This window comes from Callospermophilus lateralis, chromosome 18 (genome assembly GCF_048772815.1).
Source record: "Callospermophilus lateralis isolate mCalLat2 chromosome 18, mCalLat2.hap1, whole genome shotgun sequence".
NCBI classification, from domain to species: Eukaryota; Metazoa; Chordata; class Mammalia; order Rodentia; family Sciuridae; genus Callospermophilus; species Callospermophilus lateralis.
In genome coordinates, this window is record NC_135322.1 from 3,533,321 (window position 1) to 3,605,409 (window position 72,089).

General features: G+C 38.5%; 1 protein-coding gene and 2 pseudogenes across 1 annotated transcript; 2 read left to right on the top strand and 1 right to left on the bottom strand.

The window, feature by feature from the left end:
• Positions 1–20,418: 20,418 nt before the first annotated feature.
• Positions 20,419–42,513, bottom strand: LOC143384203 (uncharacterized). The gene is made up of 4 exons (XM_076839248.1): positions 42,421–42,513; positions 41,993–42,119; positions 21,768–21,860; positions 20,419–21,683 (listed from the first exon to the last, which is right to left on the bottom strand). The coding sequence occupies exons 1-4, from the start codon at positions 42,511–42,513 to the stop codon at positions 20,419–20,421; spliced, it is 1,578 nt and encodes a 525-aa protein (XP_076695363.1).
• Positions 35,492–36,158, top strand: LOC143383753 (SIN3-HDAC complex-associated factor pseudogene; annotated as a pseudogene).
• A 10,450-nt stretch (positions 42,514–52,963) lies between the features above and the next one.
• LOC143384204 (chronophin pseudogene) lies at positions 52,964–53,606 on the top strand (annotated as a pseudogene).
• The last annotated feature ends 18,483 nt before the right edge of the window (positions 53,607–72,089 follow it).

Here is a 72,089-nt window from a genome sequence, read left to right on the forward strand (position 1 = left end):
TACCTTCCCTCCCTTGTCTGTAAACAGGGATCCAGGCCAGCATGATCCCCCTAGACTCTGTACAATGAGCCTGGCCTTAGGCTGGCATTCATATGACAGGTCAGACTTCAGACTAAGTATGTACAGCCATCCAAGGGGAAATATTTTTTTTTCTGTGTGAGATCAACATGGACTCTGTGGTCAGAGACTCTCCCATAGTTCTCTTGTCCAGTGACTTGCTCTAGCTCTGTTGAGGGCTGTTTGGCCAGGAAGGATCTGTAAGTGAAAACAGCAAAATGAGCATTGGCAAACCCAGTGCTGACAGAGAAACCCACACTTGTTTGGTAATGTCAGAAGGGGAGAAGAGGTGTCTCCAGGGGTTCAGAACCCACAGATATTCACAGCCAGTCGACATGTATACCAACCTTGAAACTGTGCTCCTGCAACACAGTATTCTCGTCCTTTCTCTTACCCCAGTGTTAGCTGATCAGAGACAGAGAATACCACTCCTGGACCCAGGTCAGCTGCTTCACCAGGGCAGGTCCCTTCTCTATTGTGACCTCACAGAATCAGCCTGAGTCCCTCCTGTTTGGTCACTCTGCAGGCATCTGTTCAAGCTCCCTAAAGACCCTCTCCCAGCATCCAGGGGACTTCAAGACATTGGAGGATTTCCCATGCAGATGGGAAACAGGCTGAGCATGTTATCTTATCCCACTTCCAACACAGAGGGAGAGGAGAGAGTCACCTGGGATTGCTTTCTCTCCTCACAGGAGGAATCTCCTTGGATCATCTTCTCCTGAAAATCTCTCTATTTCCTGGTCCTCGGTGAAGAACTATGAGGTAGAATATTGAATTTCTTATAATTCTGGATATTCACGCTGTGAATCAAAGCCCTGGCTGGTTGTGAAGTCCCACGTGCTGGTTTTTGCTTTAGTTCCATGCACTTGCAGGATCCTATCCAGAAAATCATTGCCCACACCAATGTTTTCAAGTTTTCCCTTACGGTTTATGAGTTCCAGAGAAAAACAGAAAACGACTAAAAACACGTGGGAGTTATTTTTTTTTCTGTATGTGAATGTAACCCAGGGTCACTCTACAATTGAGTTACACCACCAGCGCTGTTTATTTTTTTATTTCAAGAGTCTTGCTAACTTTCTCAGATGGTCTAGAATTTGTGATCCTTCTGTTCTCAGAATCAAAGAAGCTGGGATTACAGGTGTTCCCACTGTACCAGGCTAGAGACAGTGCTCTTAACCAACACTTCTCAAAAGAAGAAAACAAATGACCAACAAATATATGAAAAAATGCGCAATACCATTAATCATGAAGGAAATGCATATTAAAGTACAGATACCATTTCACGCCCCTTAGAATAGCTGTTACCAACAAAATATAACATGCAAGGAGTAAAAGAATCATAAATGAGATAGTATCTAACTAAAAAGCTGCTTCCCAGCAAAGGAAATAAGATCATGAAGAGGAAGCCTACAGAATGGTAGAAAATTTTGCCACTGCACCTCAGATAGATCATCAATCTACAGGATATACAAAGATCTCAAAAAACTTACCACTGTGTGTGTGTGGGGGGGATAAATGGGGAATGGAATTGAACACACACTTCACAGAAGAAGAAATATATTAGGTCAACAAATATGTGAAAAATGGTTCAATACCTCTAGCAATAAGAGAAATGAAAATTAGAACTACACTGAGATTCCATGTCATTCCAGTCTGAATGACAACTATAAAGTATACAAGTAAATATTGACAAGGATGTGAGGGAAAAGGGACACTCATGCATTGCCAGTGGGACTGCAAAATGGTGCAACCACTCTGAAAAGCAGTATGGATATTCCTCAGGAAACCTGGAATGGAACCACCATTTGACTCAGTTATCCAAATCCTTGGTTGCCATAGTCTGGCTGGGCACAAAATCACGAGCCACTCAAGCAGGAACAAACTTTATTTCCAAAACTCCCTCAAATGCCATGCACCCAGCCTTCTTCGGGACACACTACACCAATAGGTAATCCCTCCTCCGGAATTCCCTCCTACCGCACTTCCCCAACCAATGGGAACTCTCCGGGAGTCCTGTGAGAGCTGCAAAGTAGCAGGCCGAGGTGGACAGCAGGGGTCTAGTCTCCAATTGAATTCACATCTTAACATAATCATTATCATCTCAATGGCTTGCTGGTGTCACCTTTCAACCAAAAATGTCATGCATCATTCCTACTTGGCTATGGCTCTCAGCATCTCCCCCCGACATCTGTTTAATTAAGCACCAAGCATGTGGCTTAGGGACCATGCCTGTTAGGCTGTCCAATACTACATATGGTTCTTACCCGTCATTGGATGACCTGACCTCTAGGCGTCAGCCTCCTGTCTTAGGTTGGTACCACTGCAATTGGACCATACCTGTCACTGACTACCAGTCCAGCATACAGCCATACTTGTTGATAGGCCTTTGCACCAGTGTGTGTGGGGGGGTGAGGTTCTTTACCTCACCTCTGTTGGCCCCAAAATTTGGCCTTGGTGCCAGTGGGGGGGGTGAGATTCTTTGCCTCACCTCTGTTGGCCCCCAAATTTTAGACCATCACTAGTAGAGGGAGGAGGATTCAGAAATGCCATGACACCAAGCCAATTGATGGCTACTTTGGAAAAATTGTATCACCGGTGACACCATCAGCAAAGATATGCCAGCACTACCACAATTCGCTGTACCAACAGATAGTTCACAATGTATACAAGTGATACATAGTCCAGGCAAGTTCTGCAAGTAGTTCAAAGTGGAGGAATCTATCAATATGTCCATTACCTCCCAAAGTAAATCAACTCCTTGATTGAGCATTACTTGTTGAGTTATTATTCACTGATGCATCATTTTACAGTTATTGAAGAAGCTGTAGTTTGGTTTTATCTTTGTCTTCACCAGCACTGGGATGAAGATAGGAATTCTGGCAATGATGGCTAAAAAAAATATGTAACATTCCAACAGGTACTAAGAAAACAATTTTCTGAACAATTTACATTATCCTGAACAGAAATATTAAATATAATGAAAAGGAAAGGTGAAAGTAGACAAACAGATCTGTTAACCTCCTTATTTGTACACATATTAAAACAATCCTCAACAGCTGTTTACCCAATTTAAATTAAACCATTAAAATCACGTGAATAAAAAAATTCGGATCCATTTTTTTCATGAGCGCTCCTCATATATGATATATGGACATACGCACATACAGACATACAACACAAAACACAAGTGTGCACACAAACATACAACACATAAGACAATAGTAAAAGCCTTGTAGCTTTACACAGGTGAAATCTCCATTGCAATGTTTAAAAACTTCACAGTCAAAAAATAAAACTGATCAGAAAAATATTAACCTAGGTCTGTATGAGCTCAAAAAATAAAATAAAACTTTATGATGTGGGAAAAGGCAATAATAAAATAGATATTGAAAAAGCATCCTGGTTAATCACTGTCACAGATGTAAGACTAGCCAAGCTGGAGCTCTGGATATCAGCTGTTATGGATTTGAGTCAAATCATCTTTTTGGTCTGTAGAAATCACTTTGGTTAGTCTCTCTGGAATCCAAATCGGCTGCTGTTCTCCCTGTGGAAACACACAAACAGAACCCGACTCCAGACAATCAGTGGGTCAGGACCTTTCCATTGTCCTGTTAGAATATCCTTCCAAAGTACTGATGTACATTTTTTGGACACATATGCCTTTCCGCAGCACTAAACCCTGATGAATTCAAATTTAAAAAGTTTAGAGTAAAAAGTGTTATTTTAAGTTTATCTTTGGGGGATATATACCCCTTTCCAATTACCTCTTTTTGTTTTAATAAGTACATTTTAATAGTTTGATGAGCTCTTTCAACTATGCCTTGTCCCTGTGGATTGTATGGGATTCCTGTTATATGAGTAATGCCAAATGATGAGCAAAATTGTTTAAAAGAGGTAGAAGTATAACCAGGACCATTATCTGTTTTTAACTATTTTGGAATGCCCACAGTGGCAAAATTTTGTAAGCAATGAGCTATAGTATCTTTAGTTTTTTCTCTCGCATGAAGGGAGCCCATCAAAAATCTGGAAGAAGTATCAACTGTAACATGCAAATATTTTAATTTTCCAAATTCTGGCAAGTGTGTGACATCCATCTGCCAAATATGGTTAGGTATCAATCTTCTAGGATTGACTCCAAGATTAACTTGTGGTAAAAAGGTCACACAATTTTGACATTGTTTTATTATATGTCTGGCTTGTTCCTTAGTTATTTTTAAATGCTTTTGTAAAGTATTAGCATTGACATGGAACCTTTTATGAAAATTTATAGCTTCTTCTATTGTGGAGAAAATATGTATGTCATGTGTAGTTTTATCTGCTAAATCATTGCCCAAACTAAGGGCTCCAGGCAATCCTGTATGTGCCCTGATATGTCCTATAAAGGATGGATCTTTTCTGTCCCAGATTAGACTTTGTATAGTGGAAAGCAAAAAGAAAAGAGTAGAGGAAGGGGAAATCCTACCAGCATCTTTAAGAGATACTATAGCATTAACTATACACTGACTATCAGAAAATAAATTAAATACAGAATCTTTAAACATCACAAAAGCTTGTAATACTGCACTAAGCTCTACCTTTTGAGCTGATTGTTTGGGTACTAAAAATGTAAACGTTTGATCAGGGGTAATAACTATTGCTGCTGTATCTATTTGACCCATCAGTGAATATATTTGGAGCATTCATGATAGGTGTTTTTCTTGTTATTTTTGGAAAAACTACAGGATGCGAAGAACAAAAAGACAACAAAGGATTAGATGGAAAGTGATTATCAAATGAAATATTAACTTTACACATGATTATTGCCCAAGTATTTAACTCATTAGCTAGCTCATCAATTTGATCCATAGTACATGGAGTAATAATTTTATTGGGAGAAATTCCAAACACTCCCTTAGCTGCTTTTATTCCTTTGAGTATTAATTGTCCTACAGCCTCAGGATACCTAGTAAGAATAGGGTTAGGAGAATAAGATAAATGTATCCACAATAATGAACCTTCTTGCCAAAATACTCCTGTAGGAATATTTTTTGTTGGTATTACAATAAATAATAAAGGCAAACTTATATCAATTCTATCCAAATGCATATTTTCCATATATGTTTCAATAATTTTCAATGCCTTTCTTGCTTCAGGCGTTAACATGCAGGGTGAATTTGGATCTGATGGACCTTTTAGGATATCAAATAAAGGTCCCAACTCTCCTGTTGGTATGCCTAGATAAGGCCTTATCCACTTTATGTCTCCAAATAACTTTTGAAAGTCGTTAAGTGATTTGAGTTGATCTACTTGTATTTGAATTTTTGGTGGACGGACCATGGTTGAGGATAATAGAACTCCTAAATAATTAATTGGAAGATTTAATTGTACTTTGTCTATTGCTATCTCTAGATTATAATTTTTAATAAATTTGTAAGTGTGGCATAACATTCTAGCAATGTGTTTTTATCTTTATGTGCTAATAATACATCATCCATATAGTGAAATATTTGTAGTTCAGGATTTTGATTTCTAAATGGCTGGATTGCTTTGTTAACATAAATTTGACACATAGTTGGGCTGTTAGCCATCCCTTGAGGGAGTACTGTCCATTCATATCTCTGATCAGGGCCTTCATGATTCAGTGCAGGGATAGTAAATGCAAAACCTGGACTATCCTCAGGATGAATTGGAATTGAAAAAAAACAATCTTTAATATCTATAGCTAAAATATACCAGGTTTTTGGCAAAGCAGACAATTGAGGAATCCCTGATTGAGCAGGTCCCATAATAACCATCTCATTATTAATGGCTCTTAAATCTTGCAATAATCTCCATTTACCAGATTTCTTTTTAATGACAAAAATGGGAGTATTATGGGGAGATACGGAAGGTTGTATATGTCCTTCCGCTAATTGTTGTTTGAGGTCATGAGCTACTTGTATCTTTTTTTAGTCAGGGGCCACTGAGGAACCCACACTGGTCTTTCTGATTTCCAAGTAATTTTTATTGCCTCAGTGACCCCTTCTGAAAACCCAATCCATGTCTATTTATTCCTTGATCTATTTGAATTGGTGTTGCTATACCTTGTTCTTGTTCTCCTAATCTTTTTTTTTCTTTCCTGAAACCTTGTCTAGCCCTAATAGTGGGTGCATTTGGATTGATGTTATTTGTTAATGTCAAACCTAATTGATCTAGGACATCTCATTCCCATAAATTTATAGGAAGATGATCCAATACATATGGCTGTATAGTTCCTTAACATCCTTCAAGATCTTTCCAATCTAATACCATTGCACTTCTATGGGGATTAGTTGCCACTCCTAGGCCTCAAAGTGTTTGAGTGGCTTGTTGTAATGCCAATGTTTTGGCCATTCTTGATGAGAGATGATGCTAAGGTCTGCACCTGTATCCAGTAGCCCATTAAATTCATGTCCTTGAATATTTAGTTTTAGCATTGGGCAAGAATCTAAATTTAAAGACAGCATAGCCCAATCTACACCTGTGGAGCCTAATCCCCTAGAACCTCTTTCTACAGTACTATTGGAAAATTTATCATGCAGGCTGGGTATTATTAACAACTGTGCTATTCTATCTCCAGGTGAAATTACTGATATACCTCTTGGAGAACTAGCTATAAATTTTATTTCACCTACATAATTAGGATCAATTACCCCAGGATTTATCATAAGTCCTTTTAGTGTAGAAGAACTGCATCCCAATAATAAGCCTACTGTTACTTGGGGAAGAGGTTCTTTTACTCCTGTGGGAATGATTTGAACTCCCATCTCTGGAGTTAGTACTGCTCTGGTGGAGGTGCAGATGTCCAACCCTAGGCTCCCTCTGGTTTGTCTGATGAGGGGTCTGATGGACAATGTGTCCTGGGCACTACCTTGATGGTGTTGCTGGGTTCCTCCATTGCCCCATATATTTGTGGTTGTGGGCACCGGAGCATTGGGCCCCCCTGTCCATTTTTTGGCAATGGAGCCGGATGCTTTTCTCCTTGATACCATGGGTAAACACCTGGTCCTTGTCCATTTTTTGATAATGGAGTACCCTCTATGGTGATTTGAGAACGGCATTCATTAGTTCAATGTCTCCCTCTATGGCATCGTGGGCAAATACCTGGTATTCTACTCCTTTGATACCTAGTTTTGTTAAACCCTCCTCCTATGGGGCAATTACTTTAAAAATGTCCTGTTTGTTCACAATTGTAGCATGTTTTTGGCCTGGCATCTAAAGCGTGATGTACTGCAGCTGCCAAGACTTGCCCTTGTTCATTAATGTCTCTACATAATTTAATATGTGAGTTTAAATCTTCATGTTTCCATGGTCTAATGACCTCTCTGCAGCAACGATTTGCTTGCTCATAAGCCAGTTGTTTTATTAATGGCATTGCTTGTTTTATATCCCCCAAAACTCTGGCAGCTGTTTGAATAAGCCTATCTACAAATTCAGCGTAAGGTTCATTAGTTCTCTGTATTACCTTAGATAATTGACCTTATAAATCTCCATGTCCTTGTAAAGTCTTCTATGCCCTAACTGCATCTGCAGCAATTTGTGCATATATAGCAGGATCATATTCAATTTGTTGCTGTTGACCCTCATAAGGTCCTTTTCCTAACAACATATCTAGATTTCTTTGACGGTAACCAGCTGCTGCATTTCGCCTAGCTGTCTCTGTGCAAAATTCCTCATTGGCAACCTTCCATAACAAATATTGTCCTCCATTTAGCACAGATTTACACATGCTAGCCCAATCTGCTGGCGTCATGTCCAAGTTGGTAATGGATTCGACCATGCTCACCGTGAAGGGTGCTTGGGGACCATATGTTGTTACAGCCTCCTTTAACTGCTTCACTGTTTTGAAATCTAGAGCACGGTGAATTCACTGCCCTCCTGCCTGCTCAAGTACAGGGCATGCTAATCTTTGAGGTCCTGTCTCAGGATCCCATCTATCAACTATGGGGGTTGAGGGCCACTCAGCTATCTCTGTAGGTGGAGCTGTTGGTTGAATTACATCCTCTGGTGATAGAACAGTGTTAATATCAGCCTCCTGTTGTAGCTTTTTCCCTAATAGCTGTTTCTCCTCTAAGCTTTCTTCCTTTAAGTTTTCTTCCTCTGTCAGACTAGCTTGAGAGACCTTCTCTTTTGCTTGATCTAACATGTTTTCTACCATAGTCTGGACCTCTAACAATTTACTTAATACTCTTTCGGTTTGTTTTTTTACTTTTTTCTAATCTACAATAAAGATACGCAACCCAACAAGATAACACAAAACAAAACCGAAAAAGAATGAAACAAAAACGGAACAAAAAAATCGTTGTATCAATTTTCCTATTTTCTTGAAATGTATTTTCATGGTCTATCTCTATCTCTTCCTCAGGGCCTAATATCTTCAAACCTTGAGCCAACCATTTTTCCCAGTTTGCCTGGGAAAGTTCTAGGAATAGGCTGCTTGAAACAAAAACAAAATAAATCAAAACAAGAACACATTGTTTTTTGAAATGTTCACCCATTCTCTCGCTTTCCCTCAGGGGCGAGAAATTTCACTTACCTCTGAGCTTCAGGCATTCCCTGCACTGGCCACCAAATGCCTCAGTCTGGCTGGGCACAAAATCATGAGCCTCTCAAGCAGGAACAAACTTTATTTCCAAAACTCCCGTGAATGCCACGCACGCGTCCTTCTCCCGGGACACACTACACCAACAGGAAATCCCTCCTCCGGAATTACCTCCTACTGCACTTCCCCAACCAATGGGAACTCTCCGGGAGTCCTGTGAGAGCTCCAAAGTAGTAGGCCAAGGCAGACAGCAGGGTCTCTAATTGAATGCACATCTTAACATAATCATTATTATCTCAATGGCTTGCTGGCATCACCTTTAAACCAAAAATGCCATGCGTCATTCCTACTTGGCTATGGCTCTCAGCACTTGGTATATACACAAAGGACTTAAAATTATCATACTAGGATGACACACCATATCAATGTTGATAACAGCTCAATTCACAGTAGCTAAGCTATGACACTAACCCTTTAACAGATAAATGGGTAAAGAAAATGTGGTACATATACACAATGGAATATTACTCACCCATAAAGAAGAATAAAATTATAGCAGTTACAGATAAATGAATGAAACTGGGACTATCATGGTGAATGAAAAAAGCTACTCCCCATAACCAAAGGCTGAATGCTCTGATATTTCAATGCTAACACACACTTGTGTGTGTGTGGAATGGAAGTTCATTGGATTAGACAAAGGGAATGAGGGGAAGGGATGGGGAGTGGGAATAGGAAAGACAGTGGAATGAAACAGATGTCACTTCCTATGTTCACATGTGCATACATGGTCAGTGTAACTCCATATCATGTACAACCCCAATTATGGAATCCTAATTAGTACCAGTTGTACTCCATGTCTATATAAAATGCCAAAATATTCACTTTTTATTATATGTAAAAAGAACATATAAAAAAGAAAATAAGTAAAGGGTAACACAAATAAAAAATACAACAAATGCTGATGAGGCTGTGGAGAAGAAGGAACATTTATACATTATTGGTGGCAATATAAATTAGTCAAAACCCAATAGCAAATAGTATGGAGGTTTCTCAAAACACTAAAAATAGAGCTGCCGTATGACCCAGAGCTACCACTCCGAAGAACACTGAGGAGATACATGGGCGCCCATGCTTATTGTGACATTCTTCACAATGGCCATGGTGAATGCCCAAGAGATGTGTAGATACAGAAAGTATGTTCTACACACACTATGGGATATCATTAAGCTTGTGGCTAAAAGGCAATGGGATGCGAATAGAAGATGGGAGAGGAGAAGGTAGAGAATTTTTAGTGAGGAATTCCACTGGCATGCTCTCCTGAGGGGAGTTCACCCTTGATCCAGCATTCCTCCTACCTCTCCTCTCCAACATCTGGTAGGTATTTTGTGCTCTTCTTGTTTTAATGTCAGAAATCCAGGCTCAATCTTCATGTGTTAGATGTAATCAACAGTCTCCTAAGAGGAGAAATCTGATGAAATGGAACATGATAGAGAATCCTGTTTTTGAAAGTTAATGGAAAACTCTGATTTGAATGATACTTAGGCTAAATTCTCTTAGTGCCCATGGAAAACTTCAGTTCTTCAATGGTACCCTCTAGGAAATGCAGCAATCTCCAACTCAAATGCCCCGTGTGATGTGGTTTAGACACCTAGCTTCCTGGGACAACAGTAGTTATACTGAAGTGAATGTCATTTACTATTTTGTTACTAGGCTCTTGACAATTTGAATGCTAACTCATAAAAGATTATCTCATTTTGACCCACTCTAGGTAAAGAACTGATGGAAATTTATATAAACTATATACCAAATTTGAGAACTCAATCTGCCAATTTCTCTGCCACATGTCTTTCTTTTCCCTAAAAACACCTCACCAACTTGAGTGGCAGCCCAGATAACCGGCAGTTGGTGGGACTCAAAATTAGTTCTTTTATTAAGTGTTCATTCCCATCTTATCTGGCTCTTCTGGAAAAAAATATCTAAATAAATTCATGGTAACACACAAATGTAGGTAAAATCATAGTTTTGAATGAGACACAGAGATGCTATGAAAGTAGAGGGCAAGAAACAATCCAAAGCTAAAAGTGAACAATTTAAATCCAAGAGATTTGGGGAAAGGAAGAGCATTAATAACCTTTTATCTTTGTGAATCAATGCTTGTGAGACCCAAGGAAGTGTGAAACACTCATATTGGTGTGAGTTGTGATGGTATCAATTAAATCTGTTGCTGAAATAGGGCTCTAGGTTCATATCCTTTTGGTTGTCACATAACCCTTCACAATCCTTTGGAACAACTTGTTTCTGTGTCATGTAACTGTGGGACTCTAGTGATGAGTGCATAGGCTCTGGCAAGCAGAATGAAGCTTGGCAGTTGCTTCACCTGATGGAAATCATTCCTTTTTTCTGAGGAAACAGCACCCATGGCTGGGCTTGAGCTGGATATACTCTGCAACACTGATTACATGTTCTGCTTCTTGAATGAATCTGAGGTGCTCCTCTTTCTTAAAACACAGATTTGAATCTATTCATGCCTATATTGTTAAGTCAGAGACACAAGTCACAAAAGGGACATAGCCCATCCCACCATAGTCTTGCTTCTTCATCTTCCCATGTTCAGAGATCCATTCTATTGATGCAGAGAGATCCCTGAAATGGGCTTCAAAAAAAAAAAAAACCCACAGATTTTTTTTTTACTTCTTCAGAAGCTGGTGTCAGGGAGAGGTCCTAGTGAGGACCTATGGTGTCTTTGCCTATAAATCTGTCTGAGTGTTGGAGCAGTTCAGAAGTAAGTATACAGCCCTGAAGGTAGCCTACGTGGACATCATGTCTCTTAGGGAGTAGAGAACCAGGACTAGCATTCACCAGTCACCTTGTGCTCTTGGACTCTCAAGGTTCCAACCTGGGTTGGAATGTGGAGCACCCTGGGCTAGTGTAGCCCTGGTCACATGAGGAGGATCCTGCAACAGCATCAGGGAGATGCTACTTATGTGATGGCCATTAGGTTGTGGGGCTGTGAGAATCTTTGTCTTTACTGAAGAGAGTACCACTGACCATGACCACTTGTAGATTCTGCAAGGAGAAATGTTTTTAATTTTGAATTCCTCAACATGGTCAACAGATAAGTTTTTAAAATTTATTTCAAATTGTGTAACTCTCACAAACTCCACTGACCAGTGTCACTCTAACGGTCACAGAAGGTTACTGTGTGATCCTACCCAACATCCATAACCTAAAAATGCCTAGATCAATGGATACTATAAACAATGTTAAAGTGTGCCAGGCAGGCCCTGGACAGCACTGCCCACACTTGCATACCACAGGCTGGACAATGTTAGCCCTGGTGACACCCACAGTGTCTGCATTGAGTCCAGAGACTGTCATAAGTCTATATGTCATAGAGCTCCATCTCTGAACACATCACCCAACACCACTGCCTGCCATTCTATTGCTTAAAGAAGCCTCCTTCATCTCAGGACACTTTTGTATTCAACGTTAGTTGGGGCAACTCCCAACTTGAGACCCCAGCTGGGCAGGTAACTATAGTCCCCAACAGCCCCCTCTCTACAGCAGCCACTAACCTAGCAAAGTGACTGCCCAATACAAAATAGCTCTCCAAAACAAGGTCACAGCCCCCAGAGTGCACCCCACAAGACCTCTAGAGAGAAAGGTCTGTGTTTAGGAAGTAGAAATGGAGAGGGTGAATGAGACAGTGTTTAGAGATGAGAGTCCAGAAAGTATGAGGTACAGGCGATGTAAGGACATAAGACCAGGCACCCACATTCACAGAAGCAGGTACCAAAGGAGATCCTTGGACAGCAGTCTCCCACTGGGGACTTCTGGTGCCATACCCCATTTCCAGATGCCCTGCACACAAGACCAACCCTCCCACCCTGTAGCCTTCAGCATCCTGAGAATGGACCTACTAGCAAACAAATGACACCCCATTTATTGGATAAGCAGAAAAGAAGGAAAGACACCGATCTCTACTGAAAACAATCATTGCTTCTTCTTTCTAGATTCATTTTTCCTCCCTCTCTATTCTCCCACCCTCACAGCCAAACATTTGTGAAACCAAAATCTTTTTATGAATTAAGATACTGATGTCTGGGATACCTGAATAGTATATTATAGTTGTGTTGTATATCCTTTTATCTCCTATTTTTACACTTTTTATTTTGCTTAGCATTTATGTGAGTTTGTTGCATGTCCTCTACAGTCTTCCTACTTATTGTCTCCCCAAGAGCACTTCCTCTTTCTTCCCCTGCTATAACTGTCTTGTTTAGATTCCTCTTTCACAGTCCCTAAGGTCGAAGAACTCTATATCCTAACTCTAAGCCCCTCAACTTTCCATCCTTAACCTCACTCCCTACTTCTTTCTCCATCATCAGAAACTGTAAATACTTTTACAAACCTACTGTTTATGCTGTAGATAATGATTGAACTAACTATTTCTCTATGTTCTGACAAGATTGTAAACATCTGAAAAACAATTATTTGGTTTAAGGTTATTTATTGTTTGTATTGGGATAAGTTAGTATTATCTTTCCCTCAGAAGAGAGATACTGGAACCCTGAGAGGCACTGTGAGCCTGTAGGGTAAAAACAGCACACCTTGACCCACATGCTAGAAGGGAGGACACAAAACAACATGATAAAACAGTGCGGAAAAGTGCTCAAAATAAATCCAGATACTGCATTGTTAGATCCCTGGCAAGCACAAGAGAAGAAAAGACAGAGAAGGATTTACAAAATAAAAATATTCTGTGAATTAAAGGGTGATAAGTGAGCAAATAAGGCAGTACAGGATATTTTGATAAAGAGCTACACAAGCAAATGCAGGAAGCAAAGGATTACTTCAATAAGAAAACAGAGGTTCTGAAAAATACATGTAATAAAAAAACCACAATAAACCAAAGTAAAAGCTCCAAAGAAAGCATTGAGAACAGATTAGATCTCTTGGAAGAAAGGACCTCAGAAAATCAAGAGAAAATTTACAATCTTGAAGAGAATGTAGATCACACAATGAAGATGGTAAGAAATTATGAGAACACTCAAGAATTATGGTATAACACAAAAAGACCAAATTTAAGAATTATTGTGATTGAGGAAGGCATAGATTTCCAAACCAAAGGAATCTATTCAATAAAATAATCTCAGAAAATTTTCCAAACATGAAGATGGAATTGGAAAACCAAATACAAGAGGCTTATAGGAGGCCAAAAGTACAAAATCACAAGAGATCCACACCAAGACACTTTGTCGAGAAAATGTCTAGAATAAAAGAATATCCAAGGCCATGAGAGAAATAAATCAGATTACATACAGGAGGAAACCAATTAGAATATCTGCTTTTTTTTCAAAATAGACCCTGAATGTTAGTAGATCCCGGAACAACGTATTCTAAGCTCTGAAAGAAAATGATGTCAATCCCCCAAAAGAATTTTTTGAGAGAGAAAGAGAGAGAAAGAGAGAGAAGAGAGAGAGAGAGAGAGAGAGAGAGAGAGAGAGAGAGAGAGAGAGAGAGAGAGAGAGAGAAACTTTTTTAGATTTGATGGGCACAACATCTTTATTTTATTTTTATGTGGTGCTGAGGATCGAACCCAGCACCCTGCACATGCCAGGCGAGCGCACTACCACTTGAGCCACATCCCCAGCCCAACCAGTAATTTTGTATCCAGAAAAATTAAGCTTCCGTTTTGATGATGAAAAAAAAAAAACTTCCTTGATGAACAAAATTTGAATGAATTTATAGCTAGAAAGCTTGCACTATGGAATATCCTCAGAAAAACATTCTATGAGGAGCAAATAAAATACAACAATGAAAATCATCAGAGGGAAGTATTACACTAAATTAAAAGCTAATCAAAGAAGAAACTAGTCAAATCAAATAACAAAATTTTTAAAGGCTAGGAATACAAATTGTGTCTCAATAATACCTTGAATGTTATTGTCCTAAACTCACCAATGAAGAGAAATAGACTGGCAGATTGGTTTAAGAAACAAACAAACAAAAAAAGATTCAACAATATGGTGCATCCAAGAGACTCAGCTCATAGGAAAAGGTATCCACAGACTGAAAGTGAAAGGTTGGGGAAAATATAACATAACACTCACGTGTACTGTAGAAACAAGCAGGAGTTTCCAACCTCATATCAAATACAGCACATTTCAAGCAAAACTTAATTGAAATGGATAAAGGAGGACATTTTATATTGCTCAAGGGAACTGCACATCAACAAGACAAAATGATGATGAATATATATGCCTCAAACAATGGAGCATTTACATTCATCAAAGGAACTCTTCTCAAGTTCAAGAGTCAAATAGAACACAACACAACAATTCTGGGTGACTTTAGCACACCTCTTTCAACTTAATTGATCTCCTTCTCCCCCCAAAAAAGCTGAAAAAAGAAACTAGAACTCAATAATACAATCAATAACTTAGACTTGACTTACATATATACAATATTTCATCCATCAACAAGTAAATACACTTTCTTCTCAGTAGCATATGAATTCATTTCTAAAATAGATTACATATTATGCCATAAAGCAAACCATAGCAAATAAAAAATTGAGATACTACTTTGTATTCTTTCATATCATAATGAAATAAAATTAAAAATCAATGATACTACAAAAAATAAATTTTTTACTTAGAGTCCTACCATTTATTGATTCTTGATATCAATTTGTGTACCAAAAGAATCTTATTAAGGAAGTTGGAGCCTAATCTGACATGCTGGAGATCAGGGTCTAACTTTTCTTCTATTGGACACAGGGTCTGTGGTTTTATTCCTAGGTCCTTGATGCATTTTGAGTGGAATTTTGTGCATGTGAACTATAGGGGTTTAATTTCATGTTGTTGCATATGGATTTCTAATTTTCCCAGCACCATTGTTAAAGAGCCTATCTTTTCTTCAAGGCATGTTTTTGGCACCTTTGTCTAATATAAAATAATTGTAGTTTTGTGGCCTAGTCTCTGTGTCCTCTCTTCTGTGCCATTGGTCTACCAGTCTGTGTTTTGCCAATACCTTGCTGGTTTTGTTACTATTGTTCTGTAGTATAGTGCCGCAGTCTCTGGCTGGGCACAAATCACGAGTCTCCACACAGCTTGTAGATTCACAAACAGCAATTCTTTATTCCCGAACTCACACCGGCCGTCTACAAACACGTTCTGGGGGAATCCACGTTCTCTGCCCAAATTCACTTCTCCCAAATCCACTCCTGCCTAAATCCACTCCGCATGGGCTTCTGTCTCCCAAAATATACTGTCTGACCCTAAGCACTCAAGAGGAACTCAGCAGCAGGATACGCCCTATTCCAAAAGAGGAACACCCTAATCTCCTATTACTAAACCGCCCTATTCTAAAGGGGAAACACCCTACTCTCCTATTATGCTAAACTGCCCTATTCTAAAGGGGGAACACCCTAAACACGGATCCTGCCCTGGTCCTTGAGCAAGGTCACCTTTCAGAAGTCCTTCCACTAGACAGCATGGGAGTAAGCTGGCAAGGAATTTGTCATACCTACTTGGCTGATGGCTCCCAGCAGTATAGTTTAAGTGCTGGTTTAGTGATGCCACCTATTTCACTATTCCTGCTAAGAATCGCTTTAGCTATTCTGGATCTCTTCTTTTTTCTAGGTGAATTTCATGAATGCTTTTTCTATTTTTATGAGGAATGTCCTTGGGATTTTGATGGAAATTGCACTAAATCTGTATGTTGCTTTTGGTAGTATGGTCATTTTGATAATATTAATTCTACCTATCCAAGAGCAAGGTACATCTTTCCATCTTTTAAGATCTTCTTTAACTTCCCCCTCTAGGGCTCTGTAATTTTCATTATATGTATTGTTCACCTCTTTCATTAAGTTGATCCTCAAGTAATATGGAGGGCTATTGTAAATGAGGTATTTTCCTCTTTCCCTTTCTGAGGATTTGTCACTGATCTACAGGAATGCCTTTCATTTATGGGTACTGACTTTATATTCTGCTAGTTTGGTGAATTCATTTATTAATTCTAGAATTTTTCTGGTGAATCTTTTAGGGTCTTCTAGGTAGGAGATCATATCATTAGCAAATAGTACCAATTTGAGTTCTTCTTTTCCTATGTATATCCCTCTAATATCTTTCACCTGGATAATTGCTCTGACCAGTGTTTCAAAAACTATGTTAAATAGAAGTGGTTAAAGAGGGCATCTGTGTCTTGCTCCAGAGTTTAGAGGGAATGCCTTCAGTTTGTCTCCATTTAAAAATGATTATATAAGTTTCCTTCCATATTGGATCCCTGCTTTGTACAAAGATAAGGCCTTCTTTGCTAGTTCAAAAGTTCTTTTATCATGGATATAGGTCCTCTAAGTACCCTTTGAACCACAAAGCCATGTGGTTTGAAGCAGTAAATTGATATTTTAATAATAATAATGATAATAGTTATTGCATCCATTTATTGAGGACTTACTATGGCCAGGAATTGTGTAGACATCTGACTCACATAAAATCCAGTCTTGTAATAGTACTACAAAATTGATCTCTTTTCTTTGTTCCTGTTTTATAGCTGAAAAAGAAAGTTCTTTTCATGGCAGGGATAATACTATAATCATAAATAAAGGATTGTTTTGTAGAGCAGGGAATCCTGGCCTGAGATGAATTGAAAGTCAAGGTGAATAGCCTCGTACTTATGTCCCAAACTTTAGTATTAGACCAGAATTCAAATTCTAGTTCTGTAGCTTCCTATAACATGTGTTTACTTAACTATTCTGAGCTTCCATTTTTCTCATATGTAAAACAGAAATAATAAAACCTATGTCAAAATATTTGTTTTGAAGATTAAATAGAACCTGTGAAGAATTTAGCACTATGCCCTGAAAAATACTAAATTTTCACTAAATGGTAAAAAAAAAAATAATAAATAAATAAATAAATAAAAATGATTATATAAAAAATAAAAATTAATAAAATTAATAAATTAATAAGAAATAAAATCTACTCAAACATTTAGAGACTAAATAATAGACTATTTAACTAACCATAGTTTGCAAAATACATCAAAGAAATTTAAAAAAAATCATAGAGGTAAATGAGAACACTGATACATCATATCAAGATCTGTAGGACACTATGAAGGCAGTACTAAGAGAAATGTCTGTTCCTTAGAGCTCATTACTTGAAAGAAAAAAAATTTAATAAATGATATAACGTTACATCTCAAAGCCCTAGTAAAAGAAAGCAAAATTAACACCTAAAGCAGTAAAAGATTAAATAATAATTTAAATTAAAGCTAAAATTAATTGAAATGAAACAAAATTGAAAAAATTAACAAAACAAAAATTCTTTGAAAATATAAATAAAATTGATAAACACTTAGCCATGCTAATGAAAACTAAGGAGAGAGAAAACATAAATTACTAACATTTGTGATGAGAAAGAAAATATCATGACAAATACTACATAATTAGAAAGTATTTTCAAAATTTATACTCCATAAATAAAAATCATTAAAGGCACTGACAAATTTCTAGAGCAATATGATTTGCTCAGACTGAACCAGGATGAAATATATGACTTAAACAGATCAATTTCAAGCAATGAAATAGAAGATGCCATCAGAAGCCTTCCAACCAAGAAAAGCCCAGGACTGGATGGGGATACACCTGATGTCTACAAGTCATTTGAAGAAGAACTAATACCATATTCCTCAAAGTATTTTATGATATAGAAAAAAGAGAGAAGACTTCCAAAGTCATTCAATGACACCAATATCATGCTGATTCTAAAGCCAGACAAAGACATCAAAGCAAAAAGAAAATTCAGCCTCCTATCTCAATGACTCAAACCCCAAGCTGTCCACAAAAGCAACATGTCATGAACTTTGGAATGTTAAATCACATATTACTTCTTACTCAGTTATCCCCAAGTCGACAAGGACAGGATTTGTGTGTAGAGGTTCTGAGCCTGAGACACGGAGTGTGGGAGAAAGCAGTCTCTTATATAGTGGTGGGACTCTTTAACTTGATCACCTGGGAGGTGACTAGTCAGCTAGTAAGTCTCTACTCTTCCAAAATACTTGGGTTTTTCAGTATTATCCTTTCTTTCAATAGTAGGCTTATGCACACAGAAGGACCCTCACACACAAATTTGTTCATTTGTAGTTCTCACACTCCTGAAATTCATCTTTGTACAAGTGATTTGAAGAAATCTTTCCCTCTAAATTGAGTTTTAAATGTGAGAAAAAGATTTTAATATGGGAGAAAAGATTCCACTGTATTGTTCTGTCATGAGGGTACAGCCTCTAAAATCACTTTTGTTTCCAACAGATTGAAATAATTTGGGAATGTTTAACGTTGGTGCAAAATAAGAGTTCATTAATTGAAATTCATGTTAAAATTAAAAACATATTAAACTTTATTAACTAAAAAAGTTATAGTTTGAAATTAAATAAAGGTTTGTAAAGTCCATCACATGATGCCTCATGAAATATCACCTCACCAGCAATGAGGAACCATCAACTTTCTTCTGCCGTAGTGATGTTGTACTTCTGCATTGTCCATTAAAAAAAGGCCACCATGCTATGAAATATCAAGATGATATATACTTAAAAACATTTCCCTCAAGTGCTTTCAAATTTTCATGGTGAAAGTTAAAGATATTTAAAATTCTTCTTATGCCCACTAATATGGCAGACTAGAATCATACCTCACTATGTATATTTACCGATATTTTCATGCACTGGTGAGTTGTTTTCTCCTTAAGGCTTGATTGATGATATGTTTAATTTCACTAATTATGAATTTCTTTTCACAATTTTATGCTGAAGAATGATGCTCTGATTTACTACTGCAGAATGGCCTGCATTCAGTTGCAATTCAAACACAAAGCATGCCCAATTAGAGATGTTTTAGATGTATGTTATTCTTTACCTTAATCACTATTGAAAATGAACATTAATGGTGCCTCTGTACCATGCAAAGTTCTCTCTAAAATGCAGAAAATTCACCTTGAGATTTTATGTAATTATGAGGAAATAAGATGTAGTCAAAACTGATTTGATGGTGAAATTAATATCTGTTACGTACACTTTGAAATAGCAGAATTGCCAGAGAAAAATGGATCTATTTGATATAAACATACAGACAAAAAGATTTTGTCTTTGATCCTTTGAAACACACTAAAGTCGTGCAATTGTTGACTTTGCATTTTTATTTATAATACTCTAGATTAGAATATGGCATAAAATTGACATTGCCTTCGTCATTTCTAGCATGAAAATTTATATTGCTATTGTAGTTTTCTGCTTGTTGAAATAGATCCACAGATTTATTCTACATAAAAATGTTATTTTCCCATGTAACTTTTTGCAATCCCTACTGCGCATATTTTTCCAAGGCCTTTCCACCTGCATATCTTGTATGAATATAGGTAGTACAATTTCTGTGATTTGTATAAGGTTGAATCTGTATTTAAAATTTTTTCACATATTTTATGTTTTCAGTTTTTCTCATCAGTACGAATTGTCTGATATAAAATAAAATGTGAGCACTTATTAAATAATTTTTCACATTCTTTGAAATCAAACTATGTGTTTCCAGTATATATTCTTCGATGATTACACAAGTGAGACCTGTGGTGAAATGTTTTGTTACATTCTTCAACTAGATTTTTTAAAATTTTTTAGTATGGATCCTCTGATGTACAACAGAAAGTAAGGAATGAGTAAATGCCTTTGCACAATGTTCACATTTGTACTTTCTACACAGTGTGAATATTCAGATGCCGATGAAAACCTGAGTCAGAAATGAAAGTTTTGCCACAATCTTTATAATTCTAGGGTTTCTCTCCAGTATGGATTCTCTGATGAATACCAAGCTGTGAAGATCGAATAAAAGCTTTTCCACACACTTGGCATTTGTAACGTTTCTCTCCAGTGTGGATTCTCTGATGCACAGCAAGAGATGAGGAATGAGCAAAAGCCTTTCCACAACTTTCACATTTGTAGGATTTCTCTCCTGTATGTATTCTCTTATGCACATTTAAATGTGAGGAATGAATGAAGGACTTGCCACACTCATTACATTTGTGAGGCTTCTCACCGGTATGAATTCTCTTATGAATAGCAAGCTGTGAAGAACGAATAAAAGCTTTTCCACACACTTGGCATTTGTAATGTTTCTCTCCAGTGTGGATTCTCTGGTGAACAGTAAGATTTGAGGAATGAGCAAAAGCCTTTCCACAACTTTCACATTTGTAGTATTTCTCTCCTGTATGTATTCTCTTATGCACATTTAAGGTTGAGGAACAAGTGAAAGCTTTGCCACACTCATTACATTTGTAAGGTTTCTCTCCAGTATGGATTCTCTGATGTACAGCAAGACTTGAGGAATGAGCAAATGCCTTTCCACAACTTTCACATTTGTAGGATTTCTCTCCTGAGTGTATTCTCTTATGCACATTTAAGATTGAGGAACGAATGAAAGCTTTGCCACACTCATTACATTTGTGAGGTTTCTCTCCAGTATGGGTCCTCTGATGCACAGCAAGATATGATGAACTAGCAAAAGCCTTTCCACAACTATCACATTTATAGAATTTCTCTCCTGTATGTATTCTCTTATGCACATTTAAGTTATAGGAAGAAAGGAAAGCTTTACCACACTCATTACATTTGTGAGGTTTCTCTCCAGTATGAATTCTCTTATGAGTAGTAAGATGTGAAGAATTAATAAAGGCTTTTCCACACTCTTGGCATTTGTAATGTTTCTCTCCAGTGTGGATTCTCTGATGCCTATGAAGTTCTGAGGAAGAAATGAAGGTTTTCCCACAATCTTTACAATTATAGGGTTTCTCTCCAGTATGGATTCTATGATGCACAGCAAGATATGATGAACTAGCAAAAGCCTTTCCACAACTTTCACATTTGTAGGATTTCTCTTCTGTATGCATTCTCTTATGAATATTTAAGTGTGAGGAATAAATGGAAGCTTTGCCACAATCTTTACATTTGTATGGTTTTTCTCCAGTATGAATTCTCTGATGAATAACAAGGCTTGAGGTACGTTTAAAGGTCTTTGCACAATGTTTACATTTGTATGGTTTCTCTCCAGTATGGAGTAGCTGAGGATGAACAAATTGTGTGGAACACATATATGATTTCCCACTTTCTTCAGATTTGTAATGTTTCTCTCCAGTGTGGATTCTCTGATGACAAAGCAGTTCTGAGGAAAAAATGTAGTTTTTGCCACATTCTTTACACTTGTAGGGTTTCTCTCCTGCATGGATACTCTTATGCACCCCATTATGTGAGGAACTACTAAAGAAAGTTTTACAATCTTCTATTACATAAAGTTTCTCTTCATTCTGGATGTTCTGCTGTTGTTCAAGATTTAAACATGGTGTAAATGATTCATCACATTCCTTGATTCTCCATGGATCTTCTTGGGTGCATATTGTATTAGGTCCAATTTGGTTTGATGACTCATCAGAGCTTTCCATGTATTTTTCACCTGTATGTGTATTGGACATTTCCATGGTATTGTTTTTCTCATGCTCTGTACACACTGGGAACTGATTGAGTAGTTCAGTGTATTTCTTAGAATCATAAGATCTCTCTTTTATCTGGACATTAGGATGGGTAAGAGCTTTTGGCCACTGATCAATGACTTTTGCACATTTCTCCCACTTGTCATGGTTCTGTGTAAAAGGAGATGTCTGTGTGTTAGGTGGATCTGATCCCTGGTTAGGGTTTTCCCATGATTCCTTGTGTTCATGGCTCTCCTGTCCAATAGAACTACCCTCCAATTTACTTAGGTTACGTCGTTCAGCAAATATCATGCCAGTTTCATCATTGATGCAAATTTTCTCATAATTACCAATGTGTTCTCTTTTCTTAAGCATCACTGTGTTGACATTGGCCATCTGAATTTTATCCAAACTGCAGACATTGTAACAGAACTGAAGGAAGTCTTGATGCAGAAATAGTGAACTTTTGATGAATGAATTATCACACAAGTCCCATTGAGATTTTTTTTCTCATATTTTGGAATCTTTTGTCTCCAGCAATATTTGAATAACAATTCAAGTCAAATTCACAATGTTTCAAATGATGTTTTGCATCATGATCTACATTTTCTTGCTGATTTTCTAAGTTGTTATTCTCAGTGAAGGAATGTTTCATAAGTGGATCTACACACTTACTCCAAGAAGCAAATGAATCCAACTGAGTTACTGACACAAAGTCATTACTTTGGGCAGATTCATGATGTTCATCTTCTCCTCCAGTCCTCTCAGAGGATGCCACTGCACAGTGATAAGGTCCATGACATTCTGGCTCCGCTTTACACTTTCTCCTAATTTCATGTTTAATGAATTGTATATTCTCAAGATTCTTATTTTCATTTCTTCTTTTTCTCACTTGTTGGAATGAACCTTGTGTATTCTCCTCTGGTAACCATGCAGGAGTTTACAGGGAAGACATAAATGAAAGAAACAAAAGATAGAATTTAACATTCTTACTGGATTCACCTGAACATCCCAATGCAATGTGTAAAATTCTATCAATCTGAGAATACCAGGAAGATGAAAAAATAAAAAACTTGACTGCATCCTTCATCCTAAATTTATAATCTTAAAATGTATGCATTGAACATTGAACATATTGCCTTACTGAATATTCTAGACATTGTATTTTCAAGGCTGCAGGTGACAACAGTTTTAACAAGCCACAAAAAGAGGGAAAGAAAGTTGTTTCCATTTCTCCATCACAGATACTTACCCTAAAAATTAGCAGAATACAATGAAGAGACAGTTCAAAAAAATGATCTAATTTCTTGCCTACTTGGGTGCTTTCTGAAAATTCTTTCCCTGACATAATGTGCCAAAAGGAAATGGGTTTATTTTGGAAGATGTCTTGAGTAGATCAGACGTGAGAAAATGATTATAAAAGGAACAGAAAGAATTCCACTGGGAGAAGTTGATGGAGACAAAATGAGAAAGAAAGGTAGAACAGCAATATGCATTAAAGAAAAGGGTCTCAGAGAAGAAATGAAGAAATAGGATCGAGAAATTGAGCTCCTAAACCCAGCTGTTGCTGACCACAATGACAGCCCCCTTACAAGTTCCTAGAAATGGCCAACCCTACAATGTACATTCTCTTGGGCCAATGGACCCTCTCTTTGAACCTTTTGTCAATGTAATTTAGAAATCACTCTTCTACAGACTTGTGGAAGGAGGCAAATTAGAGGTGATGTTTCCCTTTTTGAATCCCATACCTAATCAATCATGTATAGGGAAAGATCAAGCTTACAAAATCTATAGATAAAAGACACCTTTTAAAATCATCTCCGGGGAATGCTTCCACTTTGTGAGCTTTTATTCTCTTTTTTCTTTTATTCTTACATTTCCTTCTTCCTTTTTTCACTAAATAAGTCATATTATGATGCTCTCACCCTTGTGACTATGGCTTTTATTCTTCAAATTTACAAGACAAAGAACCCATTTGACTTCTAAACTCTTTTACAATATGGATATAGTCCTTTGTAAATGAAAAACTACAGACACAAATATTTTAATGAGACATCTTGAGATCAGGCTATAAAGTTTCAAAAGTCCCTAGTAGTTTGATTGGTGTCATTTTTCTGTGGATGAATAAATTTTCTAGATTATTACAAGTATAATTTTGGTTAACTAATTGTTTTCCAATTGGCACATAAGACTATATTCACTTTCCAGTGTAGAATGATTTTTCAAAAGCAAAAGGAACTTGTGCAGTGATGAATCTATTTAATTATTATATATATCCCATCATAATATTTGCATAGCATTTTTTGATACACTGTTTCAGATTTATTGTTTTATTATTCATTGTGTTATTATTATTCAAGTTGAAAACATATTGTTGGTTCTGGGAAATCAACTGTCTTCATCTTATTCCTACTTTCATGCCAGCATTTTATATTCTTTTTGTGAAATCTCCCAAACCACCTAACGCAATCGTCCTTGCCACTAATGTATTCTAAAATGACATGACAGCACCATTTTTACATTCCATGTAAATTTGAGATCTTGAGATATTTTCTTATTTCTGCCTTTTCTCTTCTCTAAGCATTATACCCATATTATGTTCCCATAAATGATAAAATTCACTTTTTTATAACAGCATTTCCTTTCATTCTATGTGCTTCCGTGTATGTGTGTCTCTCTGAGTGTACATTTACTATTTATCCTTACATACTTACAAATAAAATTTTAATATTTCACATTGTGAATAATCATTCAGCAAGCATGGGAGTGCAGATATGTCTTCTACATTCTGAATTCATTCCTAGTTGGTAAACTCAGTTCTGGTTTTACTCATCACCACAGTAGATGTGTTGTTCATTTTTGAAGAACTATTCTACTATTAAATGCATAAAATATTTAAGATGGGGTTTTTCAAATGCCTAAATTTCTAAATACATAACAAAACATCCAAAGAATATGGTGAAAATTGCCAAATGGAGGCAACTACATAAATTTCCTGACTTAAATTCTAAAGAAATGGTGATTGGTGAGATATGTGAACAATGCAAAATAAACAGCTCAGTGATCCTCATAGAGCTAAACAAGCAAAGAAAAAAACATGAAATCAACTATCAACTAAAAAAATACAAAATAGAGTAATTTTCATGCTAAAGAATGCAACTATAAATAAAAGTTGAGAAATTCCTAAATACAGAATGAAACTAGATTATAATTCAAGAACTCATTTCATTCAAACTAGAATAAAAAATAAATAATGAAATCATGGTTCAAAAATTAAGCTGTTCACATTCTTGAAAATATAACACTGTATTTCATTTTTATATACAAGTACAATGCATAAATAAATAAACAAATAGGTTACTTAGATAAGGAAAGACCACAAATTAGCAGATATGGATCAGGAAATGGAGGATGGAAGTGATGGGAAATTATTTGCAACTGAAATGGGAAAACATGCTTAAGGACACTTATGCATATAATCTAGAGTGCTACAACCCACACATTACCAAATACACACTAGGGAACCCACAGTAGCTTTGACAGTGCTGGAAACTCAGAACTTTACTTCAGGAGGACACACAAAACAGCACCCCATAACAGGAAGTTACCTGACTGCTAACTCACAGATAATCAGGGACCATTTTCCCTGAACCAGCAGAAACATAGTAGGTATCTGAACACACCAAAGATTTGACTGACCTTCCAAGAATTATATCAGTCTTGACCTGGTATGATCAAAAACTCCACACCCAAAGAAACAGAGATAAACCAAGTAATGTTCCAAACCAAGAGAATTAAATGGAAAATCATATACAGCAGACTTCCAGGACCCCAATTATAGTAGATGGGGTAGGGAAAGAAGATGGGAGGGGAGGGGAGGGGGGATAGTAGAGGATAGGAAAGGTAGCAGAATACAACAATCACTAATAGGGCATTATGTAAAAATGTGGATGTGTAACCTATGTGATTCTGCAATCTGTATTTGGGGTAAAAGTGGGAGTTCATAACCATCTTGAATCTAATGTTTGAAATATGATAAGTCAAGAGCTTTATAATGTTTTGAACAACCAATAAATAAAAAAAGATGAGTAATAAAGTAAAAAAAAAAAGTAAGGGCCTAAGAAACTCACTGAGGCCCTGTTTCTAAATAAAATACAAAATAGGGCTGGGGATCCAGCTTACTTTTTAGGCGCTCCTGGGTTCAAAACCTAGTACCCACCACTCAATAGAACCCAATATCTGAAAGAAAATGGAGGTCAGCAAAGAACACTATGACCAGCAAAATTAAGATTAGAATCAGAGATAAATTAAAATTATTCCACAATAAACCAAAGTTAAAAAAATTCACCACTAGAAAGCCTGAAGTACAAATCAATACTGCACTTCATAAAGAAGAAGTGAAAAATAAGTTAAATCCAGCAAAGAGAGAAACTACTCTAAAAGAAATATACCTGATCAACATAGATGCACACATTCTCAATAAAATTCTAGAAAATGGCATATAAAAACATATTCAAAACACAGTGCACCATGCTCAAGAATAGTTCATCCAAGGGATGCCAAGTTGTATCAACATGTCAAAATCAATCAATGCAATTCTTCCAATAAATAGACTTATATACAAGAATCATATGATCATCTCCATAGATGTGGAGGAAGCATTTGACAAAATACAGCACATCTTCATGTTCAAAACCCTAGAAAAACTAGGGAGAATAGTAAAATAATCCAATATTGCAAAGTCATATAAGCTAAACCCAAGGCCTGGTTCATTGTAAATGAAGAAATATTGAAAGCATTTCCTCTAGAAACTGAAACAAGACAGAAAACCGTCATTACCACATTTATTTAACGTCATCCTTGAAACTTGAGCCAGAGCAATTAGACAGAAGTAAAAAATTAAAGGAATATGAATAGAAAAAAAAGAACTCAAAGTATCACTATTTGCAGATGACATGCTTAACTGTTTAGAAGGTCTAGAAGATTCCATCAAAAAATTTCTGGGACTAGTAGATGAACTGAACAAAGTTGCAGGAGACAAAATTAACACATAAATCAAATGCACTCTGATACATCAGTGATGAATCCACTGAAAAAGAAATTTGAGAAACCTCCCTATCCACAATATCCTCAAAAAAAGAAATGTTTGGAAATCAATCTAACAAAATAGATGAAAGCCCTGTATAAAGAAAACTACAGAAGTTTAAAATGAAATTAAAGCAGACCTTATAAGATGGAAAGATCTCTCATCCTTTTGGATAGGCATAATTAACATCATCAAAATGCCTACAGTACCAAAATTTTCATACAGATTTAATGCAATTCCTATTTAAATCCTAATGACATTATTTATAGAATTAGAACAAGCAATAATGAAATTTATTTAGAAAAATAAGAGACCCAAACTAGCCAAAACAATTTTTAGCCAAAAATACACATTGGAAAAAAATAGCTTCTTCAACACATGGTGCTGGAAAACTGAAAATCCATATGTAACAAAATGTTATTAAATACCTCTCTCTCTCATGCTGCACATAAATCAACTGAAAGTAGATCAAGAAGTTGGCACTAGCACAGAGACCCTACACGTAATAGAAGTGAAAGTGTGCCCAAATCCCTACCATGTCAGCTTAGAAACTGACTTCCCCTACAATACTCCTAAAGAGCCAGAAGTAAAATCAAGAATCAGTAAATGGAATAGAATCCAACTAAAAAGCATTTTCTCAGCAAGGAAAACAATCAATAGTATGAAGAGAGATTCTAAAGCAGGGTGAAAATCTTAATTACATACACTTCAGTAGGAGTATTAATCTCAAGGAGACATAAGGAACACAAAAATACTAACCACAAAAAACCCAGTCAATAAATGGGATAAGGAACAGAACAGACACTTTGCAGAGGAAAAATATAATGTATCAGTAAATATATAAAAATTGTTGATATCTCTACCACTTAGAAAATGTAAATTAAATCTACACTGAGGTTCCATCTCACTCTAGTCAATGGGAATTATCAAGAATACAAGGAACAATAACTGTTAGCAAGAACATGGGGGGAAAAGGCACACTCATACATTGGTGAGGGGACTTCCAATTAGTGTAACCACTATAGAAAGCAGTATGAAAATTTCTTAGAAAACTTGGAATGGAAGCACAATTTGACCCAGTTAATCCATTCCTCATTTTATAGACTAAGGAATTAGTATCAGCATGCTTCAGTGATGCACCCAATGAATGTCAAGTCAGCACAATTCACAATAGCCAAGTTATGGAACAAACCTAGGTGCTCTTCAATACAAAAATGGATAAACAAGTTGTGGATATATCTATATACCTAAATATCTACATGTAGATAGCGATATATATGCTATATATATCTTACTATCTATCTATTATAGATAGAGATATATATCTCTAGATATATAGATATCTATGTATCTATATAGATATAGATAAATATACACATCCACACAGTGTAATATTACTCAGCCTTACAGAAGAATGACATTGTGACTTTTGCTGGTAAATGGATGGAACTGAAGAATATCATGCTAAGTGATATTAAGCCAGTCCCACAAAATGAAAGATCAAGTGTGCTTTATGCTTTGTGGTTGCTATCACAAAGCAACAGAGGATGGGTGGTATGTGTAGTTTATTGGTTTAGACAATGGGGAATGAAGGAAAGGGAGATGAGATGGAAATAGGAAAGATCGTAGAATGAAATGGACAACTTTCCTATTCTCATATGTGAATACTTGACCAGTAAAACTCCACATCAAGTTCCACCAAAAAAATGGGATGAAAATTGTAATTGGCTGCACCCCAACTATGTATCCCATATCAAAATACAGTCTACTGTCGTGTGTATCAAACAACAACAAAAAAGATTATATAGCATATAAGAAAGAAAGATTCTCAGAAAGCATAATTTTTGTTACTAATTAACACTTTTATTTAGTGCTTAAATTTATTCCCTCAGCATTATCTTAAAAACTAAACATAAATTTTAAAAGTAACTTAGAGAGGTCACAATTGAATAGCTTAATGAGGTAAAACCAGAAATAAGAAATGTAGAAGTGAAGAAAATGCAAAAAATGAAAAGTCATTTCAATGAAAAAACAGATATTCTGAAATAGTATTAAATAGAAATATGGGAGATAAAAACTCAATAAATCCAATAAAAATCTATTGACAGCATCATCAATATATTAGGTAACAGAGAAGACAGAGTCTCAAGATATAAACACAAAATAATAATCTTGAAAATATAACCAACAATAAACATGTTAAGAGAAAGTGACACAGAAAATTTTTTAAAAAAATATGTTCTATCATTAAGAGACCAAATCTAAGAATTGGTGGTGTAGCAGATGGTACCAAATTCTAACTAAGCAGGTGTGCATTGTCTTCAATGAACTAATGTCAGAAAATTTTGAGAGCCTTAGGAATAAGATACTTAACACCCTCAAATTCACAACATCAAAAAGACCCTCTCCCAGACACATGCCTAATCTATGGAAAAAAGATACAGTTTTTAAAGCCACATTTAGAAGTAAGCAAATTAGGATTTAAACATCTTTTTGAGTCCAGACCCTATAAGTCAGGAGGGATTGGAATAATATATACCAAGCCCTTAAGGGAAGGTGATGCTTACCAAGATTACTGTGTCAATCAATATTATCCTTCAGAAATTTAGAGGAAAAACCTTCCATGATAAGCAGAAATAAAAAGGAAATCATAGTCAACAAGTGTACACAGCCAAACACACTTGAAGACATGTTTCATACAGAAATGTGTAAAAATAAAAAATTAAAAAGCTAATATAGGGATGAATTTCACAAGAAGAATAATTAAGAAGAGGAGAATGATGTCTAGAATAAAAATTAGATTCAAATCAAATGGCAGGTAATAAAATCATCTCAGTAGGTTTCAAGTAATGATGTAAACTCTCCAAAGACACAGGTTGACAGCATTAAAAACAAGACACACTTATAGGTTGTTGACAAGAGACTCACTCTACAGGCAAGCCACCCACAGGCTTCAGGTGAAAGACGGAGACCATACACTGTGGAAATGGGGACTGAAGGGAAGGCAGGGGTAGCTCTCCCATATTAGAGAAAATAAACTGTGGGTGAAAATTATCACAGGAGACAAAGAAGGCACTTCATACTGGTTCAGGGAATCACCCACAACAAGACAATGAGGATAAATAGCTATCCCCAGAGAGTGGTGTACCAACTACACAAAAAATAAAAACTCTGCCCCGTGCTGTGGCACACACCTGTAATCCCAGTGGCTCTGGAGGCTAAGACAGGAGCATCATGAGTTCAAAGTCAGCCCCAATAAAAGGAGGACGCTAAGCAATTCAGTGAGACACTGTAACTAAATAAAATACAAATAGTGCTGGGTACGAGGCTCAGTGGTCGAGTGCCACTGAGTTCAATACCGGTATTCTACCTAAAAAATAAAAATAAATAAAACTTCTACTGAATATAATAAGTCAAGTGGACCCCATGGAATGCTACTGGGTGATTTCAACAGACCTCTCTCACTACTAGATAGGTCAGCAGGACATAAGCTAAATATAGTCCCTTCAGAACTAAAAAATATGATGAATGAAATGAAGCTAACAGATATCTATATAATACTATATCCTTAAGGACCCATATTCACTGTCCTTTTGTCCTTTTAGAGATGAAACCATCTCTAAAGTAGGTCATATGTAGGAGGACGTGAATCAAGTTTAGCACATATAGAAAAATAAGGAAAATATCTGCCACATGATCATATCATAATAGAAATTAGAAATTAACAGGACAGAGAAGAGGAATCATTCTATCACTTGGAGAGGAATAAGGAATAGATCAAAGAAGAAATTATTGTAAAATCTCAAAAGAAGTCCCAGAAACAATTGAGAAGAGAGATACAAGGTGTCAAGATCTCTGGGACAATATTAAGAGAGTTCTAAGAGGATACTTCATAGCACTGAATACCGACATTGACAAAACAGAAATAAAGCCACCCAGAGCCACAGAGCTGCAACCCAGTGGGCTGGAATGGGCCTGCACTTCAAGGAGCCTGCCGTGCCAGTTCAGGATTGAAGTGTGGCAAGCCAGGAGCTAGGTTAGCCACAGCCCTCTGATCTGACAAATTGAGGCAACCAGGCATGGACCTAGTGGGGTGCCCCCTCCACACAGGGCAGCAGGTGGAACCCAAAACATCCATGATGGAAGGCCATTAACCTTCCATGTCCCTGTGACCAGTACGAAAGTAAAATGGGACAAACCTGAATTGGATGGCAGGACCAACCAATGGTCTTACTACATTTGCAAACCCTGATTAGCACCAATTTGGAGCAATAGTGTAAATACTTTTCCAAACACATTTTGGCATAAAAATGGATCAATAGCATAGTTAATTTTTCAAACTCTGATTAGCATTAATTGGAACCAATACCATGACCCAAGAGCTACATAAACCTCAGACTATCACACTCATGGGGAAAGCCCTATTGGACACCCCTCTTGCCTTTGCCATTGTTGTTTCTATTCTTCACACTTCAACAAACCTTCTCGTTTCACTATTGCCTTCCCTTCTGCAGGGAAACTCATTCTTTGCATGTGGGAGACAAGAACCTGGAATAAAGTTGGTAGTGAGCCTCCAGAGTCTAGTGCAAAACTGGAGCCCCCCGCCCATTTAGAGCTGCAGGACTGAGAACTACAATATGCCTCTCATGGTAGTGGAGAAGGATTGGGCTTCGCTGCCTGTTACCTTCAGAACAGATGACAGCAGGCATGTCATCTGTGATTAGCTGCAAACACTAAAAGGGACTTTCTTGGCTGCAGAGACCTGTGGCTTGAACAGGATCCACCCACAAACAGATGAAAATCCAACTCTGGTTTCATTTTATGGAACCATCACTGACCTCTTCAAAAGGGTTAGTGAAAAGAACCAAGAGAACTGTCTCCTTCTTTTCTACAGTTCTCTAATCCTTTTAGAAAAATCTCTGTTTCTACCTAAAATAGCAGACACCTGTCCACCAATGAAAAGTTCCTAATGGGACCCCTGGTCCAGAGGCATCTGTGACGGGCTTATAAGGAGAGTCATATAAAGTCCCCTTTGTCCCGGATGGAGGAGTGATTGCCAAGCTCTGCTTCAGCTTCTCTCTGTGAAACATGAGCGAGTCTGACAGTTCACTTCAAGCATCTGCTGCTTCCTTTCACTTTCTGACTCACTGGGCCTGAGTGGAGGGTGCCCTCTTGTGCTGGTACCTTGGATCCTGAGACTAAGCCTTAGTCTGACCTGAGGTCCTTGGAAAAACCTGAAACCACTAATCCCCAGAGTCTGAGTGAAGCAGTTTCTGTCTCTCTCCACTCTACCTCTCAGGTGCACCACCCAAACATTATAGAACCAGGTTTCTTATGCCCCCCAACACCCCAATTATTTTACTAGGACACTCAAATAATATTATTGGGAATTTACAAGTCCCTGAGTGTCTTAGTACTCAAACCCTGTTCTTGTTCCTGGAGTGCTCCCAATCACGAGGAGGGTCCAATTTCCTGCATTTCCATTCCTGCCAATTTCACTAGGAAAGAAAACAACCTGCATCTCATGACTGTAATGGCTCCAAGACATTTTGTCCACTGCCTCCATACCCACTAGGTTAAATATGGATAGCAGAGACCATCACCTACTTCTCTCCCCTGGGACTGAAACTTGGAGCCTGTTACATCCCTGGGTCTTCCTTTTTAAAATTTTATTTGTAGACAGACATACAATTTTGTGAAAAATTTTTTTTCATATGGTTCTGGGGATCAAACCAGTACCTTGTGCCTTCTAGTCAAGAGCTCTATCCCCAAGCCTAAGCCTCAACCCTGGCTCTTCCTTTATACAACAAATAGAACACAAATTTTGTGGCCCTAATTATGATTATGATAGCAAATATAGCTTTTTGGTTGTTTTCTTTTCTTTTCTTAAACACTGGTGATGAGGGAAGGGAACTGACCACCATGGAGGATAAGTGTCCATCTCAGACTGCAAAAGCCTTCTCTCTGCCTGTCATACTACACAAACCTGTGGCTGAATATTTGAATTTCTAAAGGATTCTGATAGACAGTGTATAATTTGTCCATTATCAGTGGAAATAAAATACCTGGTAAAAAGCTAGCAAATCTTTGTTTCTTGTCTGTTTTATGTAAATCTGTGCACACTTTCCTATTGAATGTCATGTCTACATATATGGTTGAGTCCACACATCACTTATATCATACAAAATTGGCTCACACATTTAAAAATGAATACAAGTACTTTTGGCTCACACATTTAAAAAATGAATACAAGTACTTTCAGTTCAGGTGACTTAAGGAAAATGTCAATAACAATGACAATTTAAATTGGTTAAAGCAAAGATGACTTTGACATTACTAACTTACCTGCTTTTCAAGGTAGGCAGCTAGTTATGCCAAGTTAGTTTCTATGTTCAATGTTTAAATTTCCCAGGTGAGGTTGGGCACACTTGTTATTGCAGAATCTCAGGAGGCTGAGGCAAGAGGATTGCAAGTTCCAAGCCAGCCTCAGCAACTTAGTGAGGCCCTAAGCAACTTAGCAAACTCTGAATCAAAATAAAAGTGAAAAGGGCTGAGTATGTGGATGAGTGGTTAATTGCCTCTGGTTTAATTCCTGATACCAAAAACAGAAAGTCCAATGTTCATTGTTTAAATGGGCTTCTTTGGCAGAAATAACTGAGTTAAAATGTGATCTAGCCTTGTCTGATATCTTGGTTTTCAAGGGTAACCTAAAGTTCTAAACTAAACATTTCTTCATGAATGTCTGTTAACAGATATACCTAGTTCATACTTATCAAGAAATTCTCTTGTGTAAGCAGTACTGTCTTTTATGCATTCAACATTTTTAAACCTGACTTATATCTGCTGGCTTGGAATAACCATCTAACTTGTTAATGTTTAGCAGTACTACTACTTCTAGGAAAACAACCTGAATTATGAAAATAAGTCATCACCTATGGGACAGATGAAAATAGTGCCAACTTCCAGTGTGGCTACTGACTAATTAAACAAGGGGTAACTGTAAAATTACATAGATTCAAATTCAAACCCAGTACCCCTATTTCAAGGCTGGTGAAACTGTTCTGCTCAATGTTGAAAACTGAAACTTGGAGGCTTATATCAAAGGACTCAAAGAGTTAAGGAAAAAACATTCATACTTTGGTCCCTGCCCAGGAATGTAACCTGTAACTGGAAACATACACTGTCTCAGATCTCAAAAGTGAGGAAACCAGGGAGGTAATAAAGGGAAGGCTATTATACAACATTGCCTGATAACTATCGTGAGTGGCTCTGCCAGGGTCCCAAGTTTGTTCTAAGACAATTTGAGATCTACAAATTTCCTAAATTGCTACATAAGTAAACCCAATATTTCTCACTGATATGATTATTGATTATTTAGTCCAAATAATCATCTAGAAAACAATGAAAGGCATTGAGGAAAAAGAATAAGAAAAAGTGAGAAAAGTAGAATTAAAATGACTGAAATTTCATATAATCATACATAAATATATCACAGTGAATCCCAACATCAAGCATGTCCACAAGACACTAATTTAAAAAGAAAACTATAAATAAATTGCATAAAGATCATTAAGGTAAAGTGATGAGTGTGGGTAATGGAGAGAGTTGGCAGAGGTTTTGGAAACTGAATTTACAGATTATATTGCAAACTTTGTGATCCTGTCAAAATATATCCTAAAGTTTTATATAACTAAAAAGAATTCCCAAAAGATATAATACATATGTGAAATTCCTGGTCAACTTCTCCAAGAGAGCCAGACATAACACAGCTAAATGGAATCCTTGTATCAAACAGGTAACAGAAATTTAGAAAGTTATTTTAAAAATCAGACATTATTTGATATAGCAAATATAGCTAAGGAGTATGTGTAAGAAATTATGAAAACTAAATTATATATATTTAAGAATATTTTATCTGTTTAACATATATAGAAATATATATGTATATATTGTATAAATTATAACAAATAACAATACATAAAACATATCATTTGTACATAATATATAATATTCATACATGTATAATAATTGTATATTGGCATATACATATACACACAACATTAACTCTGATAATGTTTCCATAGACTTCAATGTCCAGAGTAAAACTGAATTGCTTGCGTGTGTGTGTGTGTTCTAACAACTCTGTTAATGCTTCCAAAGTCTTAAATATCCTCCACTTAAGGCAGTTGAGGAGGGAGCGCTTGGAGGGGGTTGGCCTGGTGTGCACTCCGTACCTCGGGGACGCTATTGCGCGTGGATCGGCAGTTTTGGGAAGGCTTTTGCCCAGAAGAAAAGATGTTTGGTTTTCATAAGCCAAAGATGTACCAAAGTATAGAAGGTTGCTGTATTTGCAGAGCAAAGTCCTCCAGTTCTCGATTCACTGATAGTAAACGTTATGAAAAGGACTTCCAGAGCTGTTTTGGGTTGCATGAGACTCGTTCAGGAGACATCTGTAATGCCTGTGTTCTGCTTGTGAAAAGATGGAAGAAGTTACCAGCAGGTTCAAAAAAAAACTGGAATCATGTGGTAGATGCAAGGGCAGGACCTAGTCTAAAGACTACTTTGAAACCAAAGAAAGTAAAAACTCTATCTGGAAACAGGATAAAAAGCAACCAGATCAGTAAACTGCAGAAGGAATTTAAACGTCACAATTCTGATGCTCACAGTACCACCTCAAGTGCCTCCCCAGCTCCATCTCCTTGTTACAGTAACCAGTCAGATGATGGCTCAGATACAGAAATGGCTTCTGGCTCTAATAGAACACCAGTTTTTTTCCTTTTTAGATCTTACTTACTGGAAAAGACAGAAAATTTGTTGTGGGATTATCTATAAAGGCCGTTTTGGAGAAGTCCTCATTGACACACATCTGTTCAAGCCTTGCTGCAGCAATAAGAAGACAGCTGCAGAGAAGCCAGAGGAGCAGGGGCCCGAACCTCTGCCCATCTCCACTCAGGAGTGGTGACTGAGGTTTATGTAGAAGGGGAACAAAAATGATTTAAATTTTGAAAAGACCACAAAGCAACAAACTGACCTTACTATTTTTAACTTGGATACCTGCTATTCTGCCAAAAGACAATATTCTAGAATAGTTTTGAATGGGTTATTTTTTCCTCCAGTCCCATAAACTTTGAAGCCAGTGTCTAGCTTACTAAAAGAAAAAAGAAGTGTACATAATATTTAAGATGCTGAGTATTTCATAGGAAAGCTGAATGCTGCTGTAAAGTGCTCTTTAAGTCTTTTTTTTTTTTTTCAAATAATCCCCTTCTAATGAATTAAATTAGGGGAATTTCAGGGGACACAGATGGGATTTGTTGTATGATAAACCATATGTAGTTTTTAGTCTTTCTATATTGAGAAGCAGTGGTTGGGGCATTTTTTAAAGATGGCTGGCTACACTTGTTTTCCCTCATGTTAGTAGATTTGTCATAACTCAATAACATGTCTTGCCCCCTAGAGGTAGTTGTTAATAATTTTGATATAATTGAGTCTCTCCAACTTTCTGATGAATCAAACCTGTACTACTGATGATTAAGCAGGACAGACTGAGCTTTTTGGTGCAAATACCTTGACGGAGGAAGTAATTTCTAATTATATAGAGAGAAGCTTGACTGTATGTGTTGCATCCTGTGTCACCTTCCTTCATATTAATATTTGTTAAAGATTTTAATTTATGTGAAACTTTTCAAGCAGAATGAAATCTGTGGTAAGCCATTGTTGTAGATTGTGGCCGCCATTAGAAGATGGCGCCGGCTTCCACTGTGGCCTGTGATAAACAAATTCTTTTGTGGAGAGTTGGCACGCTATCCCTTGCCACCCTATAAGAAAGATCCACGCGGCGGCTTAAGATTGGTATGTGGGAGGCTTTATTAGGCTGTGCTTGGGCGCTCGGGGGTAGAGAGAGAGAGAAAGGAAGGTCACTAAAAGATACTTTAATCAAGGCCTGAATAAACTGCTGAAAGAAGATTCCTGAGTTGCGTCTTCCTTGCGGGCAAGGGGTCGCGACAGAAATCTCCTCTTGGAGAAGAGGTGAGTAGGTGGGATAGATGAGATCTTATATGAATAGTACCAAAGCATTACCACACCGTGGAAAACACACTCTTAAAAATGTTAAACTATGTGCAAGTCTTCAGGATGGCACAAAACAAAGGTTAATGCTTCTTGGGCACGTTGCTTTTCGGGCTTGCCTGAGTGTGTAAATAATTGACTTTATTTGTGTTACATGACTGGTGACTTCATTGAAATCTTCACGATTCAGTTTTAGCTCTGGATTACTTCAGTTGACCTTTGTGAAGGTTCTATCTGCATAGAGTAGGTGTTTGACTTGTTTTAACCTGTTGAGGTTTTTGGTTTTTTTTTCCATTATTTAAAAGTAAAATTTACTAAGAAGAAAGGTGGGTTCATACTAAGGGGGTTAGTGTTGGTTTGACTTCTTTTATAGTCAGGCTTTCTGGACATTGAGATAATGCTGAAACTGGAGCTTTTAATTCTAAAATCCTTATTAAAAGCCTCTTATTGAACTCCCCCCCAAAAAATAAATAAATAGCCTCCACTCACAAACCACTGGTATGCTATGCCGTGATTAAGCTTTAATTAGTTACCCATATTTACGGTTTGCAGGGACTGGCTAGTAGATGCCCGTTGTGTAAGTGTTGTACATAAAAGGCATTACTGCCATGTTTATTGTTGTGTTAACCTGATCTCTGCCTCAATTATGCTTCATCCAGTTCTTTTCCAACCGTCAACATGAACCTCTGACCTGCCATAATATGCAAGATACCCAAGCAAGAAATGGCCTAACAAATTCCAAACCCAAGCTGTCCTACTACTGATGACCTATAAACAGGTCTCCATAGGAAGAGCATGACTTCCATCCCTCTTTCAAGGTCCCCTTTAAGCCTGAAGTAGCCAGAATGGTCATTACCCCTCTCCCTAAAGGTAGCCTGGGGCACTTCCTAAGGAGTGAAGAGTGAAGTCATCCCAGAGCAGCAGAGCAGTGGCCCCCATGGTTGGAGCAGGAGCCATGGCAGGTCATGCCAGCGTGGGCCTGAGGACCAACACACCAGGGGGAGGCAATCCTGGCAACACCAGAGTGTCCCGCCGAGGAAGCCTGGCCTGGCTCTGCTGTGGAAGCCTGCTCCACTCAACAGCACAGGTACAACACCGAGTATCCACGAACTGAGGACGTTAACCTCCTGCTTTCCAATGAGCAGTGGGAAAACAAAAGTGGGTTAGACCTGAATGAGACTGGAAGAAAACTCCATGGTATTCATATTTTCCCAAACTCTCATTAGTGTATATGTGGACCAACAGCCATAGGAGCTTTACAAACTCTGATCTGCATCAATTTGTACCAACAACTATGACCCAAGAGCGAATAAAACCCTAGGCTAGCACAATCAGGTCAACCACTACTGGGATCCTCTCTGACCCCTGCAAGTGTCCACTCCTGTTCTTCACACTCAAATACAACCTATTGCTTTCACTCTTGCTTTCTTTTTTTTCTCGTGCCATCTTATTCTTCAAATTTTAAAGGGAAGAAACTAGAGAGAGATTGATGGTAAACTATTGGAGTCTATTGTATGATGGAGGGCACTGTCCCCATTTAGTCATACAAAACTGAGACCTGACGCATGCCACTTAGGGGTAGTGGAAAAGAATCAGGTTTTGTCAGCCAGAGCCCTAAGAGTTGATCCTGTAGGCTTCTCCTACTGTGACTAGCTGCTAACAATGTAAGTCTTTCTTGGCTGCAGAAGACTCAGGGTTGCACAGGCCCTGCCAGCCAACAGAAGCAAAAAATTCAGTTTCATCTCAAAATCAAGTTTTAGAAAGAACCCAAAGAAATAATCAACTCTTACAACATAAGCCCTTCCAAGAATATGAAAATACACTTTCAAAATAAGAAGAAAAAATAATAATAAAACTCAGAGCTAAAATTAATAAAATTGGGAATAAACATATAAATGGAAAGATTAATGCAATAAAGGGTTCATTTATTGTAAAAATGAACATCATTTTAAAACCCATAGACAAACCAACCTAAAAGAGATAAAAGATCCTAATCAGCAAAATTGCAAAAAAAGGAATTATGAAAAACACTTCTGAAATTTATAAGATTCTTACAGACTTTTTTGAAAATATGTACATTCCAAAATGTGGAAAATCTAGATGATATTAATAAATTTTATACATACAAAACCTACCCAAATGTGCCCTTGATACACAGAAAATATAAAATGGACCAATATCAAAAAATGATATTGAAGCAGCTGTTAAATGCTTTCCAACACAGAAAATATCAGGATCAAATGGATTCTCAGTGAAATTTATCTATAAATTTAGAGAAGAATTAATACAAGTTCTCCTCAAGTTTTCCATGAAACACAAATGTAGGACACACTACCAAATTGAATCTATGTACTCTATTTCACCCAGATACCAAAACCAAATATAAATCAAGGAAAAACAATTTCAGTGCCTGTATCCCAGATCAACATAGATTAAAAAAAACAAATAAAATATTTGAAAACAGCATCCAAGTACACATTAAAGAGGTCAAAATCAAATGTATTTTATTTCCAAGATGCGTGTTTGATTGAACATGCACAAATCATTAACTATAAATGGACCACACCAGCAGAATTAAGGAAAAGAAGAATCATTTCAATCAATGCAGGAAAAGCATTTCAATAAATCTAGCACTCATTCCTGGTAAAACTCATGAAATCATTCAGCAAACGTGCAGGAACAAAATCAATACTACATATTAAATCAAACACTTTTCTATACTCTAATAATGAATCTGTAGGAAAAGGAAGAAAACTATTCCATTCACAATAACCTCATAAAATATGTAATTCATAGAAATAAATTTAACAAGGAAGATGCAAACCTCCTCAAGGAATGTGAAAGGCAACTGAAGGAAGAAACAGAAGATGTGAAGTGAGAAACACCTCCCATGTTCTTGAATGAGTAGAATCGATGTTTGAAGAGGGCATTACTACCAAAAATCTCATACAAACTTCACATAATCCATATACAAACACTAAGAAAAATTTCCAGAGAAATAAAATCAAAATGCCATCTAACATTTCTGTTAGATCAGTAGAATAAAATAGAAGATATGGACACAAATCCACATAAATTTAATCATCTGATACTTTACAAAGTTTTGAAAAACAAAGGGAGAAAAGGTAGCCTTCTTAAAAACTAAGGGCTACAGTAAATGTATATACATAAGTGAAACGTGAAACAATATCCCTATATTTCTCACTGCAAAAGAAAACTGAACTCAATGTTGATAAACAATCTAGGAATTATACCAAAATCCTGCAACTGCTAAAAGAAAACACAGATTTAAAATTCTATCTTATTCCTTCAGGCTCCAACTTTCTTTGCAAGTCTCATAAAAGTTCAGAAAATAAAACCAAGTAGGAGAGAATCAAATTGAAAAATTGAAAAATTCTGTGCACAGTAAAGTAAATCATTAAGAGTGGGAAGAGAGAACCAGGGAATGCGAGAATGTTTTGCCAAGTATGATTCTGACAAAATCATTAAACACAATGAGTAAAAAGAACAGAAAACCTCACCAAGAAATCAAACTATTCAATCAATAAATGAGTCAATGTGCAAAGAGATGTGTCACAAAAGAATGAATACAAATAACCAAAAATTCTCTGAAATATGATTATCATCCCTACCTACTGGAGAAGTAGAAACCAAAACAACATTGAGATTTCAACTCACTGCAGTTAGAATGACAATCATTAAGAATTCAGATAAATAATGGATGTGACTGAGAATGGAAGAGTAAGGGTATTGCAAGGAAGAATGACCACTCTGGAAGGAAGCATGTAGAATCCTGAAAAGACAAGGAATGGAGTCACCATGTGACTAGTCCTTCCTACAATTATCATGACACCGACACTTCAGTATAGCAACAAAAATCATGACAGCAGTTTATGTAACCAGACCACATGCCTATGAGTCCATGAATGGACAAAAAATGTGGTTTACACACACACTCACACACACACACACACACACACACACACACACAGTGGAGTTAACAGTCATTAAAAAGAAAATAATTGCATTTTGCATTCATGTATGAAACTGAAGAGAAGCAAGCAAAATGACATATGCAAACTCAAAAGTAAAATATTCAGTCTTGTAGATGAAATAAAGAGTAAAATAAGTGAAAAAATGAAGGGACCTCATAAAATACAGGGAGGTCAGCAGAGTAGAGAAAGTGGATTGAGGGAATGGATGATAAGATGGAAAAGGGAGGCATAGAGCCCAGTAAAGCTCACATTTAAGTTCATCTATAAATCCCAACTAGTGAAGAATAGAAAGACAGAGGCAAGGAGAGCAAGGTAGAGAAAATGGAATGGGGCTAGAGAGGAGGGGAGGTTAAGAGGAACTCCTGGAGATTAAATGAGAGAAAATCAAAGTCCATGAAGTTAGGATCAGATAAAAATGAATCCTATTCATGTGCAGCTATTATGTAGTATTCAAAACATGTTCAAAATAAGTGTAGAAATGCAAATTCAGGACGTGTGCCATAGTGTTATATGCTAAGTTACTCCAGTTTCCAGAAACATAGAATAAAATCTGCAGACCATGACCAAAAGTGAGTAAGATAAGATGTTTTCAAATTAAGGAATTTCCAATTTTAGTTGGATATCGATATCTGAGATCCTTCATACAGAGTATTCTCTCCTGTGAAATGTTTGGCAAAGCCAGGCAGTTGCCCTGAGGATGTGTCGGTGAAGCATTGTGAAACAGAGGTGTTCTCACCCACAAAGACAAGGTTCCTGAAGTTCTCCAGCATCACATCCTTGTACAAAGCCCGCTGAGCAGGGTTTAGGCACTTCCACTCCTCCTCGGAGAACCTTATGACCACATCCCTGAATGTCGGCACACCCTGAGAAGAAATCATACTTTGGTCATGTGTCTTGCAGCAGAGTTCCTTACCACCCCAATGTGAGATGACACGTGGATCAGCTACAGTGTATCAAGCGTAGTACCCAAGGCAGCAGTGTTCACAAGTGGGTTTTGGTGAGGTGCCTGGATCATTGGGGCTCTACCATGGAACAGGTAAATTGATGGATTCATAATTAATGGGCTGTATGGAGGAGATGGAAACCTAAGAGGTTGGGTCTAGATAGAAAAATGTACCTGAACTGATTCTTTGAATGGTGTATTTATTCCTTGCCCTTCCTTACTCTCCCCGCTATTTGTCTGTCCAGAGTCCATGAGATGCGCTGCTCTGTTCTACTGTGGCTCCCTTCCATGATGTTCTGCCTCCACAAAGGCATCCACGCAATGGAGCTGAACATGCACTGAGACCATGAATCTTCTCAAATAAATCTACCTTCCTTTGAGTTGATGTGTCACAGGAATTCTGTTATGGCAATGGAAAGCACACCACCTAACTTAGAAAATAATTCTTAAATGTAATAAGATTCACTAACACACTACATAAAGTCATAAAATGCAGATAGTATTATTTCTTCAAAATCAACTTTAATCCTATGCTCTTATGAAATATCAAATATAAAACCGAGACATCAACACAGGAATATATTTCTTGAAAAATATTTTTATATCATTCAGGATCAGTTGTGAAAGCAGAAAAATAATGGTCAATTTGAAGTGTGCTCCAACCACCTTTCATGTTCAAAACACTAGAGGAACTAGGAATAGTAGGATCTTACCTCAACATTGTAAAAGGTATGTAAAGTAAACCCTAGGCCACCATTATTCTAAGGGGGAAAAACAGAAGTCATTCCCTCTAAAAACTGGAATAATGCACAGATACACTTTTCACCACTTCCATTCAAAATAGACCTAGAAATTCTAGCCAGAGCAATAAAAAAATAAAGAAAAAATTATAGAGATAGCACTAATTACAGAATAGCTTCAAATATCTCTGTGTGTTGATGACATGATTGTTGATTTAGAAGACCCAAATCTTCACCAGGAGACTTCTAGAACCCATAAACAAAAACAGCAAAGTGGCAGCATATAAAAACAACACTCATATCAACTGCATTGTTATACTCCAATGAAGAATCAATTGAAAAACAAATTAGAAAAACTCTTCGATTCAAATAACCTCAATCTAACTAAAGAAGTGAAAGACCTCTGCAGTGAAATTACAGAATGATAAAGAAAGGAATCGAAGACCTAAGAAGATGAAAACATCTTTCCTGATTTGAATAAGCAGAATTAATATTGTATAAATGGCCATATGAACAAAAATTTTTGATTTTTATATACGACCAAAATTTTTAATTTTTAAATACTACCCAAATGTTTAGTTTTAATTTTGAATACTGCCCAAAATTTTAATTTCTTTTCAAATCTTAATGATATTCTTTATAGAATTAGAAACAGCAGTCATTTAGTTTGGAAGAGTAACAGCCCCCAGAATAGCCAAACCAATCTTCAGAGAGAAAATTAAGCAGGAAGCAACATAATACCTGACCTCAGACTACAGACCTAGAGTGACAAAGGCACCATGATGTAACCACCAGAACAGGTGAAGACCAATGAAACAGAATAGAAGTCACAGAGACAAACCCACATAAATTCAAGTATCTCACACTAGACAAGTGTGCAAATCACATACGTTAAAGATTTTAAAAGCCTCCTCAAACAATGGTGTTGGGACAACTGGAAATCCATATGTAGCAGCATGAAATTTATCCCCTATCACTCACCCTCCACAAAACTCAACTCAAAGTGCATCAGACACACAAGTATTAGAATAGAAAACCAGCACCTACTAGAAGAAATTGCAGACCATCACTCAACATGTCAGCTTAGGAAAAAAATTGCTCAACAAGCCTTGTAAAGTGCAAGAAGTTAATTTGGAAAAAAAAAACAATAAATGGGATGGCGTCAAAATCAAAAGCTTCTTCATAGCAAAGGATGCAACCAGGAATGTGAATAGGGCACCTACACAATGGGAAAAAATCTTTGCCACCCATATCTCAGATAAGTCATTAATTTGCAGAAAATATAAAGAACCCCAAAAGCTTAAGACCAAAAATACAAATAACCCAATCAATAAATAGACAAAGGAACTAAACAGACACTTCTCAAAAGAAGAAATATGAAGTCAACAAGTGCATAAATCATGTTCAACATCTCTGGAAATTAGAAAATGTATGTTAAAACCACACTGAGCTTTCACCTCACTCCTGTCAGACTGGATTTATCAAGAATACAAGTTAAAAAAATATTGGTGAGGATATTAGGAAATGGAACACTCAAAGACTGTTGATGAGACTAAGAATTAGTGCAAACACTCTAGAATGCTGTGTGGAGATTCCTCAAAAATCGAGGAATGGAAACACTGTATTTACCAGTCCTTGGAATATATCCAAATAAGTTAAAATTTGAATACTACAGTGTGACACAGCCATATCAATGTTTAAAGTGGCTGAATTTGCAATAGCTCCCATATGGATCCAATCTAGGTGCCCTTCAACAGAAAACTTGATAAAGAACGTTTGGTATATGTGCACAATGGTTTATTACTTATCCATAAAAAATAATGACTTCATGTACATTTGCTCATAAATGGATGGATGTGAAGACCATTGGGCTAAGGGAAATGACCAAATTCCCCAAATCCCCAAAACCAAATACTCTTTCTGATGTGTGGATGCCAAGCTATAACAAAAAGGGAGAGGAGCAAAGGATGTATGCTCTGTGGATTAGACAAGAGGAAATGGTGGAAGGGAGGGGGTAGAGAAACAGGAAACACAGTGGATTGAATCTGACATAAACTTTCTATGTACATGCATGAATACACCACAGGGAATCTCCACAGCATGCTACATCCAGAAGACTGGGGTCCTAGCTAGAATAAGATAAATTCCATGTTTCTGTAAATATGTCCAAATTGACTCTACTGTCATGTTTAACTAAAAAGAACAAGTAAAAGTAAATATTAAAAAGCATTGTTCTCCAATATTGATGTGCACAGATTCCACTTTAGATATGTTGAAATTTGGCCACACTTCAAGGAGATGGATGGTTGTGCCTAGTCTTCACATTGCTAAGAAGCTTCCAGGTGAGGCTAGCAGGTCAGCTTTCCGTTTCCACCTTATCCTTCCTAAGGATAAAGAGAAAACTTACAATCTCTCATGTGAGGAAATCATCCCCCTCCCATAAAATACACAGACATAAAATTCTAAAAAAGGAAAATTTAACCCATGAATCCTGCATAATTAAATGTGTTATATTTTAAAAGATCCTTAGCTGGATGTGATTACACATGCCTGTGATCATAGCAAATCAGGAGGATGATGCAGGTGAACTGCAAGTTCAAGGCCAATCTCAGCAATTCAGCACACCCTGGTCAAAAATGAAAATTAAAAGGGGCTGGAGATGGAGCTCAATGGTAGAGCACCCCTGGAACTAATGACAATTATTGCACTTTTCAAGATGACCATATATGTGGCAGATAGCCCCTTAACCGGGTGAAGTCCACATAGACTCAAACAACATGCAGTCAAGGGTGATGGACACAGAAGGCAATCACCCCTGCCAAGGTATCAGTGGACAAATTGATATTAAAAGATTAAACCATAATCCATATCAACTATTAAAACGTCATTTTATGCAAAGTTTAGGACAAGTGTTCACCAACTTTAATATTTGGTCTCTTCTGAGGACCTAAGCAAGCAACTCCCTTAATTGACTAATTTTACATAAATTTATGAGTTCTTCTAGGCAATGAATTTCATGTCTTTTCAGCATGAATTTTTCTAAGACTTGCAGACCAAAACCCCGTGGCACATCCACATGGACCTACATCCTTGGTGTGCATTCATCACTGACCTATGAGGACTCAACTGTGTTCGCACTAGGAGCTGAGGTCAATATATTTCCATTTGCGTCTGTCCTACCAGAAGCAATTGCCATATCACACTTGATAAATTCATGGTGAGACTTTCTCCTGAAAGAAAGAAGCTGTGCAATGTCAAGGGAGACTGAGAGCAGGCTCTGCTGTGTGGGGGAGAAGTGTTTCAACAGTGAACGTGGGGCATGGGATCTCCTCAGTGGTAGAAAGCTAGGCTAACACATGTGAGGCCCTGGGCTGAATCCCCAACACTGCAAGATGAGCAATAAATGAATGCATAAATGAAGAGGTAACCTTGACTACAATGAAAAGAAAGTAAAAACAAGTAATTGGAAGCAGATATTAGGCAGGAATACCAGAAGCAGCTAAGAAAGCTATAAATATGTAACTGCACAGCAGGAAAATTGAAAAAGGGCTCCGACCTGGGACCAACCAACCTGAGATGCTGACATTTCTTCCTCTTCCTCCTCCTGCTCTGGGTTTCCTTCCCTAGCAAGATGACTTTGACTAACCACACCTTCCTCTTTAGAATCTTTTAAAGGCATCTGCAAACCACCTACACCTTCTCCCACCACACCACCCTAAAAGGGTATTACTGAGCAGAAAAGGCCTTGCTCTCATCTCCGTTCTCACACCAGTGAGTTCCCCTCTAGTGAACTAAAGTGAGTTTCTTCTTACTGCCTTCAGCTGAACTCTATTACCTGCAAAAGCAAAAAATATCTGCTGTAACACTGGAGCTCTGCACTGTTCAGACCTGCCCCCAGAACAGCCAAGCACAACACATCCTCTTACTGTTCTTCATAAGAAGGCTAGACTCACGTCTCCTAAATGTAGCCAGATTTTCTCCTGGTTTTGCCTGTCCTCACTCTACCTTCACCTGACAGTTATCTCAATATTGAAGATTCTACCCAGAATCAAAGACTAATCTGTGGTCGTGGAACAGCTGAACGCGTTTCCTGGCACTGACAAGGGATCTTTTTTTTTTTTTTTTCAGAGTAGAAATTAGAAATTTATTAAAGGACAGCAGAAAAGACTTCTCCCGGAGGAAGAAGGGGACCCAAGAGGTGGGAATCCGTGGAAGTGCGGTTGTTTCCCCTTTTTATAGTTTTGGTGATGGAATGTAGGTTGGAAGAGGGGTGGGACACAGGTGGGCCAAAGAAGTAATCTGGTCAGGAAGGACTTCTGAGTCAGCACCTTCAAGTTTGCTGGGGGCTGTTCTGACAAGGGATCTTGATGGGAGCCCTGGCTGAGACTCTTTAGGAGAGCCATGCCTCTAGAGCTTCCATGTGCTGTCAATCATGGGATGCCCACAGCCCTCTCTCCCACACTGTGGTTCTGCAGGTTTGGAATGAAGCCTGTGAATTGTTTTCATAACAAGTTCCATGTTAGTGATGCTCTAGCACCCACTGGATTCATTGTCAATAGCAGGAAGCTAGATGAAACAGGCACAGCCCACCTCGTCTGTCTCCCCCAAACATATCCTCTGAAGGAAAAGACATGCATTGCTGTTTCCCGTTAAGACCTCTAGTCACTATCCTAAATACCACGTTTTTTTTTGTTGTTGTTGGGATGAAAGCTTCACCAAATGCTGGAGATGGCAGTTTTGTCAGAGGAGGTGTGTTTTTGAAAAAGCATCACATATACATTCATTAATGCAATGTTTTCTGAGCAGAAACTGTGTGAACACAGGATGTATCAGTGCACTCTACTTGAAATCTAAATGTTCCGATTTAATCAGTACAATACACTTAAACATGGGTACTAATTCTCCTGTTATTCTTATGACACTTAATATGTTATCATTGAATTTATAAAATATATTGAACAAAAATTAAACTTGAATATGAAGATACAGTAATAAAGGTGATAATCAGTGACTTCACATTTTTTTCTTGTTTGGCACAATAGTTGTACAAATTTCTGAGGTGCAGTGTCTGATGTTTGATTTGCATACACATTTGTTAGCAATATTGAGGGAATTTGCATAGCTGTCTCCTTGAATCTTATCATTTATTATGTCTTGCTAGGTGCATTATCATTATATGTACTAGTGGAGCTTCTTCAGACATATTCATGTGTCTGCCTGGCATGATGGGTCTCAATATCTTCCCCACTACTTCCTTTCCCTGTTGAACCCCCTTCCCATGGTCCCTGTCCTCCACAGTTCTGGTGCAATACACACTCTCATTAAGATATGCTCACAGACACACACAGCATGATTGGTTTTCAATTTTCCCTGCGCTTCCCTTTCCCACCCTTATTTCCTATGCCTTGATTCCCTGTCTGTTCTCTACTGCTCCTCAATTTTTTGAGATTTCTCTTTTTATTTCTTTTTTTCTCTTTAGCTTCCACTTGAAAAAATACTCTCTCTTTATCTAGTATATATATGATTTCATGCTGAAATTTGATAGAAGTCTTGTAGAAATTTTAAATTTAATAAAGTAATACATAAAATTAACATATGAAAAGATATAGCTTTCATATACACCAAAAATAAAATCAGAAAAAATCACATTCATAAGCATCATAAGAGTCATGTATGATTACATCAAAATGAACCCAACTATTATGTCTAATTACAATGCATTAATAAAAAAGAAAAAGAAACACTTTATCTGTGTCTCACAAATTTTAATACATTTTGCATTATTTAATTTGACTTTCAAATTTTCCTGTAATTTTTTTGTTAATTAGAAATATATAAATTAATTTTTAATATAATTTTATTTTTAGATTCTCAGTCCTATTTTGTAAAGTGATTTCATTTTGGTCAGAAATCACATTTTGTTAGAATAAAGACTATAAAGTTTGTTCGTTTTGTTTTAGCTCATCCTTTGTGCATTGACACTTCCAAGGAAGGAATATTCTGCAGGTGTTTTTTGAAGAATTCTCTGTGTGTTTATTGCATGAAGTTTACTGATAATGAGGTTTAGAATTTCTATATAATTTACAAGCATTTTATATTAATCTCTCAATGACAGGGAAATACTAAAATTTTTAATCAAGAAAAATAAAAGGAAAAATGATACTTCACTTTTTGAATGACCTCTAGAGTGAAAATTAGAAAACATTGAAGAAAGAAACTGAAAAAGTGTCTCAAAGGTCAAAAGGCAACCCGTTTTCATGGATTGGAAAACACTGTTGAAATGGCCACGCTGAACAAAGCAATCTAGATTGAATACAATTTCCAGTAAAAAGACTCACATCACACTTCACAGAACTACAAAAAACAGTCCTGAAACTCAGCATAATATTGGCAAAAAACAAACCATAGCCCAATGTGACAGAAAATCCAAAAATAAACCCACACATCTCCAGGCAGTTGATTTCTGACAAGGGTTCCAAAAACAAACTTCAAAGCACAGAAAAGCTTTCTATCAACTGGTTCTAGGAACACTGGATAGTCCCATCTAGAGGCATGAAACAAGGTCCTCGTCCCTCATTCTGTACAAAAGTCAACTGCAAATGAATCAGAGAACTGGAGGGAGCTCTGAGGAGCCTGCTTGTCTGGTGTGCTGAAGCCCTGGGTCCAATCCCAAGTGCTGCAATAAATAAATGAAAGAAAGAGAGAAAAAGCAGGTCCAAGACCTGGAGGGAGGACAAGAATATTTGAATGCAATAGAAGAAATCATGGAGGAAAGTGATGAAACTATTCACCCAGGGATGATTTCTAGATAGGACAAGAATCTCCCTGGCACAAAAGCAGAATTTGTCCAAAGGTATAAACCATTGCAGTGAGAGAGCTTCTACACAGCAAAGGAAAAAATCCACGGAGTGATGAAAACACAGAGAAAAAAGTCATTGCTAGCTATTCTTGAGAAACAGAACTAATTTCCTGAATATATAAAGAACACAAAACTCTTCAGATTAAACTAAATTGACTCAATAAATGGTCCCATGGTCTGACTAGACATTTTTAAAAAGAAAAGAAGTGAACTACAAATAAATCCTAAGATGTTTTCTTTTCATGTTCTTCTCTGTTAACATGCACAGCCTGCTCACTCCATATTTTTAATCTTGCTTATTCAGTAGCTGGGGCAGGAAGCAGCCCTGCCTGGGGACAGGGAAAGGATTCTGGACTACTCTCATGGGAAACTATGAAAACCTGGAAGTCATAATTATATTATGCAAAAAATATGTGAAGACAGAACCAGCCAAACGCAAAAAGAAACTCACTGTGATGACAATTTCCATTCTCCAGAAAGCTGTAAGACTTGTAAGTTTATATGCATTTTACCTCAGGATTGCAAAATGTGTGAGGTAAACATTGGCAAAACTAAATCAAATAAATGGAAGTAACCACATTCTGACAAATAATTTTCACTTACTCACTTTCAATAATTAATACAAATTCGTATAAAATAAAGAAACAAGGACATGAACCACACTATAAAATAATAAATTGAGGCATATTGAGAATACTGCAAAAACAATAGCAGAATTGATGATCTTCTCAAATATTCAAGGGTCTACAGCTCAAGGAGGTGATCTGGACCAGATCCATACTAGGTTCCTTCTTAGATCATGAACAGTCTTCAAAAATACTGAAAATTAAGAGGTATTAACTTCCTTTTCTGAATAAAATCAAATTAAAAATAAAGAGCAGAGGTAAAATCAGAAGATCCATGATTACAAGGGAAATCAAATATCATATTCTAAGTGTGCTTTGATTGAAGGTCTGGAACACAATATTAAATGCTGTTCATATTTTCTAAAGACACCAAAAATCATTAACAAATCCCTAATATCATTTATTGAAGAAATAGAGAAAGTGATATAAAAATCATGTGGTGTCTCAAAGGAGCACAAAGATCCAAGAATGTTCAAAAGAGAATCAAAGTTAGGGGCATCACATTTCTAGATTCAACACATTAACCCTATAGCAATCAAATCCACTTAATGCTGGAAGAAAGGCAGAGAATTATAAAGACAGTGAAGAACACAGAAAAACACTCACAGACGTAGTGAAAAAACAATATCTGCGTACACACATTCACTACAGCATTATTCTTGAAAGCCAATAGGTGAAAGCAACCCAAAGTCCCCAGAATGCTGATTGAAGGCACTTTGCAATACACAAACAATAAATACCACTCAATCATAATGATGAGGTGAATTTTGTAACATCTGCAATGAGGATAAATCTTGAGGACATTATGCCAAGAAAATGAGTCTGTCTCAAGAAGAAGTACTGATGAGTACTTGGGCTATATTAAGCAATCAAATCCATTGATACACCGTAGTAAGCGTGTTTGTCAGATAACAGCACATGAAAAGAGAGACAGTTGTTTTTTTCACCGGTAATTCATTTTGATTTTGAGGATAACACGCTTTAGAGATATGCTAGACAACAATTTGAATATATTTAACAATACTGAAAAAAATGTATGATAATTAAAATGAAAAATCGTACATTATGTGGTTTTTAAATTTTTAATTTAATTGTAGATGGACACACAATATGTTTATTCTTGTATGGTTCTGAGGATCAAACCCAGTGCCTCAACACATTCGAGGCAAGCACTTTTACCACTGAGCTCCAGCTCCAGCCCTGTTATATGGTTTTGACCACAGTTAAATTCAATCCAATGTTTATTAAAATGATTATGAGACACATTACTATGAAAAGGTTTAAGGAGACCTTTAAATCACAAGTTTCTGGGCACTCAATAATATAAACTTTTCAGGTACATAGTAAAATTATAATAACAATGAAAAGTATTAAGGTGGCAATTCTAGTGTTATGTGGTTTAGTTCATGAATAAAATTTGAATATTGAAAGGAGATATGGAATTACAAAAATTTTAGAAGATATCTGAAAATCACAGACATTCTTTCATAAAAGTGAATATGAGACCTTTGATGGACATATGGTGATGTTAGGAAAATTTCTAAGAGGACTTGTGTAGACAGGAACAGCCATCAACTAAGAAGTGAAACGTACAAGTCTTGATGTAGGGAATCCAACACCAAAATAAAACCCAAACTAGAAAACCTACTGATTATTAGATGTGGATTTTATATTCCACTTTTTCAGTGTTTTTTTTTTTTTTAAAATCAGCTCTGGACATCCTCTAGTTGACTTTTGGGATCTTCTATACATGATACTATGTCATCTGCAAATAGACGTAATTTAACTTATCTTTTTCTTATTAGTATCATCTTAATTTCATTTTATTGCCTACTTGCTCTGCTTCAAATTATAAGAAATATATTAAGCAGAAGTAGTGAAAGTGTACATCCTTTTCTTATTTTCAGTTTTAGGGAAAATGCATGCATTTCTTTTCGTTCAGTATGATGCCAGCATTGGGTTTGTTACATATAGTCTGTATGATGTCAATGGAAGTTTCTTGTATCCCTGGATTTCTTTCAGTATTTTTAGCATGAATGAATGTTGAATTATTGAAGGCTTTTTGTACATCAACTGAGATGATTACATCATTTTAAAAAATTTCATTCTATTTAATATTTATTGATCTGTATGTTTGAACATAATTCGCATTCCTGAAATGAAACTGACGTGATCATAGTATGCGGTCTTCTTAAAATGTTTCTCAATGTGGTCATCAATATTTTCTAAGGAGTTTTCATCTACTCAACAGAAATATGTTCTGGAATTTTCTTTCCATAATTTTTCTCATCTAATCACAGTGATACTGGATTCATAGAAAAACATGGGGTTTCATTCCCTTTTATTCCATAGGAAAAAACTAGATGAGGCATCTCATTATTTTTCCTATTAATTTTGGAAGAACTCAGTGGAGAATCTATCTCATCTGGGCTTTTTCTTTGCTATCTTAGGGAGGATATTTATTGGTTCTCAAAACCCCTTGCTCCATATTGGTCTCTTTGGGTTTTCTATATTCTCTCTGCGGGAGTGGCTGGGCGTAATGTGCTGGCCGGAGACAGGGGTGCTATGGAATGGCGGGCTTGCTGTGCAGGGCGCTCCGGAGCTAGTGGAGGGGCTGTCGCGGGCTGGCATAGCGCCCAGAGGATTCAGGGGCTACGCGCTGACCAGTTCTTCAGCTCTGCCCTGTGCCCAGCGCGTCTGCTGCTCAAGCCCCTGTCCAGGTGGCTGAGGTGCAGGGCTGCTAGTGGGCTACAAGGAGCACTTCTTCGCCAAGCAGAGCAAAGCATTTGTGCACCTGAGCGACCCTGAGTGCCTCCTCGGTGGTCCCTCCCGCGACCCTTGGCATCAGCTGAGCAACCGCTGCAGGACCTCGGGCACCAGGAGCCTAGCAGCAACAGTGGAGGTGGCCTCAGGTCGGGAAGCCCTGGTGGCGGCAAGCCCATTCCTTCTGTGTTTGAGTGAATCACCGAGCACTTCAGAGTGGACCCTGCCCACACGCTCATGGTGGCACCTGGAGACCGACATCCTCTGCGGCCACACTGTGGCGTGACCACGTGCTCACGGTCACCAGTGTCTCTCTTCTGGAGGAGTCCCAGGCCTACCTGGAGGCCGGCCAGCACGACTTGCTGCCCCATTACTATGTGGAGAGCATCGCGGACTTGATGAAGGGCCTGGAGGACTGAGCCCACTAGCCGCAGCCCAGCCCCATCCTCCCCCTTTCTGAGCCTATAGGTAGAGGCCTGGGGCTGGAGTCTCCACAGCCCACAGCCCCCTACCCTGGCCTCTGCACTGGGGGATTGGGATCCAGGGAGGGTCCACAGGCTGCTGCTCTCTCCCAGCAGTGGCCAGGCTCTCTGCTCTTCCAGGAGCTGCCCCTACAGCTTGAAGGATCCCCAGGCCTGACCCAGTCGGCTGACCTTACTTCCTGACCCAGCCAGGTGACCTTATTTCCTCCCCTGCAGCCTGCTCCTTGAAACATGGGCCTGATGCCAACTGAAGATTCCCTGCCCCTTCTCCCTCCCTGGGGCCTCCAGAGCCCTGCCTGTCCCTGGGCTTCCTCCCCTTGGTTCCTGAGCAGTCGGAGGTCTCAGAACCCAGACCCTCACCCTCGGAACCCAGACCCTCACCCTTCAGATGGACCTCTCTCTAATCCTCTAGTCCTGAAGCCAAGTGACAGTGGTTCACTAGTGTTGGGTCCTGAGTGGACCAAGTAGGAGCTGAAGGAGCAGTGGCCCTTACATGTCCTGGAGCCCAGGTGTGGCAGTCAGAAGGCTGTATGACAGTGATCAGAGAACGTCCTAGGTCCTGGGTGGACCCATCAGGACACCAAAGAATAATGACCCCCTGGTCTCTCCAATCCCAAAGAGAATGACCTAAAAGTCCCAGAGACAGTGGCCTCTTGATAATGTGGATCCAAATGGACCAGCCAGGGGTTTCGAGTCAGTAACTAAGGGGCCAAGTTTGAAGATGCCCCTTCCCAAAGACTGTGACCAAGAGCCCCACCCCTTCCTGATCCCAGTACCTGCCCAGTGTTGAGGTGGCCACAGCTTGGAAGGGCATCTTTGCCCACTCTGTGGTCAGCGATGGCTGTGCCACCTTTATCCCCCCCTCTGGTTATGTGTTTATTTATTACTTTGTGCCAGTGGTAAATCCTGTTGTAACCAGTCCTCCCTGCTTAGTAAAGTCTGAGTGGGAGTGCTCATGTGTGCTTCTGGCCAAGTTTCTGGGAGCCTCTGCCTGCACCTGCCTTCCTAGAGCTCAACCACCTGTGACCTTACCCACAGGAAATGGAAAAAAAAGAAAAGACACCTTTTGGAAAAATCATGCTGAGACAACTGAATATCCATAGGTAGAGGTATAAAAACAGATTCCTTTACATTTTCTGTACAAAAGGGAAGCCCAATATGGATGAAAGACCTAGAGGTCAGATCAGAAACTTTGCACTGTTTGAAGATAAAGTACTATCAACATTCCTGCTCATAGGCACAGTGTCCTCCTTCATAAAACCCCGCAAACTCCAGAAATAAAACCAAGAATGGATTGTCAGGGTGACATCACAGTAATGACACTTCTGTACTTCAGACAAAGGGAGAGTGAAAAAAACCTAAAGATTAAAAACAATATTCTGGCAGCTACACTTCTGACATGCATTTATAACCAGAATATATAAAGAACTACCCCCAAAATAGAGATGGCACATTGTGGAAGCATGAAATTCCCTGTGGTTTCTTACATCAGACTTTAAATAAAAGTAGCAAGACTAATCCTTCAGTAAGGCAGGTAATTAAGTGAAATCATGAAAACTGAATACTGGAAAGAAAAACAGAAGAGGAAAGTCAAAAAAATATTGAACTTAGTCTTAAAAATATTATGTTGGGGACATGCGAATTTTCTGGCAATGGTAGTAGTAATGACTAATGAAGGGAAGGGAGAACACTATTAAAGAGGGAGAGGAAACCACTGTGAATAAAACCGTTTTTATTAATTGACCTGGCAGGACTAGAGGATTAGAGAGAGGTCGATCTTAAAGAACCCAGAAATGTTTGAGGAAAATGTTAAATGAAAACCAATAGGAAACCCTCAGCCCACAGGTGGTTAGATGCTGGGGAACCTGGATCACCATCACAGGAGCCAGGTGCTGGTGCCTGATCCACTTATAAGTGCCATGGAGCAGCAGAGACAGAAGATCAGGAAGTCCTAAAGAACGTCACCAATGAACCCAGGAGTCACCTAGGAGGATCCACAGGATGTGCCTGAACCAGAGTGAAGGTGGTAGGTGCACTGCAAACTGTACCTGGACCATACAGGCTCCCAACAGCGAAAAGAGAAAAGAGCCCCACTTGTATTTGGCACCGATAAAAGCGATTGTGGAGACAAGTGTAATGGGCAGAAAGAGGATATGCACTTACAAGCTAATCCCAATAATTCTTATTCATAGAAGTGAATGGAAACCTCTGGAGAGTCGTCCCTAATTCTGCAAAGTGGATTAAACCAGAGGTCACTGAGATCCAGACATCCAGCAACATCTGTCATCTCCCTAGTCAAATGGGACATGGATCATAGTTCAAATACCCACGGACCAAGTTCAGAAGGTCAGCCCTCATTAAACCCCATCTGCTGGATATTCTGATTTAGAATTCTGCACCAACTCTAGAACAGGAATGCACAAGTGGTCAGCCCTCCTGAGCCTATCCCTCACTATGATAGGAGAAACGAAGGAAAAGCTACTACAACTGGCTTACCTCCAAGGAAAAATGGTTGGTATTTAGGAGAGGAACCCAAGCACATTGATATAACCACCTCAGCTCTTGACCAAGGGACTACAGAGCCTAAACCTCAACAATGGGAAACCTACCCACACCAACACTTTTGACTACCTCTAGTGAAGTAAGTCATTTACTTCTTATTAAGAGTTTTTGCATCTTTCTTATATTTTTGTACTTTTGTCCATATGCCCATTTTTTAAATTTTTTAACTTTTAAAGAAAGCAAGTATGATTTCATTATATTTGTTTTATATTTGCATTCTGTGATGTTTTTGCTGTGTGTGTTCTTATTGCAAGGATGTGTTTGGTAAAATAGATATATTTGTATAATTTTACTTTCACCTTAATAGCTTTGGTTTGAACCTGTTTATTATTTCTTCTTCGTATGACAAAGGTGGGATACAATTAAATACGGAATTGAGTTGTTCAGATCTTAACATTTGCTTATTGTTCGTTCCTTGGGTTTTGACCCTCTTATTACCCCATCTTTATTTTCTTCCTTATTAATAGACAGATTACCTGTTCTCACTTCCTTTTTGATTGTTTTATTTGGGGAGAATCTGAAGATTAAACCATGATCCACATTACCACCCATTTTATTTTTTTATTTTTTGTTAGAAGTTGAATGTTGTCCTTCATGTGGAAGCTAGAACGAAATAAGGAAGTAAAAGGGTAAATTTATGAAAACAGAAAGGAAACAGGTGGAGGAGAGAAAGAAATTCATATGGAAGGATGGAGTGTTGGGGAAGAAGAGCACCAGAGGAATGAAACAGAATTTTAGAGGGAAAACCCAGAGTTGAGAAAAGGTACAGGAAGAAATGGGGACAGGAAGGCATTGGGAAAGTCCTGGGAAATGAAATCACCAAGTTATACTATGTCTACGTACAAGCATAAATGAACTATTTAAAATACACACATAATACTAAAATAAAATTATAATGCAAGGGCATGCGCCATGGAGCATGCCTATCATTCCATCAGCTCAGGAGGGTGAGGCAGGAGGATCATGAGTTCAAAGCCAGCCTCAGGAAAAGTGAGGCACTAAGCAACTCAGTGAGACACTGTCTATAAGTAAAATACAAAATAGGGCTTTCATTTGTCCTGTGTTCAGTTACTAGTACCCACCCCTCAAAAAATTAAAGATAACACAAAAATATAATGTGCTAATTAAAATAATAGAATAATAATAAAAATAGAATAACAAGTGGAGCAAGGGGATTGGTGGGGGAAAGAGGAAAGGGATGATCCAGGAGAACGCATTTTCATTCATCGTTGGAGCACGTAGGGAGCCATCAGACTCAATATGTGAACCTAGGTTTAGAAGGGGCCCATCCTATATCTGGATGTAAATTCCCTACAAATGTTCCAGAAAGTGACAGCAAATTCCTAAAGTATTCACTTAAAGTACATATGTTCATTCTTAATGAGTGACTCATGAATGTGATCCTATGTCCAGAAGGGTTCACAGGGAGGTTTGTCTCAAAGTTTTTAAAGAATTAAAAAGGGCTGAGGATGTAGCTCAGAGGGACATAAACCTAGGTTCAATTCTCCAGTGCCCACAACAATGATAAAAGTTGGATCCCGGCAAATGGAGTCAGGGGGAGAGACATATGGGGACAAATTGACTTCATAGTGGGTGAAATATACGTGGTTCATTCTGTATTAATTTCAAAGGCTCAGGCATATTTCTGGCACAGGGTCCAGCTGTAAACCCCCCCACCATTGTAATGGTTGTGCCCACTTATACTGTGCTACAAAACTTACCTAAAGAAAGCACATAGGACCACTGGGTAGCAGCCAGGGCATTCCTGTGTTAGCATGGCTGCAGTTCTGTCAACCTGAAGGATACAGAGACCAGTCAACTAATGAGTAGGGCGAGGCTTGGCCTCAGAGAAGGTGCTCAGTTCATTGAGTGTTGTAAAAATGTGACTGATTTTAAACTAAGATGAAATCTCATACATTCTAAATAAAAAATGTGATTTCTCTGGTAAAATTAAATGCTACACACACACACTCCTCATTTATTCACTTGATTAATTTATTTCATAGTTGGTATCCTCAGTTTCCAAAAATATTTTCTTTATTTAGGATGTCAAGGTTGGATTTGCTGCTATGGGATTCAATAAGATCTTGTCTTACCTCAGACATGGTGGAGAGCTCTGGATTGCAGAAAGGCCTGACTGCCTATGGAAAACATTGTAGTCATTGAGAACTTCATTGTTATCTCAGAAGTACTTAATTTTCAACTCATCCCACAACCTCAGGAGACAAGAGGATAATAGGAATTGTGACCTTGAATTACCAGGGGAAATGGTCAGTCTAGTGATCAAAATTATCATTGAAGAAGTATAGCATACCTGCAGGGTTGGAAATAATGGACATTTAATTGATGGCTTCCTAGAAGCTAGAATTCTGGACCATTAAATTCTTTGTATAATAATATATAGAAAATGTGGATCATCCATGAAAATTAACAGCAAAGTGCAGGGGTGGAAAAATCTACAGTACCCAGAACACATGTGTGTACCGAGTAGCTCAGCATGCAAAGCCACCAGAAGGCTCAAAGTGACTGGTCCTTAGTGATTGATTTTGAAAATGATGTGTTTCTAAGCCTTGACCTCAGAAGTGAGGGATCATTCAGCTTCATGAGAGAAAGATCACAGTTTATCTTGAGTATGCTGTCATGGTGGCTTCAATTCAGAAATCTGTCACCACAATTTGGTTCCAAAGGTCCTCAGTGTCAATATATACTATATTGAAGGTATCATATCAGAAATCAAAGCACATCAATACAGTATTGCCTATACACAGTAGGGATGCAAGGCCCAGGGAGACTGGTGGGTAAATCCTGCAACACTCAAGAGGAGCAATGGGCAAAGCACAGGGAACCCTTGGGAGTTCCACGAGTATCTGAAATGAACAGCTGTCTTCCTCTACCCTACAACTACACAGGGAGCATATTCCACATCTAGGAATGTTGCCAGCTGCTCCCCATAGAACTTCACCCAAAGAAAGTCAGATTTGAACCAGGACAGGGATGAAGGCAGGTCATGTCTAGCATGCCAAAGGCAGCCTCTTTCTTGATACCTATGACCCCTGTGATCCACGTTTGGAATGATTTTGAAAGTACCTGATATTCCTTGGTCCTGTAAAGTAGAGTTTACCCCAATGCCTCCTGCCCATGTCCCATGCTAGTGGTAGAAATGAGGTTCATCTGCGTGGTGTAGGCAGGCAGCAAAGTCAGGCTAAGGAAAAAGAAGATGATGGAAAGAGACAGAAATGTTTTTGAAAATCAGGGCTGGGATGGCACTTTAATGTTAGAACTTACACACTGGAAAGAGAGCCAGAGACCTGTGTGTGCTTTATTGACACAAGGGGGCTCCAGAATATTTTGAAGGAATGTTCTTTTGCCAGATAAGGTAGGAGGTGGGCTGTCCCAGCTTAACAGGTAACACCCAAGTCTGGAAAGACCAGAGCTGTCCCATTGTTAGAGTGAGGGCAGAGATCTCATGCCTTGGGCAGTCACAAGATGGGAATGCCAGGATCCTTCACAAGGAGAGTCCTAAGTCCCCCATGGCTCAGTACCCTGTGAGAGACCACTCAGTTATAACACAGGTGGAGTACTTCAAGGCAGGTGAGGCCACCTTGTGGCCACCCATGAGATCACAGACCAGAAAATTGTTGATGCTGCAGCATGATGTACACCTGGATCCAATTATACCTTGCTGCTAGACAGTAATAGAAATTTCCCCTCTGATTTAAAGACAGAAAGTAATCGGGGAATGTGGAATAAGCACACTGACTTGGAGGATGTAACAGATACACTGGAATAAGGAATGCAGTGCCTATAAGAGCTTCAAAACAAGATAGAACCCTGGATGTGGTGTGCCAGGGGACTGCCAAACACTGAGAGAGGAAGAGGGCAAGAGTGTTACTGGATTTCTTCACTAGGGAAAAGCAAGGAGAGATAAGAGGGGAAAAGAAAAGAGATGTTCAAACACTTTCAGAATAAAATGTTTTAGCTGTATTGGAGAAAAGTATACCAACCCTAAACCATACCACATAAGAACTCAAGACTTTTCAAATGTAGCAACAACCTGATTTCAGGGTTCTTTTTTCACATTTAATATTTTTTTATTTTACTTTTCTCATAAATTCTGGGCAGCCTGCAAAACAGAGAAGAAATATAAAGAACCTCATTTTTCCACCACTAAGCTTCAATAGCTCTTAAATTATAGTGAATATGGTTTTTTTCTATCACACCATACAGCATCCAGAATCTGAATAAACCCTAGCACACTGAGCCTTAACTATGACAGTTAAAACTGATTCAAAATTTAAAGATTAAAAAATAAAGTTTTGTTTTCAAGAAACTTAGCAAATTTCTGTGCTCCTCAAATAGAAAAATATTTCTTAAACAGGACATCAACATTTATGTAGGAAAGGGAAAGATAGTAGTACAGTGTGTTGGAATTTTGAGCTTCACATTAAAGAGGAGGTTCTTTTTCACAATCAGGACATGATACTCCGTTTCTCATGGCTGTTGATAGTGAGAGTTCACCATGGCAGCAGATGCAGTCTCCTTTCCACCATTTTGGGAATGGGGCTGTGCATAACTGTGCTCAGGCTGTTCTCAGGGAGTGACTCACTAAACACCTAAAGATTGTGTAAAAGTATGCAAGGTACAGGTTCCTAACCTGATTCAGGGTTTTCCTATTCCCAATGGAGGCACAGCAGCTCACGGATGTCAGAAAGGGGCCTGCAGCTGGGAAACACCTCAAGATTATTGCATCTGTGTTCACCAGGGTCAATTATGATAATTATGACAACCAAAGGAGTCATGTACCCAGAAGAGAGGGTGTAAAAAGAGACAAAGGTGCTCACCAGCAGGACGATGGTTTTGGTGGCTCTGGACTCTAGGGAGGACCTGGGGCATTGGTCTTATGAATGTGCTCCATTCCCTGCTAGTGCCTGCACAGGATGAGCCCCAGGGAGCTGCCAGACCAGAGAAGGAGCCCCCCACACCCATCAGGGAGAGACAACAATGCTGCCTGCAGGATCCTTCTGGTCTTTGATGATGAACAGGTGAACTGTGTCCAAACTCTTTATGTCTGTCATGATTTCTGGAGACTTATGCCAGTCTTATTAGAAGCATGGAGGTGTACTGGGCACACACACTTATCCTGAGTGCTAGCTATGACTTCCCTAAGGTAGCCTGGTGAGCACATTGACTATAAAGCTATATCCTTAACCTTTGAATTCTAGGTCTCGTTGTCACTTGCACTTTCCACCAGCAATCAGGTCTCTGCATTAGGAAGCACCAGGGACTGGTGTGTGGGGGTTGGGGGACGAAACCATGTATTGTTTTCCTAGCTCAGCTCACACTCCAGGAATTATTCATTCTTTCCATGTATCTGTGGCCCTTGACATATTTCAGATCCAGAAGAACTGCTTTCCTTATGTTGATATTACCTGGATTCCTAATGCACCTCTACACATTCTGCCTCTGATACTGGAACAGGAGATACTCGCCTGCCTCCTTCTGGTTGCCAAGAGTCTGCCTGTGTGTACATGGGGGTTCTAATACCTGATACAGGGGAAAGAAAATCAGACCCTGATATATGTGTTTGTTATTCTTTGACCTCACCTCCCTGCAGAAACCAGCTGTCATCTCACTTGCAATAGTAGAGGGTAGTCTTGGGGAGTAGAATCTTCTGAAAACAAATTTACCCAGCTACTAATTACCAAAGTAATTACAGGGTCCTAACTACAGGTACCTCCTGAAAGACTGCAGACATCTTTGGTTTGGGCATTTGATTTTCTATGGTACCTTGAGGAAAAACAGGTATCACACAGAGCAGAGCTGCATATTGTGTGTTTTCATATGTTGAGGTCTGGGAATAAGATGTATTTGTGGGGGATGCACATACTTGCAATGTTTCCAATATAATTATGTATGTGAAAGGGCTATTAGCCTTTTCCATATTCATTAAAATATGGACTAGTGAGAACAACACTAGTGAGAACATTTCTCAGTTTGAGTAAGGAATCATAATCTTTATATGGCAATTGTTATGTCTGTACTTCCTATTCCTAGTAGGGGAAGTTAAAGTCAGTATTTATGAAGTGATCTTTATGAGAAACCAGACTGGCACATACTTGCCAGCACACAGGCCCTGAGCTTTGCAAAACCCAGTGGGTCTGTGCAGTAACTATTCTCTTCATCTTCTTCATCGACTTTTGTCACCTTGAAAAAATACTTCATTTCTTATGAAATGAAGTAACACTCAACTGTCCTGAAATTTAAAAAAGAGCTTCTGTGGTAGAAAATGGCTCAGAGGAGGAGCTTGGTGCCAGTCCCTCCAGCACCAGACCCTGCTGCCTCCTGCTCCCTGAATGGGACTCCTATCTCTTCCAGGGATCAAGAAAACTAAAGAGATTCACAGACCCTGCAGCAGTCTCTTTGGAGATGACAACTGCAAACCCACCATTGCTTCTGGGGCATTGGCAATGGCAAAACTTATTCCACCAAGATTCTCATTCCCTGGAGCCTGTGCACTCATGGAAGTTACAGTTGAAAATGTCTCTGCACTTTGAGAGGAGGGAGCACCCACATTAAAACCCATATTGCAAGTTCTGGCTGCCTCTTTCCAGATGCAGGAGTCCTGGCTGTTCTGATCATAACACTGAGCCAAGTGCAGGAGCCTAGAACACTGACAATACTTCTCTTTTCATCAGGGAAGAAGAACTGAACCAAGGAGTTGGATCAGGAGTTTGGGTAAGTGAATATTTGTTCTTTTGGGTTTGAATTTAGTTGAGAACCAAGCCACACAGGCATGAGGAGAAATCCCTGAGGAGGACCTGAGCTGTCAGGTGACATGGCTCAGAGGCTATGGACCAGCACCCTGTGGCTGCTGGTGTACTTGTGTTCTACAGTGACAGGGCTTGTAGGTGTGTAGCCAAGTAGGAATCACAGACAAATGCTAATGTGCCTGAGGATGCAGACCCAGCTAAATCTGATGTGTAGACTTCCTTGCAGGACCATGACTGAACATTCAGGGTAACCCCAGGGATGCCTTAATATCTCCATAATCATGGTACAGAAGAAATCCACAGGAAGCCTCTTATCCCATGCAGAATCTCATATGGCATGCTACCTAAAGATTTCATGCAGGGACAACTGAGCAAGCAGAAATGCTTTCCTGGTTTTGGGGTCGTTGAGAGTTTCATAGACTCAGGGATCTTTTCCTACTGAAAATTTTCATGTTCTTTTAATTTGGGTAAGACTGTTTTCAACCAAACTTTAGGAGATCAGCATTGGTGGAAAAAGTAATTTTATAGAAATGGGTTTGAGATTATGTAATTTTGCCAAAAATGTATATTCTGAAGTGTTTTCTCACTTCAAGATGTGAGTTCCCTTTTCTGCTCCCATGTCCTGGCCCATGCCCAGGACTAAATTAAAGATATGTAAACCTATGTCAACCATGTTGTCACCATTGCATTGGGGTCTCTGGGCAGCAAGGGCACCTGGGGAGGACATCTGGGGATTTTGAATGTATCCTGATTTTGAACAAGCTGGCCCCATGAATCGTGTCAGTCGATTTGATCACATGACCATTCCTTTAAAAATCCTCAAGAACCTTAAGTCTGCATGTTCATTGTATGATCCCACAGCTCAAATTGTACAAAAACTATCACAAACTCCTACCACTGAAGCCTTACTGCCCAGGGATTGACTTATGTTGGCCAAAGCATCTTTATCGGGGGGTGACATGTGATGTGGAAATCTAATTGGAAGGAGCTTAGTGCAGAGCAGGCTGAGAGGAATTGGGCTCATGGAGTTCATATCACCCTGGAAGTGCTGACTGGAACTGGACAATATGCTGATCTAGGCTATCAGTTAAGTTTAGATCTACAAACTTAGTGACAAGTGATCATATGTGCCAGGAGACCTGGAGAGAGTTGTCGACCTAGGAGAATAAACTGGATATCAGCAAAATTAGTCAGGGTCCCCATGAGCCTTATGCAATTTGGTTGCAAGGTTTTTTCAAACTGTCAGTTGTGTGATCGGGGACCCAGAAGCTAGTAATTTACTGCTTAAACAATACGCCTTTGAAAATGTCAGTGAGACATGTCAGGAGGTCATCCATCCTTAGAAAAAGAAGGAAACACTGACTATCCATCTCTGTGCTGACATAGGTAGTACCTACGTCCAGGGAATGGCCATGGTCTCGGCCTTGAAGGAGGTTTTTCAGCCTGCCTAGATGAATTAAAATTCCAAATGGGGGTCCTTCAACTTTAATAAGCCTGAAAATTTGGTCAGGGACTGTCAGTACCATCATAGCCAAGAAAAGGACCAATCTTCATGGGCACCACTTTGAAGATGAGGGCTGTGTCCATGTTGCCATCATGGTAGACACTGGGCTAATGAGTGCAGATCAGAGATAAATGTGGATGGACAATCTCTCCCTCCTCCCGAGGGAAACTGGCATTGGTGCCTGCTCCATCCCCACTAAACACTGTGGGCACTGCCACTCTATCCAAGACTTTCATACAATCCAACCAATCTCTGTATCCTATATCCAGGACTTTAAAATGGACAAGAGAGGAGGTGCAGGACTGTCTCCCTCCCACTGACAGATCTGTATTGACAGAAATGGGGCCCCAGGCTGTAAGTCCTGGCGTCTTGCTCTTTGCCCTCTGGCACACTGGAACTTGTATTGGAGTAGGGTAATCCCACCAAGAACAGATTTCAAGTGTTGGAAGTGATAGATCTAGATTTTGCAGGGGAAATAAAATTTGTGGCTCAGACCACCAATTCCCTTCTTCAAATACTCCACAAAAATAACACAGCTTAAATTCTGTTCTTGCTTTCTTGATTAATCAACAGGAAAATTTTTGTCAGATGAACCCAGAGTTGATAATGGTATTGGGACATCAGTAGGTCACACTGGGATCAGTTAGGTAGAGAAGAGTGTCTTCAATTGGAACTTCTATAAATGGAAAGATTTTTCAAGGTGTTATACACACTGGGGCAGATGTGTTTGCTATGTCTATAATACATTGGCCTAAAGATTGGTCCTTACATGGGGACTTCCACTGGGGTGTAGGTCATATTTCTAAGGCTCCACAGAGTCTTCAGTATTTTCAATTGCAAAGCTTAGAAGGTAATAAGCGATGTTTCAAACCTTATTTTCTTAAGAGTTTGCCAATATATAAACAGGGCCATTGTGTACTAAGCAGTATGGGGGTCTTACTGATGAGTCCTCATTCTGTGTTTAATTCCCAGATGCTGAATAAAGGATTGGTTCTCACAAATGTATTTGGAAGAAACCAATGAGAAAAGCATGTAACTGTGGATGCACCTGATCAACTTTTTCTGTATGGGCCAAAGTCTCTTCTCCCACATAGAAGGCAGTAGAAAACAGTAATTGACTGTCAGATGACCATGTCTGGCTTAATCAATGGCTCCTCACTGCTGAAAAGCTTCAGGTGGATCATATGATTGTCCAAGGACAACATCAAGCTGGTTATACTGAACATGCTCTTGTAATTGTACTCCATGGAATAACCCCACTTTTGCAATTAAGAAAAATCTGGCAAATTGGAGGCTGTTACAGGATTTCTGAGTAACTAATTGTGCAGTGAAATTGGTCTGTTTCCTGGGTTTTCATCTCCTATGGATATGCCCTTTCATTATCATTTAAAAATAACTGACATAAAGGATTCTTGTTGCACTATATGCTTACATCTAGTTGGTTGTTAGCACTTTGCACTTAGTGTTCCAGTCATTGATTTTAAGGAGCCAGTTAGAAGATATGGTTGGAAGGTTTTACCACAGGAAATGTCCAATAGTTCTACCTTATGTGAGGCTTTTGTAGCTTGAGCAATTCCTGCCATGCAAAAGCCACATCCTTATGCACATATCATTCATGATATTAATGACATACTTTTGTCCCATTCATAATTCAGAAATTTTTTAAAAAACTTTTTGCATTCTTGGAAACCCCTTTTATCACAATAGGCTTGTGTACAGCTCTATATTGATACAAAAAGCCTCTCCTTTTCAGCATTTGGGCAGCTGAATTGAAGGATGGAGGATTCATCCATGAAACATGCAAATTTGAATGGATGTCTTACATTCCCACAATGTTTTTCAGTTACTTGGATATAGTTACTGGTTATGCTCCACCTTATGATTATTCACTCTAGCTCAACCCCTTATTTGACATCTTATGTGAAGATCCCTCTCTGGCCCATTGACAGCTCACTAGTAGGAAGGGCTGCATTAGTGAGAATTGAAATTGACCTCAAGACTGCACAACTTACTACATTTAATTGAAAGGAGCCAATACATGGGCAGATAATTCCTTCTACTCATACCCCAGTAACCATGTGACTGTCTTTAGGAGGTATCAAATGGCTCCATCTTGCTTACTGTCCTTCAAAATCTTTGACCCCCTCTCATGATCTCGTTGCTGAGTTTCTTATTAAACACAGAAGTTGAGTCATACAATTGGTGGGAGGTGAGTCATTGTAGTTCCCTTTTCAGTTCAACAACAGGGCTGACTCTCACAATCCTCACATGCTTGGTGGGTGAGTATTTCTAATTTTCCTGGCCAAGTCAGAAATAACAATTCTCCTAATAAGCTTATCCACTTTGCTACCATAGTCTTTATCTTCCCCGACAATGTATGCCTTTACTGATGGCTGTAGCTCAGGTAAGGCTGGTTACTATAGCCTTGCTCCTACTAATGTGGTACAAACCTCCTATGCCTCTTCATGATGGGCAGAACTTCAAGATTTTGCTTGTGCTTTGTCCCACTTTGCTGATGAATTGGTTAATACCTACAGTGATAGTGCCTATAAGGTACCTGTTGCTATGCACATCACACAGCCACCAATGGATATGCACAGTCAGAAGGGTTATTTCATTGATTCCCTACCCTATGGAAAACAATTCAAGTGCATCAGTATCCCTGTTTTAATGGACACATCTGAGCTCACACCAAACTTTCATCTCTGTGATAACAGGCAACACTGTAGCTGATCATCTTGCTGCAGTCTGTCAGCAGCTGTCCTGTTATGACTGTGCCCAAGCATCTCAAGCATCATCTGAGCGCTTTCAGTCTATGCACAGAATTCCACATTCCTGGGAACACACTCAGGAAACTCTTCAGCAAGGTCCTCATTGTGTAGAACATACTCCAGTTTGACCTACTGGTGTTAATCCTCATTGTTATCAGCCAAACCAGCTGTGGCAGATGGATAAACTCACACCCCTAAATTTGGCAAACAGTTTTCCATCCATGATAATATCAACACTTGTTCTCACTTCATTTTTACCACAGCTTAAATGGGAGAAAATACACATGAAATCATATCCAATGTTTGGTTACTTTTGCAATGTTGAGATGTCCTCTACATATTAAAACTGAGAATGGTCCAGCTTATAGAGTTCCTCTTTTTGACACATTTGTGATCAATATCATATTCATCACCAAATGGATATTCTTTATAACTCTCAAGGCCAGGCAATAGTATAGGAGGTTCAATCGTCAGTTAAGTGAAAACAATACGTGGGAATTATAGAACCCCACAAATTTGTTTGAAACCTGCTCTTTGTTTTTATTTTGGTTTAATTCTGGTGTCTATGGTTGTACTTCAGGTGAATGACACATGGCTCTCAATGCCATAGGCCAGGCAGGTGTGGTTTGGTAGAGAAACTTACAAACAGGACAACAGAATGGACCAGATCCCGTGATAATGTGGTGGAGGCCATCCTTGTGTTGTTTCATAGGGGACGCTCCTACTATCTGGATACCTGAGATTGCTCTTTGTAATCACCATGGAGGATCTCAAGCTGCAGTTCAAATGACTGAAGCCCACAACTGAGATACTGATCCAATCTCCACTGGAAGCAAGATGCTGAGGACGAAATACAGGGGGAACTCAGCAGACCCACAATGTCAAACTACCAACATTAAAAGAACTGAAGAACCTGATGCATGAGGTTGAGCACAGGGTTCACCACCAGGAGGTATTGATCTCCAGCCACCATGTGTAAAGCTAATCTTGTTTTGTTGAGCTCTCAGGATGCTGCATTTTTCTGAGGAGAAATCCAAAAGTTCCAAATAATACCAGACCATTCACACATAAAAAATATAAAAGGGGGAAATGTGGAGAGCCATGATTTGGATAGTGGTCTTTGATTGTCTTAGAACTGTGGCAGTGCTTTGCTATGGGACGTTTCTGTGCAAAGGTGCAGGACAAAATTGCCCAGGAGTTGTGGTAGATAATGACCTGTATGATGAAGTTCTGTGCTAAGGTACCAAACAATATCAGTATTGACCTTGAGCTCAGATACCAGCTGCCATGAATAGAGAATTTTGAGCATAACAATATTACCACAGTATCTATTAAGGACTGCAACCTCCAAGCTTGCCTGGTTTGCAGAAACTCTGAACAATTGGCTTCCAGGGCATAGTACAATAATAACAGCACTGCAGTGCAATAATAATTCTATCACTGCAACAGTAGGATAGCTACAAAAAAAGTTTCTAGCTCTGTACCTTTTTAGTGTACAAAGAAAAATGCAGGGAGAGCAACATGGTGGCGGGCGCAGAGAGATCAAGTCTCTGACCTCTTCAGCTGCGCGGGCATAGGGAGTCTTAAACTGTCTAAGTGCTGTTTGTTCAGGATCACTAGGCAATGCTGAGCTGACATGGATCTGGGGCAAACAGTCTGGGCCTCTCAAAACACACACCAAGCCTGGATCGGCTGAATTCAAGCTCCCGTTCACCTGCATCTCGCAGACAAACCACTGTAACTCAGCACTAAACGATCCCGCTGAAACAACTGGTCGGCCCTTCTGAACCTGTGGAGGTTAATACCAACCAAGCCTTCATAGGCAGTGGCCACAGGATCGAGACAGGGTTTGGGAGAGCCAGTCAGGACCCACCCGTTGCTTTGGTCACCCAGCAAAGGGAACGAACTGTCTCCATTTGTATGGGATGCCACCATGGCAGAGAACTGACGTCACTAGAATGCGGTGGAGGAGATAACTTCATTGAAACCGGCGGCGACAGGTGTGTAACCCCCTAGCCCTCCCTCTCCACACAGCGGGGAAACCTTAAGGGCCCCTCCCAGCTCTTCCGTAAGGGCCCCTTCCAGCTCTCCCGTGAGCACGATAGTCAGACCGAGGGAATCAGGAGTGGCGCGGACCCGTGGCTCGGAACCCCTGGGTACCGCTCCCACCAGTGCTGACAACTGAGGTCTCTTGCCCCAGCTACTGGGGGTGTGGCTACCAGAGGGCAACCAAAATACGCTGAGTGTTCTCAGCCCCACGGTTTACAACCTTAGCGTCTGAGGGACTGACAAACAGGGAGAGTGTGCCCAGTCGTTCAAGAAAATAGGGCTCCCAGGAGCAGCAGACCTGGCGTGTAGTCAGTAATGTGGTGAGCATCACTGGTGAGCGGGGCCTGGCTTGAGGAAAAGTGGGGAAGGGACTAGACACAAGAAAAGGCCCTAGGCACTCAGGATTGGAGACCCACCCAGTCTGGGAGGAAGAGCTGCTGCACAGTGATTTGTTTCCATGTATTGAGAGGAGAAGCTTGGCCTGGTTGGCACAGCTCCACCTACTGGAAGAGAAGTTAATCAAACTCTAAGACTGCATTTATTAGTTAATTAATTTATTTTTTTCATTTTCATTTTTTAAATATTTTTTTATTATTTTTTATTTTTTATTTTTATTTTTTGATTATTTTTTAATTTTTTTTCTTTTTTTCTTTTACATTTTTTTCTTTTGTCTTTTCATTTCTTTTCAATTTCCTTATTCCCCCTTGCTTAAATTCTACCTGCTTACTCTCATTCTCTTTAGTGACTTCTTCCCTTTCCTTCTAATAGCTTTCCTCCCAAGCATCAAATAAATTTATAGGAGTAAACAGTAACCCAGCAGTCAACCAGAACAAGAAGTAACATGAGCAGCATGAAAAGGCAAGGAAGAAAAGGAGTACAAACAATGCAGGTCAGCCTAAATATTCAGGAGGACCTAGAGGCATCAGAAAAAAAAATGGTCAAATAAAGAACTCAAGGAGACAGATGGAATGGAATCTTAAAGAGGATATGAGACAGCAAATTCAAACAGTGAAAGAACATATTGAAAATGAATTATATAAACAGATAAAAGAAGCAAATAAGCATCTTTATCAGGAGATAGAGATTATAAAAAAAAAACAATAACTCTAGAATTGAAGGAAACTATAAACCAAATTAAAAACTCAAATGAGGGCTGGGAATGTGGCTCAAGTGGTAGCGTGCTCACCTGGCATGTGCGCGGGCCGGGTTCGATCCTCAGCACCACATACAAACAAAGATGTTGTGCCCGCCGAAAACTAAAAAATAAATATTAAAAGATTCTCTCTCTCTCTCTCTCTCTCTGTCTCTGTCTCTGTCTCTCTCTCTCTCTGTCTCTCACTCTCTCTTTAAAAAAAAACTAAAAAAAACTAAAAAAACCTAAAAACTCAAATGAGAGTATCACTAACAAAGTAGAGCAAGTAGAAGCCAGAAAGTCAGATAATGAAGACAAAATATATCATCTTGAAAAGAGTCTAGCCAACTCAGAAAGGCTGATAAAAAATCACAAGAAAAACATCCAAGAGATATGGGATAACATAAAAAAACCAAACTTAAGAGTCATTGGGATAGAGGAAGGTATAGAGGTTCAAACCAAGGGAATGAGCAACCTGCTGAAAGAAATAATTATAGAAAACTTTCCAGAAATAAAAAAGGAAACGGATGTACAAATTGTAGATGCATACAGAACATCGAGCATACAAAATCACAGTAGACCAACGCCAAGACACATTGTTATGAATATATCCAAAATACAGAACAAAGAGAAAATATTAAAAGCTACAAGATAAAGGAGGCAGATTACATTCAGGGGTAAACCAATAAGGTTTACAACGGATTTTTCATCACAGACACTGAAAGCGAGAAGATCCTGGAACAATGTATTTCAAACACTAAAAGACAATGGATGCCAACCAAGAATTTTGTATCCAGCAAAATTAAGCTTCAGGTATGACAATGTAATAAAAGTCTTTCATGATAAACAAAGTTAAAAGAATTTGCAGCCAGAAAACCAGCATTGCAAAGCATCTTGAGCAAAACACTACACAAGGAAGAAATGAAAACCAATAACCAAAACCAACAGTGGGAAGTACCTCAGTAAAGCCAGAGAGTGGGGAGAAAGCTAATCATGGAGAAACAAACCAAATTTAAAAAAAGATAAATAATCAAACATGGCTAGAAGTACAAACCATATATCAATAGTAACTCTAAATGTTAATGGCTTAAACTCTCCAATAAAGCAACATAGGCTGGTAACATGGATTAAAAAAAACAAACCAACAATATGCTGCCTCCAGGAGACACATCTGATTGGAAAAGACATACACAGACTGAAGGTGAAAGGTTAGGGAAAAATGTACCACACACATGGGCCTCGTAAGCAAGCAGGGGTGGCCATCCTCATAGCGAATAAAATCGACTTCAAGACTAAGTTAATCAAAAGGGATAAGGAAGGATATTATATACTGTTAAAAGGAAACTTTCACCAACAAGACATAACAATTATCAATATTTATGCACCAAATATGGGTGCTGTGACGTTCATAAAACAAACTCTCCTCAAGTTCAAGAATCAAATAGGCCACAACACAATAATTATGGGTGGCTTCAACACACATCTCTGGACAGAACCTCCAAACAAAAGTTGAATAAAGAAACTAAAGAACTCAATATCACAATCAATAACCTAGACTTAACTGACATATATAGAATATATCAACCATCATCAAGTGGATATACTTTTTTCTCAGTAGCACATGGATCCTTC

What these genes read in the sequence shown, in the direction of transcription:
- LOC143384203 (XM_076839248.1), bottom strand. Translation starts at nt 42,513, where the DNA reads ATGCCTTTGTGGAGGCAGAACATCATGGAAGGGAGCCACAGTAGAACA. An exon ending in ACAGACAAATAGCGGGGAGA is followed by an intron (nt 42,120 to 42,420) that starts GTAAGGAAGGGC and finishes ATTTCTTCTCAG; the next exon opens with GGTGTGCCGACATTCAGGGA. An exon ending in CAGGAACCTTGTCTTTGTGG is followed by an intron (nt 21,861 to 41,992) that starts GTGAGAACACCT and finishes GTATCCATGCAG; the next exon opens with GAGAGAAACCCTACAAGTGT.